This window comes from Cryptomeria japonica, chromosome 6 (genome assembly GCF_030272615.1).
Source record: "Cryptomeria japonica chromosome 6, Sugi_1.0, whole genome shotgun sequence".
Lineage (NCBI taxonomy): Eukaryota > Viridiplantae > Streptophyta > Pinopsida > Cupressales > Cupressaceae > Cryptomeria > Cryptomeria japonica.
Window position 1 is genome coordinate 75,023,564 of NC_081410.1, and position 72,089 is coordinate 75,095,652.

Below are 72,089 nucleotides of genomic sequence, written 5' to 3' on the forward strand. Positions count from 1 at the left end.
TAGGTGAAGGTTTGTTCTTTGCCTTTGGCTTGTTTCTTATGAGAACTCTTGGTTTGAATAGGCATTTTTATGGATTAGTGTGGCCTAAAGTCATTTTGTGATGCAGAGGTCAAGATCAATTTCACAGCTAGTTGTTTTGTTTAGAGTATTGTTTGGGAGAAATAACTGAGATTTTGTCTGATTTCAGGAACAATCTATCCTATCTAAGACATTATCCAAGTTGATTCTAAGTGTAGTGTAAGATGTAGTTTGGTTTCAAGAATGATCTATCCTATATAAGACGTTATCTAAGTGACTAAAATTTGATAGGTAGTTGATTGAACTAGCTGAAAGGTGATCGACCAAATCATGCAATGCAAATGGTAGAGGTACACTGTCTTGATCTGTTTATGCTCAGGAAAATGATAACCAGTATTATGTTTGTTGTAAGCTGTTTCTAGGCAAGTTTGACTATTCTATTCTGACAAAACCAGAGACTCATACGACAAGATTTTCTAGACCGGATGATAATTTAGCAACTACAGGACAACAATAGTTCTATTTCATATGAGTTGCTGCCTCGTACCGTACAACAAATGGGCATGTGTAGGATGACATAAGACTCAGAGTAGTTCTATTTCGTATGACACAGGATACAGAGTCAAATGACAGAATAAAATGAATCGTACGACACATAATTGGGTCTAGGATGACAAACTAGAAAACTCATATGACACAAGATGTGATATAGGATGATGAATTATCAGACTCATACGACTATTCATAGGATAGAGCCTAGAAATTTTGAGTTTTTCTGATTGTTGAGTATGACCAATTCTGAAATGGACTGATTTTTTACCAAGATAGACTAGTTTCTGACATGGATAGAGTTTTGACTTAGGATTGGCTATTTTCTGACATGGACAGAGTTTTGACTTAGGATGGACTAGTTTCTGACACAGACAAAGTTTTGACTTAAGATGGACTAGTTTCTGACACGGACAGATTTTTGACTTAGGATTGGCTAGTTTCTAACATGGATAGAGTTTTGACTTAGGATGGACTAGTTTCTGACACAGACAGAGTTTTGACTTACTGATTTGTTTCTGGTCTTCACTGATTTTTGGTATTCTAGTTTTTGTTTCAGGGATGAAAACATAGAAAATAAGTAGTATGTATAGTGACTCAAATCACAACATGAAAACCCTAAGGAATTTGGTGAGGAAAGAAAACCTTTGCTTGTAGACTCAGGTACACACCCAATAGCTAATCAGAACACAGCCACTGAGTCTCACACAATGGATTCTCAATACCGTATTATCTGACTCCAAATGCTAATGGGGGCACAAAATGATAAGTATCTTGGGAGAGTTACTATCTCTCTTGCACAAAGATTATCCCCCTTTTGGAGATGAACCGGGTAGCTTCTAATTTTAAATTGGATTTAGTCAGGGATCCATTCGGTGCATTGAGATATAAACTCAATTAAGAGGTCTCCCAGCCTTGAAAACCAAGGTTTAATATACCCAAAGGTACGGAGGAGAGCTATTCCTGAGCACTGTTGTTGACTTGATTTTCATTAAATCATGTTTATTTTATAGTGGGCTAGAGTACTTAGTGTCTAGCCATTCCCACTTAGGTCATTCCCCTCACACCGGTCGTAACAGCTTTAAGAGTTTTTCAACCCCTCGGGAGGGCAGGCTTGCTAAAGATGTACAAATCTCAAACAAAGAAAAAGCTTCAAGGATCTAGATTTTTGATTGTCTAAAAAAAAGACAAGAGCATACTCTCCTACCTCTCAGAATCTTCTAAAAGCACAAAAGACAGATTTGTTCTTTAACCAGCTAGCAAGTTAGGTTCTTAAAAATGAATTTAAAGAATATACGATGTTTAGTCGATTCTCCTTCAGGCAACCTACAAAGACAATGAATCAGTAGTCATATTGTCTTTGTGCCACAAGCATATTCTTCGACAAGCATTCTGTAAAAATTAGTTAGGCTGTGAAAAACTTTGAGATAGATAGATAAACAGTCAAGGTCAGTCGTCAAAATAATCAATCAGAAATGAAAAAAACATGAAATTTGCCTCTTTTACCAGAAAATACAGAATCGTATGATAGACACTTGACTCGTATGAGACAGGATGTAGTATCGTACGAAACAAGATTGCTGATGATGTCTGCTCATACGACAAATGATTTCTGCTCGTACGATAGAGGGTATGTTTGTACGACAGAGAATTTGCTTGTACGATAAGATATTTGCAATTCGTGTGACACCTACAGTTTGTTGTTTCAGCCTGTAAGAATTGTCGTACGAGATGTACAGAAGAAAAAAAAATTGAAAAATCTGAAACCTGGAAAATAACAAAAAATAAAGCAATTAGTCTTGGAGGCCAAAAAAATGTAGTCTTCGGGGCCCACGATGGGCGCCAAAGATGTGTCTGTGAAAAAGTGAACTTGTAGCTACAAGCACAACACTTCAATTAAGTCATTATATGCATGGTTAGTAATCAATAATCAATAAGAAATAAACCATAACAAAGCAACTAATTGCCTTCTAAAAGATGCGAGTATAAGATTGCTCTCAAATTTTTATAAGCAATACCAGTGACTAGACTACACCAAGATGAAGGATTTAATCTATATGATATTAAGCTATATGGATGCAAGATGGATGAATAATTCAAGCAATAATAACCAATTCAAGTAACAATGGATGTAAGCAATAATGAATGCAAAATGGATGCAAATAATCTAAAAAAGCACAATAATTTTCAATGACTCTAGAGCGAAATTAGCAAGATAATAATCTCTAAGCGTGTTCTCAAAAATCTCTAGGGTGAATTGGAATGAGAGCTGAAGACTGAATTTATAGAGAATCACAAGAGAAAAGCTCAATTTAGGATTAATTGAAATAATTAAGAAATCAGATTCAGTTAACCTTGAGATAGATTCCAATTATAGTTTAATTGAAATGCATTCAAATTAGAAGTCCAAGTTGCATTGGAAAATAATAATAAATTAATTCCATGCATATCTAATAAAAATAGATAATTCCATGCACATATTTGATTTATTCAAGAAAAAGGTTTTTTCAATGCAACTAAACTTCTTTTTCTGAAAAGCTTTAAATTCCAATTTTAGAGAATAATTCAATAATTCAATTAAATTGCTTTTCTGATTTCAAGTTCTAAATTTAGAAAAAGAAATAATATCTCAAGTTTGATTTCTCTCTCAATTCAATTCTTTGTAATAAATTAATTCATCTTTTGTAATAAATTAATCCTTTTTGCATGATTGAATGGCAAATTTATTAATTAATTAAATATGCAAGGATATTTAATAAATTAAAATGGGATAATTGATCAAAATTATATTATTGGAAATGATTTGATTAATTAAATAAATATTTAATTAATATTGAGTAGTTGATTTGCCATGTGATTTTTGATAATTAAAGAATTAATAATGTGCTCAAGATTAATTTACTTGCCTTTAGTTAGGACCTTGGTGATGTTGTCAAGATTAGGGGCCCATGGTTTAGATGACCAATTTTAGGGTATTACAAAAATGACTGACAACAAATGAGTAAACAGAAAACACAGCATAAGATAGGAACAACAAAACAACAGAAACCAAGAAAACAATTAAAGAGTTTTCAGAAGGTCCTCCACCTTAATCACCAGCTGGTCATAGGAGGCTGCAACGGATTTGAGTTCATCCAGGTCCTTATTAGCCTTCTTCTCTTTCTTTTTTCCTCTAGTTCTAGTTTTGGGTCCTTGAACATCTCCTGTGCCTTCAGTGTCAAGGTCAATGTCTAGGCTATCCTTCTCCTCATCCAATTTACTAATGAGAGTTTTAGTATTGCCATCAGAGACCTTCAGAATGTTCAAGCTTTTCTCTGTGATACTTTTGAGCCATTCCTCAATTTTGTTGATTTTACTGACAATTTTTGACATAGTTTGATCCTTAGCATTAGCTTTTTCTTTCCTCTCTAGCAGGTCTTTCTCAATTTGCTCGAATCTAGAGTTGAAGGAGTCTCTTATGTTTTCAGCTCTAGCAATAGTATTTGTCAAATCCTCCATATAATCAGCCATAGTCTTCCCTTCCCCTGTGTTAATAGTTTCCAAAATTTGGATTATGTGGCTAAGTTTTATGTTGTCATCCACAACTTTCTTGCAATTGGTGAATAACCATTCCATGGTGTCCATAAAATCTTTCATACCCTGAGGAGGTGGGTTTATGGAGAGATCAATCTTTCCAGAGTTGTCTTGTTTTTTATTAGGGGTGTCACCAACAATAGCTTTGTCATCAACCCTACGAATTTCTCCAGTGGTCACCTCCTCCAAGTTCTGGTCAGTTTTTGAAATCTTTTTCTGCTTATGATCCTCCAGCTCCTTCACATTCTCATCCTTTCTCTTTTGTTTATTTCTTGTTTGTGTATGGAATTTAGTTTTTTTTTCCTAAGAACCCTAGGGTTTCTCCTTTTCTGGATCTTTCGAGCCCTCCTTCAAGGAGGAGGAGCTAATCTGGAGAATTTTGCCTTTGGGTTTCTTTCCCTTTGAGGAGGAAGGCCTGGTTTTCAAATATTTCCTCTTCTTACCTATTTCGACTTCTGAGTCATCCATGCTCTCCTCATACTCACTCATAGGATCACTATCAAAACCCTCATCCAAGGAAAAAATAGAGTCTGACCCATCCTCCTCAGACTCAGAAATAGAGGGTTGTAGGCAGACGATTTGGTTAGCCTTGAGATGGTCATAAATAAGAACCATTAAACCTTGATGCATGGCAGTGTCCCCTGTAGGGTTCTCTTTATCGGCTTTTATGGTGGCATTCATAGAACATAATAGAAAATATGGAATATTAACCTTCTCATCATGCTTAAAATGATTCAGCAAAACAAAATGGTAGCTGTATACTTTAGTGAATCTACCATCCAAAGTAATATAGCACATTATAACAAAAAGGACCTCCCTCCATGGTTTGACAAAATCCCTAGGGGGGTAGTAAGTTTTACTTAGCTTCACTAGACATTTTTTCTCCTTTTTAGTTTTCAGATATCTATCAATGGCCTCCTTGCTCACTTTTCTATCTTTGTAGTAGTTGCTTCCTTCCCTTCGGAGCCTAGTGGCCTGGACAATAAGGTCTTTGTCTATGACAACAAATTGGTCTCCCATCTTCAAAATACCCTTTCTCTAGTTTTTACAAAAGAAATTTGTGACCATGGCATCCCATCCATGAAGCCTCTCCATGAATTTAGAAAAACCACCCTTTTGCAATATGTTCTAGACCGCCTCCTTTTGCTTCCATTCCTTGTAGCTACTAGGCTCATATCGGCATCTGTTTCCACCCATATTTTCTCTATTCAGAGTAGAATGTCGAGACTTGTAGAGAACTTTAGACCAAAAGTTTCTCAGAGCTACCAAATTTACACAAAAAGCGTGGGAAGTGATTGATTGAGTGTTATAATAAATGGTTTTGACAATTGCTCAAAGCGCTCCTTTTAATCCATTTTATTATTATCTTATACATCAAAAATCTTTGGGATGCTATGATATCGGTCCTTGAAAATGATTAATCTTACTTCCTCAAGGAGGCCTTGTTCACCCTACCAAGTAATCATTTCATCTTGATTGACCATCGTGTTGGCTACCCAGTCAGCAGACCCATTAGCTTCAAGGTAGATATGAGATATGTAGATTTTCTCAAAAGCATTGATGAGGTCTTTATCTTCTTTTATAATGTTATTAATAGACCATGAAGGCTTAGAGGTCCCCTTGAGGCATTTGATGATGGTTTTTGAGTCCCCTTCAATCCATATGTAGGGGCAATTCCATCTTTTTGTGAGAAGGATACCTTGGAGTGCTACCATTGCTTCTAGTTTGTGGTTTGTTTGACTTCCTATTGGAACAACAATCAATTCCTTGCATATACCTTTGTCATCTCTAAGAATAGCTCCACATCCCGCAAGGCCCAGAATACCTTTTGCAGCACCATCAAAATTAACTTTGAACCAACCATGAGGGGGAGTTTGCCACCTTGCTTCAAGTCTTTTGTTTTTCTGAGGATCAGAACTGCCAGCATTCTTCAAATTCCAGGAACTTAAAATTTGAGATTCCAGAGGGTTGGTCAAAAAATAGGGGCCACCAATGATCCCAATGTTCTCCACAATTGCCCATTGAATTTTCTAGAACACAATATCTGGAGTAAGAGTGGTGTCCCTAAAGATACGATTGTTTCTTTCTTTCCATAGTCCCCACTAAATGTGAGGGAGTGATAGCTGCCACAGAGATCTCAAAAAGGATTTAGACCAATGGTAATTCTAGGAGTAGAACAACTCACTGATAGTATTAGGAAACACCCAATCAATGCTAAAACTCTTAAGAAATATTTCCCAAATCGAAGCAGAATAGGAACAGTGGATAGCAAGATGGTCCACTGACTCTTCCTCCTTAAGACAAAGAGAAAATCTATTAGGAAAGGAAAATCCTCTACCCTTGAGGTTATCTAAGGTCAAGATTTTATTTTAAAGAATAGTTCAATAAAAAAAGTTGATTTTGGGGATCAGACCCTTTTATCCAAGCTTTAGACCAAAAATGATTATCAGGAGGGGTAGGGGAAAGAACACCATACATTGAAGAGATAGTAATGATACCTTTGGGTTCATATTTCCAAATGAGGGAGTCTTCCTCTTTATTCAGCCAGACCAAAGATAGATGGTTCTTAAGCTTAATGAGGCTTGGATGGATGCTTTCAATGTTCTACCAATTATTGCTTGTCCAATACCCTTCAACTAGAGGACCAAAAGATCTAATACAAGAGGAGGCATAGGGGGCCCATTCTGAGATATCAGTCAAAGGTTTATCAAAAAGCCAGAGGTCTTCCTAGAATTTAACTTTCCTACCATTTCCAACTTTCCAAGTAACCCCTTTAGCAATGCTATCTCTGCACTTAGAGGCGTGATTCCAGATGTGGGACCCATTAATGTTGATTTCAGAATTGAAAAAATAGGCAAGAGAGGAGGACAGAAGAGAGTACTTACTTCGCCATATTTTACACCATTCATTATTTGAGTGGAACATTCTCCAAACTTGTTTGGATAGGAGAGCTTCATTTAAGGTCCGGATTCTTCTCAGTCCCAAACCTCCTTTACTTTTTGGTCTACATACCTATTCCCAAGCCACAAGAGACATTCTTTTCTTGACCTTAACCCCTGACCATAGAAATTTTCTTTGGATTTTCTCAATTGCATCAGCATACTTAACAAGAATTCTGAAAAGGCTTAGGGCATAGATAGGTATTCTTTGAAGTGAAGCTTGTAGAAGTTGAAGCTTTCCAGACTGAATTAAAAGGGAACCTTTCCAACCAACTAGCTTTTTATGAAATTTGTCCACTAGAGAGCTCAAGAAAGAATCAGGAGGTGCAATGCCCAAAGGGAGGCCAAGATAAGTGGCAGGAAGATCTGCAATCTGACATTCCAGGATTTTACTGATTCTCTGTTGTCTTTTCTTTGGGGTATTGATGAAAAAAACTTCACTTTTGACCCAATTAATGAGCTAACCAGAAGCAAAGGCAAACTTGGAAAGAGTTTCCTTTAAGGTTCTAGCTTCAGAAATACTTGATTCCCCCATGACAATGGTATCTTCCACAAACTATTGGTGGTAGCAGATAGGATCAGCTGAAGAGGGTTGAAGTTCCTTAAAAGAACCTTGCATAACCATATTTTCCATAGACCTTCCAAAGCATTCAACCATAATAATGAAGAGGATAGGGGAGATGGGATCCCCTTGTCTCACTCCTCTAGATACTTGAAAGAAGGGGGAAGGGGAGCCATTGACAAGAATAGAAAAAGAGGCTAAGGTAATAAGTTGACTGAAGAGGTCAACACATTTGGTGGAAAAACCATAAGCCACAAGAACCTTCACAAGAAAAGACCAGTCAACCCAGTCATAGGCCTTAAAGAGATCGAGCTTGAGGATGAGACCCTATTTCTTAGCCCTAACAAGAGAATGAATATTCTCATGAATGATAATAATGGAGTCAATAATTTGTCTTCCTGGGACAAAACCATTTTGCTGATGATTAATCAAAGAAGGAAGGATAGTCAGAATTCTAGTAATAAGAACCTTGGAGATGATCTTATAGAAAGAATTACATAGGCTGATAGGTTTGAACTTGTCCATGGAGTCAGCACCTTGAGTTTTGGGAATAAGAGAAATGAAGGTGTCATTAATTTCCTTCAAAACTCTTCTCGCCCCAAAAAATTCCTTGACCCCATTGGAAACATCTTTCCCGACAATGTCCCAGAATTCTTGGAAGAAGAACATGGGAAAACCGTCTGGTCCGGGGGCTTTATTACCATCAAAAGAAAAAATAGCATTTTTTATTCCCAAAATCGAAGGAATGGAAGAAAGAGAGACATCCATCTGCTCATCAATAAGACAAGGAATATTTTGAAGAAAAGAAGATTGAGCATCAGTATCCAGCTTGTGATCCCTCCTGAGAAGTTCGGAAAAGGACCGTTTGGCTTCAATCCTAATTTCTTCCTCCTTGACCAGCTCCCCATTGTCCACTGTCAGTTTAGTTATCATGTTTGTCACTTTATGTTTGAGCATAGACATATGAAAAAAGCTTGTATTCCTATCTCCTTCCTTTAGCCAAATGCATCTTGATCTCTGCTTCCAATAAGTTTCCTCTTTAGCAATGATTTCATGATATTTTTTAAGGGTCTCATTTTATTCAGCAATAGACATGGTACTGAAGCCATCCTTTTGAATTCGGACCTATATTTTCTTGAGGTCATCCTAGACTTTTCCTTTGGCCTAAAAAATGTTCCCAAAGATGGATTTATTCCAGAGTCTTATATTGTCCTTTACACTTTTAAGTTTCTTTACAACTCTATACATAGCATTTCCCTCAACTTGGATATTCCACCAATTCTGAATATTACGAGTGATTTCTAGGTGGTGAGTCCACATTTTTCCAAATCTGAAAGGAAAATGTCTTCTTCTATTAATTGGGTCAGTAATGAAGGTGATGGGAAAATGATCTGACCCAACTTGGATATGGGCAGACAAAGAGCAGAAATAATGTTTGTACCATTCATCGGAGATAAGAGGCCTGTCAAGGCAAACTTGGATAAGATCATTACCAGTTCTCTTGTTAGTCCAAGTGTAATTGCATCCCTGTATCTCCACATCATCGAGATCCTGAGTATTTATGAAGTCCATAAGGGCCAACCTACTTTCCAACTGAGAGGGGCTTCCACCAAATTTCTCCTCTTCTCTCAAAGGAGTATTCAAATCTCCCATGACCAACTAGCTAAGATTTTTGAAATTGTCCCTAACTTCTTTAAGTTTTTTCCAGAAGGAGTTTCTGGCTTTCAAGGTGTTGGGTGCATACATATTGGTGAGGACCCCTAGATGTTCCATCTTTTAAATGCTCAAATCTGATACAAGAGAAAAAAAATTCTTGAATAAGAACATGTCCTTTGACACTATTAAGATTCCAAATGGTAGCTATAACTCCCAAAGCACCTTCCGAAATACCACCACTGATACTCCCATTTTTAAAAAACTTCAAAGATTCAACTTTTTCTCTACTCATTTTGGTCTCTTGAATAAGAAAAACATCAAGTTTTCTATCCCTTATCATATCCCTAATGATATTGTTAAGTCCCCTTATATTCCAAGACATAATCTTCATAGTTACTTACCGATTCCTAACTCCTTAAGAGTCTTTTGGGTCCCATCTGCAATTTTCTTATTGGCCTCCTTGTCTCTGGCTTTATGGTTAGAAGGTTGTACTGGGGAAGAAGAGATATACCCAACATCAACTTGAGCTATTCTGTTGGATTTCCTTAGTTGAGAAGCCAAGGGAGTGGATCCTTTCTTGTTCCTATTTTTTGGTATTTTCCAATCAACTTCTTTCTCAAGAACCACTTTCGGATTACTGAGGATTCTGGATATTTCATCTTCATCTCCCTAATTAGGGAATCTGGAATCATGTGAGACACTATTTACTATTTTTGAGTTCTAATCTGAATCCAAAAGGTTTATACCCAGTATAGCACATTTTGGGGCTTCTTGCATTTTAGAACTTATCATGAGTGGGGAAGAATCCATCTTTTCCTCTTGGGAACTAGGGATCTCCCCTTCCTCATGTTGATCCTCTTTCTTTTGCATTTCCTTACTAGCATAAGTATCTACAATTACCACTCCAATTGTGTCTTTTGAAGTTTTGGGTTGTTCTTTCAATTCCTCTATTTGGATCTGCTCTGTCACAAAGTTGTTTACTCTAGTTGGCTCATTTCTCAATACTTCCTGAGTTGGAGGATTGGACCCAGAGGTTGAGAACACTTCCTTATTTTCCCCCAATGGTTCAAAATAGTTGTGATCAATAAATTCAACTTCCTTATTCTCTGAATTTTTGGCTTGCCATACCTTTTTTTTTGGAGCCTTTTTACTTTCAACCGGCGGCTTAGTCTTCTTGAGCTCTCCTTTCAGCTTGATAGGAGAGGATTTTTCCCAGTGGCCAACTTTCTTGCAATGCAAGTAGGCAAAGGGGATTCATATTTTATTTGTTGTTTCCATGTCCCCAACTTTGATACTATATGTATATGTTCTGGCATATCTGCATCATGAGCTATCCCTACACAAAACCTAGCATGAGTTAGTCTCCTTTCTGAAGCTATGACTGGGTCTATAGATAGGAGTTCACCAAAGGAGCGTGCAATTCCTGAGAAGATGCTTTATGCCCAACATTCAAGAGGTAGACCAGGTAATTTTATCCATACTAGAACTTGTGCCAAGAGGGATTCATTCATGTTCAGGTTTGAATGCCATTTCTGAAGAACCAAGGCTATCTTTCCTACCATCTAGGGACTTCCACAAAGTGGAGGCCTTTACGAAAAGCCGAGATTTTAACAATACCCTTCAAAGCCCACTTTTACTTGACATAAGCCCTTACCACTTCGATGTTTGGGCATGAACCCATAAATTTTCCTACCAGGGAGTTTGACATACTATTTATATTATGATCCAGAACTGGTTCAAGGATAGAAATAGCAAACTTTCCACCAGATGGGTTAGAAATATTCTTGATAGGAGGTAAAGAGGATTTACCAGATGGTTTTGTTCCAAAAAGGGATGACCATTTTCTAGGTTCATTTCCAATCTCCAAGGTCTCATCACATGGGTTGGACCCTCCACTGGACCCCTCCCACGAAAACCCAGAACCCTCTTTCTTCTCTAGCAGAGTACCATCAGTCTGTGGAATGTCAAAATCCTTGGGAATATCCAGAGGCTTGTCCTTCTCTCCCATAAGATCAGCTCATTTGATCTGGCTGCTCCCACCATTAGAACCAGAGTTCCCGCCTTTCAGAGAATTTGAATTTTGAATTCTCCCATTACTGCTTGCTACTCCTCCTACCATTTTGACACCTTACACCTGATTATCCATATAGTTTCATCTATTTGATGTTAAGTTCCAACATAAAGTGAATTTATTTGTTTTAATTAAGCAAGCAATTATAACAATGTGCATGATATTCGAATGTATCCTAATAATCATGGAAAACAACCTTCACATGAAGGTCCGGATGTGCATCCTAGTAGTGGAGGTATTCATTTGCTATTCAATTTTTTTTATGTAATTATTAATACAAATAAACATCTTAAATTCTAATTGGTGTAGAAATTAATGTAACCTTTTTTGTTAATATTTTAGAGCATGTAGTCGGTGGTGACTAAGTGGAGCATGATCTGGGTAGACAACATCAGGAATGTGATGTTCCCGATTCAGGTAAAGAGGACCATTTTTATTCCTTTAAACATATTTAATTGCAATTGGTGTATTGATTAATGTAACCTTTCGTATTTCAACTCCAGAGGATCTAGAGGGTGTTCAACATGTTGAGGTTGAGGCTAGATAAAATGATTTTGAAGATGATGTAGCCCCATCAAGTAGAGAGTGTCATGGTTATGTTCTTTAAATTAATTAAATACTTGTAACAAAAATAAATAATGATTTGAATTTAACCCATTTCTTTGTTATTGCAGAGGACCCCCCTTTGCATCGGTGTCCTCGTCCTCAAAAGAGGACTAGGCATACATCGAGATCACGAGCAGAGGGCAGAACAACTGAAGAGGGGGGAAATGATTAAGAAAATGATGCTCCAATTAGACTTTTCATAGCTTCAATAAAAATAAAAATAAAAATGATAGTAATCTACATTATTTGATAATGACTGATTTTTATGTGTTAATGAATGTAATTATGTGCTAATGAATGTTCATGAATAATATGTGTTAATTAATAATGATGAATGTTGTATGTTAATGAGTGTTAATGAATGTTATGTCTTATTGAATTTTATGTGGTAATGAATGAATGTTATATATTATTAATGGATGAAACAATGAATGAATGTTGGGCAAATGAGCTTCCACCTTCACGTGGTTTCCCTTGTTAAGTAGAGAATATTAAAATATTCTTGAAACCAAGCGAAGCTCAATAAGATAACATACTTTTCAATATTTCATTATGTTGCATAGTTAATCTTATTGAATAATGTATATTGAATCTTAATTGCAGGGTCCAACAGAGCCAACACGAACAACAACACCACAAGTAAGTGGTTTGTTTTTTAAGTTTTTTTTTTCATGATAATCTAGGAAGGTTCATCTGCAGTGTTATGTGTCACTGTGAAGGTGAGAAATTTATATTTTTTGTGTTCTAACATTTATTTTTGTTCCAGGTCGATGACTTGGAAGAGGTCAGTAATAGGGGTCACTTTGATGAACTCATATCTGTGTTTGTGATGAGTAGCAGCACTAGAAGGAACTTACATATTTATATATTTAAGATGATGAATATGATAATGCTGCCACTACTATCATGAACCATTCTCCAGAGGCATGGGATCATATGCAATGCAAGGATGTTGTAGTTAAAGTGGCCAATGTTGAATTGTACTACAAAGTTGTACACTTTTATTTGCAAGAACACCCAGACCTTATTAATGACATATTGAATATCCTTTCCCTTAGGGTAGACCACACATGAGTCATTGACATCATGCGTAAGGTATAGTTCTAAACTCTTTTATTTTGTTACTGATTTTAGGATTACCAAGATGTCTTTCACTTTGGTATTAAGTTATTCTAGATGTTCTCTTTAGCGGCCATTTGGTTTGGAAAAATTTCATGATTATCTTTTGTTCTGTTGTATTTGTTATCCATGATGGACATCTCTGTCTTGTGAATTCATACATGGTTCCAGTACAAAACAACAATGTACCTGATGTTAATGACGCTTTGAATGAAATTTATGTAGAAGAGATATTATGATAGGCTTCAAGAATCTATAGATATGCATGATAACTTTTATCAGATAGGGCTTACTCAAAGGGTGAGAGGAGCTTCTCTATTAGTTATTTCATTTAAGTTAAAGTGGGATGTAATTTAGCATTTGAATAGTTTTCTAATGATCTTCAATTTCAATTAGGTTGAGAAACATGAACTTCTTGAATTCTGATTAAAGGCTTTTATATAGCGAATTTTTGAGGAGGAAAATGATTCTTGAATTCTGTCTGGCTATATTTATTACTTACTGAAAATTATGAAATTCTTACTTATAAATGTTTATGAAGTTGTGCCTGTATAAATTAAAAGTATGATTCCTTGATGAAGGTTGCTTCTAAAAATACCTGATTTAATTATATCGGATCACCAATAGACTGGTGCCTTCATCCCTTACTAATTTCATACTATTTCAAATTGAAAGATCCTACGTATAACCATGGAGATAGTTTTAATAACTTGTTTTCAAAACAATACCATCACATCAAAAGAATCTATATGGATTGTAACTGAAATATAAAATGCAATTATTCTTATTGAATTTTAACTTTGCTCTGAAAGACCAATAAGACAATTTGAAACTTGCCAACCAACCTTTCAAACTGATGCTCAAACTAGAAATTAGTCTCAATCACAATAGCATAAGATAACACATTGATGCAATCTAATAAAATAGATTTATCACAAGGAAATAATCAATCAATTGAAAAGCATATACCATTCAGAATGAAGAACACTTGAAATTTATATTAAAAATAGATAATCAAACTAGTTGATTTCAATATGTATCATCCATCAACTTTGATATTTCCAGAAAACAAACTACATAAGTGTTGTATAAAATTGTCTTGATAAGATCATAAAACTTGAGCTATCTCCCCCACTTATTCTAAAAGATCCTCCATTTATAGATGAGGATTCAATTTGAAAGTGAAAGGGCATACCCTTTCATTAAAACTAAAACTAACAAAAACTAACTTCCTAAAAACTCTCTTTACAATATGAACATTTTTTAAAAAACATATAAAAAAATGACTCGGCTCCAACTTAGACATCAGGTCTGGTCTCCCAACATCTTGTCGCACTTCTGGATATGATCCAAGTACTTCTCTTACTTATATGTGTCTGTATCATGGATGATATCCTTGAGAATGACCTCCAGCGTGACAATGTTTTCCATCTGTTTCATAATCTCTTTCAATTCAATTCCATCAATTTGGGCAATACCAAGGGTGGTATTGAGAATATGGCATTCTGAGATCCATACATCTTTATCCTTTATCTCACCCTTCTGATCAATTAACTATGGGAAACCATGTTGAATAGTGTCTTTGCATTCATCATATTCAAATTGTAATTCTTCAACAATTTTATTGTGTTTAGCCAGCAACATCTTTTTTTTTTCAATTTCTTTTGTTTTTGCTTTGGCCATTGTTTTATCATGCAACCTTGTTCCCAATCGATTTGAAATTCTGTTGTGTGAAACTACATTGTCCATGTTCTTTTGAAATGATGTCCATAATTCTTTCAGAAATCCTTGTAAAACCTCAAATCTTTTAGTTAGTAATACACCAGCAGTATCTACCCTCACACTTTGCATCTATTTTAATATCCTTTTATTTTCTTGCTACAACTCCTCACATTTTTCCTTCCATTGAGATCTATCCAGAGTAAGAACCATTGGCACCTGTTGCCCACTTCTCCTTAGTGTTTCCTCATACAACACCTTGTACTAGTTCCTCTCCCTCACTACTCTGACCATTTGTGCTTTATTGAATTTTGAAATATCCACTCTGATATCAGCAGAAATAATTGGATCAATTTCACCAACTTTTAGTTTCATCATATGGCCAAAGGCCTTGTCAACATCAATGACCTTTGGTCTCTTGTGGGGAGGGTACAAAGCCCATAACCTCAAATATTCCTCATCTTGATCAAATCCTGAACCAATAAATACATCATTTGCATTTTGTATATCCAATTTGAATTCCTCATTTTCTGAATGCAATAAACTGTCAAAGATAAAAGAAGCACTAAGGTCCCATCTGAGAAAAAAAATCACCCCAGCCTCTATAAGAAGTTGCCTCCCCTTTTGAGGGGTCATTGTGGTTGTCTTTGCATCAATTTACTCTTTTAATTTCTTTAACAACTCAGCCTCATTGTCAAATGTTATGTTATGTTAAGAATAGAGTCCCTCAATTTCTTCCCTTTAAAATTGTACAAGAACATTTTAAATTCTTTGGAATGAATAAAAACATCATCAACAACAAAAGAAAAAAACTCCTCTAACCAAGAGTTAGCATGAACTTCTAATGATATCTCTATTTGGCCCTGCATGTCTAGCTCTTCTTCCTTCTCTGGCACTTGCCATCTAGAGACAATTGCATTCTCATCAGATTCACGTTATGCCTCCTCCTCGGTTTCAATTTCCTGGAGTCTTTGTCTCTTTTCTGCTAGTTAATTATTCAGTTGATCAATTACCTTTTTGGCCTCTACATCCTCCATGTTCCTGAAGATATCTTCAGCCTCAATACTGACATGGAGATAACCTCCCAAGTTTTGGCTCTTCTTACAAGATTGAATGTAACCTTCAAGATCATAGTTTTTCCTAGAATAATACTCAAACAAATTGTATTTTTCTATCAGTTTCTTATCAATTATTTCATAAGCTTTGGTTGGCACTATCATGAAATCACCAAAACTTAGTGTCCCAGGCAGGAAGGCTTGCTTACATATATCTGCAAAAGTTTTAGCATTGGACACACTCAATTGCCTCACAATCTCTAGATAATCTATTCTATCTGGTACTAGTTTTGGGAGCATGTAGGGGCTCCCCTCAAATCCATATACTCTAAAACATGTAAAATCCTTATTCACAAACCAGTCCCCCCAGTTATGATCAACAATGTGTCTTTCATCATAATCCCCGAGTCTTAGGAACCTCTTGATCTCGTCATAGATATACCCTTCACATGAAATCTCATACATTCGATGCAATGGCATCACAATAAATTCTTCAAACTTAATATAGTTGGACCTCATATATCGATAATCCCAAAGAGATGTCCATAATTGGATGGATTGCTCCACACTTTCTCTATTCTTGGTATTTATTTTTAGGCCCTTAGGCCAAAAACCCTTTACATATCCATAAAATAACACTCGATGCATCAATAGTGAATAAAATTTGAAACTGGGATGAGTATCATCCCTAAGGTTTAAAAACCCTTCATGCAACCTCCCCACTAGATATGTTGCATAGTCAAAAGGCCTATGTTCATACATTTGTATATCAGAGGCTAACACCAATGGCCCAGTGCTTGCTAGATCAGGCACCTCCACCCCTCTAACTTGCCCACACGACATATATGTGTACTGCAAGTAGTATTTCAAAAAATCAATGATGACTAGTGGTGCGTCTTCCTCTGTTAATTTTCCTACCTGCCTCTTGTGAATAGAAAATATCTAGTCAGTATTGTAGACACCCAAAAATGGTCAACGCTTGCGAATTCATACTTTAACATTTGCGCATTGCCTTATTTTAGGTTTTTGCGTAGCATTAACATTTCTCCTATGTCCCGCACTTGGTCTTTATCATTTGCAAACATCGAGTCATTCTTCTATATTCTTCAATCATCTCGTCCTCGAATTTGGTCTTGTCGACAACATTATCCAGTCATGATTTTGATCAATTTTATCTTGTTGCATCAATGAGCGTGCTTATTTGTCATCATTTTGGACATTTTCAATCCTAATTAGGGTTTTGTCCTCTTATCAATCTTATCAATTTTATCATCAATCTTATCATTTTGGACATCATCAATCCTAATTAGGGTTTTGTCCTCTTTTCAATCTTGTCATCATGCGATCTATTTTGTCATCGATCATTGTCATTGTTCGATCTTGTCATTTTGCGATCGATTTGTCATCGATCGTGGTTGTTTTCAATCTTGTCGTCTTGCAATTTATTTTGTCATCGATCCTTGTCCTCTTGTCGATCTTGTCATTTTGCGATCAATTTTGCTATCGATCATTGTCTGTCTTAATTATGTCAATTTGGATCAATTTGTCATTGTTCCTCGTCAATTGGCACATTTTATCAATCAAATCATTTATCACATTGGTCATTTATCCATCCAAAATCAAATCAAATCGAGTCAATTATCTTTCAAGACCTAATTCGTTTTCCTTTAGGATTAAATAATTTATTTATTTATCCTAGGTCTTCGTGTCGCAATTAAATGTTTCATTTGATTGGCTAACTAATTATTTTTCCTCTTTGTGAATTAATTAATAAATGAAAAATTATTAATTGATTCACCTAATTTCCTAATCTTTCATCAATTTTCCTCTTTGTGAATTATTAATAAATGAGAAATTATTAATTAATTCACTAATTTCTAATTTTCATTAATTTCCTAATTTCTAATTCCTAATTTTCCTAATTCCTCCTAATTTTCCTAATTTCTTAATTCTTAAATTCAATTTCCTCCTATTTCTCTCCTAAAATTATGGAAATGTCATAGAATTTTTCATAAATTGTCATAAGTTCTTGACATAGAAATTTGTCATAGAATTTGTCTTGACATAGCAATTTGTCATAGAATTTGTCATAAAATTGTCATAAATCTTTGCATAGCAACATGTCATAATTTTTCTATTCTTGATTTGAATTTCCATTCGAATCACTATCATGCTAATTTGTTCATTTCTCCAATTTCCCTATAAATTGGATGATCTTCATCAATCAAAACTAATCCCTATCAGACTATCGAATTTATGCTTCTAGTACTCTTGAGCTTTTCATCAAAGTCAATCTTGCTTTCAATTGTATGTGCACTTGTAGGTGAGATCCACAAATCCATTTGAAGAGGAAAGAAGAACAATGGAGCCGCATGGAAGAAGCAACCAAATCATCATCTGGTTTGCATGATATTTGCTTTTGAATGCTTTGTTTTTATGTCTCTATTGAGTGTGCTTAGGATTAGATCATTGCAATGTGTGATTGAGCTAATAATGAATAATATGTCCTTTCATATCTTGCTTGTGATGATTCCTAATTCCGATGCTACATAAATTGGTGAACCCGACGTGAATACTAACCTTCTAACCCCTTTATTGTGTTTTGGAGTGCTTTCAAGTTGATTTTGCAGGTCAAAAACCCAAAAACAGGGCCGTCTAGGGTATTCTGGGAACTTCTGCGCCTGTGTCATGCATCTTGCGCCTGTGTCATGCATCTTGTGCTTGTGTAGGTGACATTCTGCACTTGTGTCAGACATCTTGTGCCTGTGTCATGAGTTCTGCACTTGTGTAAAGTCTAGAACAAAGGTGAAAAATGCAGTGTTTACTTGAAATTTTTGGTGTTTTTGCATTCTGTTTTCTGTGCTTTGGATTTTGGTACTAATTATTTGTGCAGAATCTTGGCATACGCATGGAAAAGACTACAAATCAAACTACTAACATGTTTTGTGTAGATTCGATGGTCAAAGACAACAAATCAAACCTCTAACTTGGGTTTTGCAGGTTGCCTTGAAGAAACAACCAAACTTTTGTGTCTGTGATTTTTAATTAGGCACTTAGTGATTTATAAGTAGGTTGGAATGAACATTTGTTTGCTTTGATTGTTAAGTATGACATTGGAGTAGGAGAGTATGCTCTCATCCTTCTTAGGGTGATCAGAATTCCAGATCTTCAATACCATGCTTGTGTTGTTGATTGTGTGTCTCCTTTAGAGGGCCTGCCTTACCGACCACTTTGCTTTTGCAAGAAAGTGATAATCGTGAGAAGGGAACAACCCAAAGTGAGTACGGATAGAATTCCTTGGCATTCTAACTCACTATAAATAAATACCCGATGAGCGAAAGATTTGAAGGAAGTGTTACGTGGGAATTGCAGTTACTTGGGAAGTGATGCCCCTTGAAACTCTTTCTCATATCAACATCTAAGTAGGGCCTTTTGGTCTAAATCGTGCTTGCGCGACTACATTTGTTTGGTATCTTGATGGGCTTAATGTCTCAATCATGCTTGCATGACATCAAGGAGTAATGCTTAACAGAAATCCTTACTAAACACCTTGTTTTTAGAGGCCAAAAACCCTTCTAGTTGCTTGAGAAGGACAAGTTTGGATACTTGAAAGAGATACTAAGTTCACCATGGGGAGATTTCCATGGGGACTGATGCTTGGCTGCCCTAAGAAGTGAGTGCCGTGGAGGGGAGCTTGTGGGGTCAAGCGTCTATGTATTCTCCTTGAATCCCATAATGAGTCTACCTCTCAAGTACTTAACGTCTTTGCCTACCATAAGAAATGTGGAAATGAGCATGATTGTCTTGAGTCTAAGTTGTAATATCTTGTATTATTTGATTGTCAAAAGTTGAATTGTATCCCATTTCAAAAGCAAAACACATTGATCCAACATAAGATTTAAACACAAGAGACATTCATCCAACAAAAGTTCAACAAGGTTCAAAGCGCATCTTCAAACATGATGATCCAACATTGTTCCAAATCTTGTCTTAACATTCATGTCACTTGCATTTAGGTTCATCCTAGGTTGTATCTTGCAAATTCATTGTCAAGTACCAAGGTTGGGTTTCACCTAGGTCATACTCCTTTTGCATATCAATAAGAGTCATCCACTTGCATGTGTCCTCTTGCATTAGAGTCATATCATTGTCATACGTTTATATTTGCATACCCTAAGTCTCTTCATTAAGCTTAGGTCATCACCATATCATATTAAGATCATTTGCATATTAATTATCCTTTTGCATATAGTGTCAAACCTAGGTCTTGTCATACTTGAGTAATCCAAATCTTTGATAAACCCTAAGTCATTGTTAGGAGGTCTAGACCTTATCAAATCTTTTGTCCTTTTGTCATCAATATCAGTTTGTCAAACCTAGCTTAGTATCCAAGCATATAGGGCAGACATTGTCATCTTGTCTTTTATCACTTAAGTCCTTTTGTCCTTTGAGGTCTAGACATCATTCCAATTTCCTAAGGGTCTCTTTTAGATTTGCATTCATAAGTTTGTCAAAATCTTGAAAAAACAACCAAAAACATAGGTTGCATTTGCATCTATTTAGTTTGCATTTAGTTTCATATCATATATTATCCTTAAAAAATTCCAAAAACATTGCATTAGCATAAGTGACATGCCTGTTGAGACAAGATCACAATCTAAGAAGATGGGAGAACCAATGTATCAACCCATGGACAACATAGCAAATTCGTAGTTTCAAACTAGTCAAATGGTGCAAGTTGAAGGTTCATCAAACACATCTCTACCACCATATGGAACAGTTCAACTTGGACCACCACCATTATATGAACCAGTGTTTGTACCTATGAAACCAGGACAAGGGAGTGTCCCACCAACTCCAAGAGGAAATGCACCTTTCAATTGGAATCAGTCCAGCTTGCAACAGGAAATACAAACATTGTATGAAGAACCAACTCTCTCACAAGGATTTGGTTTAGGTCAAGACATTCATCAAGAAACAAATCCAAATATCCAACAAGACTCTTCATCCGATTCTGATGATTCAGATGATATTGACATGTTCCTTCAGAATCCAAAGATAACAAAAAAGATGGATAAGTTCTTGAGTAAAGTCTTTAAGATGTTTCCACAAAAATATCTTAACATGATGAGTAATGTGACCTCTTCAAATGAACAAGTCAATGTGCAGAAACAAAAAAGTGGTGAGTTGTTAAGTTTCTCTCCACATCCAACTGAAGAAAATGTGCAATCTAAAACTCAGCCTACCTTAATGAGTAAACGTGCTTCAAAGGCACTAACAGTGACAATTCCTAAAAAGTCACCATTTGAGACAATAAATAATCCACTATTCAATGTAACACCTGCAACACAAGATCAAACAAGGACTACGCAAATGTTGACAAATATCCCTCAACAAGAGGTAGTTCCTAATATGCATAAAATTGGATCAACATCTAAGATACAAGAAAGCTTCACAACTGGAATGCCTAATGTCAATAATGTCCAAAGCAATTCCACGATGCAACAAAGTTCTTATGTCCAGCTAAGTTCAATATCTTTGTCAAACACTATTGCGACAGATCCTTCGATAATGGCGACACAAAGAGCTACGGATAGTGGTTTGTACCAACAACAACTGTTGCAACGATTAAATAATATACAAAAGGTACAATCGAATGTGCAAACAAATGACGTGCAACAACAACAATATCGCATATGACAACAAATTGCAGCGCCTTCGGCACCATTACAAGTTAACGCAAACTTGCAACCATCACAATGGATTGGACAAACAACACAACAAGTTAATGCAAGTGCTTTACCCCATCCTAAGGAGAAGCAATGAAAACCATCTAAACAAAGTTTTTTACAATTGATGGGATATACACCGCGACAACAATTGGCACAAAGTCAACAAATTCCAATCTGTCAGCCTCAACACCAACATGTGCCACAATATGTGCCAAGGCAAACAAGCTATCCTACTTTACAACCGCAAGTGGCGCCTATGCAATATCAACAGCCTACTCAATTGCAATATCAACCCAGGCTCCAAGAAGCACAACAACAAGGTCAATATCAAAGCATAGTACAACCACAACAACAAGAGATGTACCAAGAGCTTTATGTGGCGGAAACGTCAAAAATGCCCATTGCAGAGTATCAACAACCAATCGGAAATGCGGTATATCAACAAAGAATACCAACTAGGATTAATGATGGACCTCTAAATTCTGATACAATTGCACAACAACTTGAGATGTTGCAATGAAAAGTTGATGCATTAGAAACTAAAGGAACAAAGAAATTGTATACAGATCAAGATTTATGTCCTAATCCATTTGATAAGAGTGTATACATGCCTCCATTCCCTAAGCATTTTGAGGCACCCAACTTTGAGAAATATAAAGGGAATGGCAATCTAAAAGATCACATTCGAGCATTTTTTGCGGCATGTATGGAAGTGAGCTATGAGGAGACATATTTAATTTGATTATTTGCACGAAGTCTCATAGGACAAGCCATGGATTGGTATTCACATTTGCCAGGAAATATAAAGACTTGGTCAGAATTGGCTCAAAAGTTTTTATCTCATTTCACGTTCAATATCGACAGTGACGTGACTATGTCGGATTTATGCAATACCAAGCAAAAGCAAGGTGAACCATTAATGACTTTCTTGCAACGATGGCGAAGCTTGTATAGTCATTCTTCTCTCGATATACCTGAAGAACAGCAAGTGAATCTGTTTATCTAGAATTTGGTCCCAGAAATGATGTATGAGCTAAAATTGAAAAGTCCTAGTACTATAGAGAAACTCATTAAGAAAGGAATGAGCATTGAAACGGCTCTTGTAGATAAAGGAATTATCAAGCTCAATAAAGACAATGACAACACAAATTATTCAGGGGTTAGAAACAGATTTTGGTATAAGAACAAGAATGTCACTAATGATGGTGTTGTTGATATGAGAGAGGTGAATGCAAATCAACCCCCATTCACAATCAAGAAGTTGAGTGTTCCTAATATGTTGACTATGGAACAAAATCAAGCACCAAGGAGCAATGTTACTCAACAGCCGTAATATCAGCAAAATGCTCAACAACAGCATACTCAACAATATAATCAACAACAAGGCCAACAACAAAATCAACAACGCAAACCCTTTCGATCACGGGATGGGCCTCCTCGACAGTTTACGCCATTGGGAGAGCCTATTGAATCAGTAATGAAGCAATTAATACAAGCAAAATTTATCAAGCTACCAGATATTAAAGCAGAACTAGCGGTAAAGCAGCATTGGTGGAATGATAATGCGTACTGTGAGTATCATCGGTCCAAAGGACATAAAACTGCTTCATGTTTTCAACTAGAACATATGATTCAAGATTTATTGGAGCAAGGAGTAATTGAGATAGATCCACCCCACCTGACCTCTAACACTGATCATACTATTTTCAAAACTCCTTTGCTTGATCATGACAAGGGTAAAGCGTCTTCTTCCAACTCTGCTCAAACGGCCAATTATGCAAATACCGGTTATCACAATGTTATTAATTGTTTTCATGCGTCAAATGAGTATGTTTCCACCTTGCGAATAAAAGAACAAGATCCTTCTTGTGCCGTCACCACTCATCGGTCCAAAATCATCTTGAAAGGAGCTCCTGCCGCTCCTCCCAAACCAATTCCTACAAGTCAGTATAATCTTTTGGATCATCTAGGAAAAACACCTGCACAAATATCCATTCTAGAGTTGTTGAAAATGTCTCCCATGCATCGTGCAGTCCTAGATAAAGCTTTGACTGAGTCCACTGTCCCAACAAATATTGATGTTGACCAATTTCAAGTGCGGATTGGACATTTAGCCATTTCCCAAAGTGTCACATTTTCTGATAGTGATATCTCACCTGATAAGCTTCCCCATAATGACCCTTTGCACCTAGAAGTCTTTGTCCATAATTGCAAAATCCGGTGAGTCTTGATAGATGGTGGAGAAGGTCTTAATATCTGCACCTTGAGAGTGGTCATAGGCCTCGGATATACAGAAAATGATATTGATGCTTCCAAAAGAATAACAATCAAAGCTTATGATGACGCTGAGCGCCCATCCAAAGGGATAATTACATTGCCTATCAGATTTGGTCCCGTGACGGAAAACACTTTCCTACAAGCCCTAGACCTTGACCTCCCTTATAATATGATCCTTGGCCATCCATGGATCCATGCCATGAAAGCGGTTCCATCCACTTATCATCAATGTCTAAAATATCCTTACAATGGAATTGAGATAACAATTCCTGGAGATCCTAATCCATTCCAGTTATGTGCTACCCTAAAGGATACTCCTTGGTAGCAAGTCCCAGTCAATAGAGAGGCCAAATCAGACAGTTATGTGGACCCCAATGCATTGTTAGATGCTGTCAAAGGAAAACTAAAGATACAGGACCAAGGGTGTGGAGAATATTCAATGGACCAAACATTCCTCATCGGGAATTTGCCAATATCTCCGAAATCATATGGAAAACCGCATTTATTGCAAAAGGAACCCTAGGTCATTATTCAATATCAGCCTCCTACTAAATTTGCAAGATGGGGAGAACTTGACAAAGAAACTGTAGGTGATGATGTCATAGATTGGCTCTATAAAGATCCAACTGAAACCCCACCTGTCAAGCTGCCAGTGGAATTGTATGGCAAAGGATTTACTATGCTGCAGAAGAAAGGATATGATGGTTGTAGTGGCTTAGGTCTGAACAATAATGGAAGGCTAGAACCTGTCATACCTGAGAGATGACCCCCAACTTTAGGGTTAGGTTTTGTACCGTTACGAATTGGATGCACATCTACCAAAATGCCCACGTGTCGAAAAGGGCGTGACTCTGACGATGAAATAACACCTGAGGATATCCAACCCGAGACTGATTCTAATGAATGGGAGTGGAGTTCTTTTTCTTCCAGCTCCTATGCCCTTGACAATATCTTCATTGACCCTGATAATTTGCCTATGGAGGACAAACATGAAATAACTCCTCTTCCTAAAACATGTCCTCATGCTTGGATAGAATCATTATGGGATCCAAGCTCCGAATCTGACACAAGCAGTTTGGATAGTGACACCACAGATGTTCACATTTTTACCATATCAACCCTCTCTATCCTTACAACCGATGATGACATGCCCCTCATTTACCCCCAGCTTATCCAATATGACCAACAAGAACCGCTCACATTAGACTGTTTTCAAAATGACGAAGCAATTGCAGAGTTCCTGGGACTACGGGAAGGCATACCACAAGGTGATCATAAGGCAGGCTTTGTTATCGACCTAGATTCCACAGCATATTTTGGGGAGTCAACTCCCTCTTCTAGTCATGAAAAGGAAAAAGAAAAAAATCAAAAGAATAGATCTTTGAGTGAAAACCGTAAGGCACTCTCTGATCATACAAAAGTAAAAATAAAAGACGTACCTATGGGTGAAAACCTTTCTGAGGCACCCAAAGGTGGAAGAGTGGACGTACCCCTATCAATTCAGGACAAATTAACATTGCTGGTGGAGATGACCAAGGAAATCAATCTGGGAACACCTGATAACCCTAAGGTCATTCACTTTACTGCCTCCCTATCAAAACAAGAGAAAATAGATTTTATCAATTTCTTTCTGGAGAAGAAGATCAGCTTTGCGTGGTCCTATGTAGATATGCTTGGCCTCGATCCTGAGTTAGTCCTTCATCATTTACCATTGAAGGCAGATGCCAAGCCCATTAAACAAAAGCTTAGAAAGATGCATCCTCAGGTGGCTCTTTTGGTCAAAGTGGAATTGAAAAAATTACTAGATGTGGGCTTCATCAGACCCATTGATTACGCAGACTGGATTTCAAATCTAGTACCCGTTAGCAAAGTAACTGGGGGCATCCGCATCTGCACAAATTTTAGGGACCTGAATAAAGCATGCCCTAAGGATGATTTTCCATTGCCAAACATAGACATCATAGTGAATATGACAGCTAGATATGAGATGCTTTCACTAATGGATGGTTTCTCCAGCTACAACCAAATCCGCATTGCACCCGAAGATCAACATAAGACCGCATTCACATGTGCTTGGGGCACCTATTGCTGGAATGTGATGCCCTTCAGTCTCAAAAATGCAGGTGCAACATATCAAAGAGCAATGACGACAATTTTTCATGATTTCATGCATACTTTGATGGAGGATTATGTTGATGACTTGTTATGCAAATCTGTTACCAGAGATAGTCATCTAGCCATCCTGGGCCCAATCTTTGACAGACTGGAGACCTACAAACTCAGGCTCAATCCAAAGAAGTGTGTCTTTGGTGTTACAGCTGGCAAATTACTTGGATACATTGTTTCCCATTGAGGCATTGAGGTCGACCCCGCCAAGGTCAAAGCAATAATGGATATGCCTCCACCTTCAAACCTCCGGCAATTAAGAAGTCTACAAGGAAAGCTCCAGTCAATTCGCCACTTCATAGCTCAGTTGGCCGACAAATGTCATCCATTCCAGCATCTATTGCACAAAGGTGTCACTTTTAAATGGACTGAGCAATGCCAATCAGCCTTTCAAGCTCTCAAAGACTATTTGATGTCACTGCCTATTCTAATGCCTCCTATCGATGGCAAGCCATTTTTATTGTATATCTCTGCAACTGAAATAGCATTAGGTGTTCTCTTGGCCCAACAAGATGAGAATGGCAAAGAAAGAGCTATTTACTATATCAGTCGGACACTGGTAGGCTATGAGCTAAATTATTCAACTATTGAAAGGGCATGCTTAGCAGTGGTGTTTGCAACACAAAAGCTCCGACATTATATGTTAAGCCACCAAACATTGTTGGTTACAAAAATTGATCACTTAAAGTATTTGCTTAGCCGAGCAACTTTAACGGGTCGCCTAGCAAAGTGGGTCATGATCCTCAGTGAATTTGATATTGTGTATACAGAGCGAAAGGTGATCAAAGGACAAGTCATAGCAGATCAACTTGCAGACGCTCCTATTTCTGACGATCATCCCATGTTGACCGATTTTCCAGATGAATCAGTCTTTGCTTTCACATCTTCTAATGAATGGAAGTTATACTTTGATGGGTCCCATACTAAGTTCGGGTCCGGAGCAGGCATCTTGTTTGTCACCCCTCAAGGTGACGCTATTCCAAAGTCCTATAGAATAACTTTCCACTGTACCAATAACATTGCAGAGTATGAAGCACTGGTCACAGGACTCCGAGTCGCAGTCCACTACAATATCAAGCATTTGTAAGTCTATGGAGATTCTCAACTAGTCATCCGACAAGTCAATGATGACTACGAAACAAAGGATGAAAAGCTTATTCCTTATAAGAACATGGTAGATTTCTTCAAGACAAAATTCATAGCTATCCATTTCAGTCAAGTGCCAAGAATGCAAAACAAGTTGGCAGATGCAATGGCTACGATTGCTTCCATGTTGAATATGCCTCATAATATGGACAAGTGTGAATTCTTGGTTGAACAATTGCTGGTCCCCTCTTTTGACATTTCGACAGCTGATGTGATGTGTGTTCTTGTTGGTCCCAACTCCCCGTGGTACAATGACATATATCAGTATTTGAAATCCCAAACCTTACCACCTAATCTTTCCGCTAACCAACGCCAAGCCTTTATTCGACAGACAGCCAAATATGTCATCATCGCCGACACTCTTTACCGCCGTTCTTTTGACCATACTCTCCTCAGGTGTTTGGATTCTGATGAAGCACAAATGGCTTTACATGAGGTTCATGATGGTATATGTGGGGGCCATTTCAATGGTCTAAGCTTAGCCAAAAATTTGATTCGTGTTGGGTATTATTGGCCCACTTTGGAAAAAGATATTCATGATTTTGTTAAAAAGTACTACAAGTGCCAGATCCATGGAAATTATATTCATGCACCAGCCCAAGAGCTTCATTCTATCATATCTCCATGGCCCTTTTCTCAATGGGGTTTGGATCTTATCGGCAAGATTCAGCCAACATCTGCAAATGGACACAAGTTCATTATTACAGCTACAGAGTATTTTACAAAATGGATCGAAGCCATCCCCATGACCTATATCACTGGTATCCAAGTTTCAAAATTCTTGCTGAATTATATCATATGCTGGTATGGGGTTCCCCTTGCTATAGTCACTGATAATGGTCGCCCTTTTAAGAATAAAGATGTCAAAGAGCTCTGTGACAAATTTCATATTCAACATCATTTTTCCAGTCCATACTATCCACAGGGTAATGGTCAAGCTGAAGCATCAAATAAAACCATTATCAAGATCCTGAAGAAAGTTGTCAATGATGCTGGTCGAGATTGGCACATGCAGTTAAATCCAGCACTATGGGCCTATCGCACTTCTATCCGCACCCCTACTAGTGCCACACCTTATTCCTTGGTGTATGGTGCGGAAGCCATTTTACCTTTGGAAGTTGAGATTCCTTCCTTGAGGGTTTCCTTGCAACACTTGATTGATGATGAGACACATAGAGTCTCTCGACTGCATTAGCTTGAGATGTTAGATGAAAAGCGTCAGACAGCTCTGACACATTTGCAACCATACCAAAACCATCTCCGTCGTTCTTATCATAAGAAGGTCAAAGGGCGACACTTCGAAGTGGGAGACTTGGTTTTAAAGGAAAATCCCAAGAATGCACAGTCTACTGACATCATCAAGGGCAAATTTGAACCTAATTGGGTTGGGCCTTTCATAGTAACTGCAGCCTATGGCTCGAGGGCATATCAGCTTGCGACTCCAGAAGGTGAACCTCTATCTGATCCTATCAATAGCATGCATCTTCGCAAGTACTGGGCGTAGTTTTCTCTCAGCACTTCTTCAAATATGATCCTAAAAAAATACAAAAAAATGAAAAAAGAAAAAATACAAGAAAACAATGAAAAAATCAAAAAGGCAAAAAAAGAAAAAAAAGCAAAAAAGCAAAAAAGAGAAAAAAAAAAGTAACGAGCACAAAAATGATTCGCCCTCTAGTGAAAACCTGGCAAACAGGCTCTTTGGGCAAGTACCATGGTGAAAACCTAGCAATCAAGCGCCATGAGTAATGAGATTATTGCTCCGTCATCTATCATGACTTCTAGCTATGCTTTCTCTCAGCCGGTTTATCATGTCTTTGTCTCGACCCAATGTTCTATTCCAAGCCTGTTATTGGTCAACATCACTATCTTGCTTATTCCAGTTTCTTGAACATATGTTTTGGTCCCGGTCTATGTGTCTTTCAAGTGCGCATTGGGTGCCTTCCCCTTGTCATGATCAATCACTGGAGCGTTTAAAATCGCATAATGTCCTGAAAAAGTCATAAAAATCAAATGATGTCCTGAAAAAATCATAAAAATCAAATAATGTCCTGAAAAAAGTCATAAAAATCAAATAATGTCCTGAAAAAATCATAAAAATCAAATAATGTCCTGAAAAAATCATAAAAATCGCATAATGTCTTGAAAAAGTCATAAAAAATCGAAAAATGTCCTGAAAAAAAAAATCCCTAAACATCAAATAAAGTCCTGAAAAAAAAATGAAAAGAAAAAATTGTAAAACTCCAAAAATAAAAACAAACATTTTGCAATAAAGTATTCCCTTTATGCATCGACAGATCACTGAGCATTCATCCAAGGACACTCGCAATCAATTCAACACTATGCTTTCCTCAAATCATGCTTTAACCAGATGAACTTTTCAATCAAACCAAACATTCAAACTGATCAAAAATTGTCATATCAATCAACCTCAAAATCATTTGTCCTTGTCTCCACTATCATGGGTCTTATACAGGGTGTGGTATACTCAAAACCAGACTGTGTCCTGTCTTAGACGAGATACCTCATTTCCTAAAACCAGACAGCATGATCATCCTATCAGCACTTTCAACTTTTGACAATGAAGATCAAGATGTTTGTCTGATTTGCTTGAATTTGTGCATCTTATCTCTTTATTGATTTGGCTTCGATCATGTTCCTATGTTGCTCGATGATGTCACTGAGTGATTTAGAGTGACCGGGATGGTTCATGATCCTTTTCTTTTTTGATTGTGATTGTTGCTTGTCTATGCTGTGTCTGTCTTTTGCAAAAAGGGTTGCATTTCAGCTCTGGCCTTCCATGCCATGATGCTCCGCATCCATTTTGCTACATCAAAATAAAGGTTCTCATCTACAAAGTGCATTACTGAAAGCAAGTTTTTCATCATCTTTAACTGTCCTTTATCTCATTTCTTACTAACATTTCTTTCGTCAGTCCGGATAGTCAGTTTGGTCTAGTGCTCCGATATCCAAACACATATGCTGCATCCTGCATCCATTTGGTTAGTATATTTGTATTGCATCAAGCATCACATCAAACATTTATCCATTTCATATTATAAATGCATCAAAAATACATAAAAAAAAACATCCATACATGTTCATAAACAAGTACATAAGTCATCCATACATGGAAAATAACATCAGTCATAACACATTGCATCCCATCATATCAATGCATATCATATCACATATCATAATAATATCGGAGTATAAAATCGGACTATCTGTCCTAAGTATGGCCTGCGGGCTGATTACATAATGTCAAAATACATAATGTCCACTGTCTGTCCTAAGGAGTACGTACCTCTGTCACTGGGTGCTCCCTCTGTCCTCCTCATCCCTGCCATGTCTCGCAGATGATGTCCCTCCTGGTCCTGGCTGTGGTGGTCTCATCGGTCCACTCACCCCCATGCTGCTCAATGACCTCCGAGAGCGTGACCTGCTCTCTGTCCTCAATCGTGCCCGATACGAAGGTGCTCTCCGCTCTGGTAGAACTGCACTCTCATATAGTGTCCTCCAATACAGTCTCTCCTCGCTGATCTCTACCAGCATCTGTGCCATCTCCCATGCACTGGCATCCCTAATCGACCCAATGAACTCAGTGACTCTCTGTCCCTCTCGCTGTGCCTGAGCTATGGCTGTATCTCGAGCCTCTGTGAGTCTGGCTATCTCCGTTCTGAACTACTCATGCTGTCTCTCCAATGTTGCAATATAATCCTGCTGACTCGCTATGGTAGCCCTGCACATGTCCATCTCCTCTGTCCTAGCTGTCTCTGGCTCTATGGGAATATCCTGCAAAGTCTACTGATCCGCTGCGTCTGGTTCATCATTGTCCTCCCCACCATCATCTCCCTCATCCTCCTCATCACCCCCATCAGCTCTGTCCTCCCCATCCCCCTCATCCTCATCACCCTCGTCATCCTCCTCATCCTCATCATCTCCCTCCTCTCCTGTGAGTGGGAAGTCCTCTTGTCTCCTAGGTACTGGAATGTCTGGATCTATCAAAGGCACTGGCTGTCGTCGTGCAAACCATGTCTCATACTCCTCTGTAGTCCTAGCATCTACCACATCTGCCATCCAATCCCAGTGTCTCTGCTATAGCTGTGCAAAGTCGGCATATGCTATGTGTGGCTGAATCATACTCCCCCACTGTCTCTGCTATAGTTGTGCAAAGTCGGCATATGCTATGTGTGGCTGAATCATACTCCCCCACTGACTCGTCTCTCTGTGAGATTGGGCAAAGCATGCAGTCCTCCTAGGTACATCCTGTGTCTCTCTAAATTGTCGTCTGCCCCTCTCTAGTAGGTACAACTCAATCACTCTCTGGTGGTTCACTGGTCGCCAAATCAAGTACCTCTCCTGTCTGTAATATGGCAGCTCCTCATGATCATCTGACCATCCAGGGCAATCTCGATATGGCCTCCATATGAACTCTGTCAGTTTGTCTAGCTCATGTCGCCAGTACAATATGTATCCAAATGGACCCTGTCTCAGTGCTCCTCCATAGCTATACACATATGGTCGGTGTGGTACAATCTGTCTCTCTATAATCGGTCGACATTCGGCAATATGCTCAAATGCCCATACCTGAAGCAACGTGACTCCATAGCTCAATGTCTGCACTCCCTGATACACTATCTAATGCAGCTGGAAATATAACATAGCAAGTACACATGGTCCCCACGCGTACACCGTTCCCTCTATCACCATTCGCTCTAGCACTCTTCCCCATCCAATAGGGAATCCATGTCCTCGTCTATCACCTGCTAGAAGACATGCTATCACAACTGCTATCACCACATATCGTCGGTCATACTCGGATGCCATGCTCTCCCAACCAATCTCCCTCTCGACGATGTCTAGATCATCCGTGTCACACTCAAACAGCCTGCATAACGTGTCTCTCCCTATCACTGGGTCGTACTCTATCATCTCCCCATGTATCGGAATGCGGAGGATGCGCCATACATCCTCTAGAGTCACCGTCACCTCTCCAACCGCCAGATGAAAAGAGGAGGTCTCTGAGTGCCATCACTCTACCAATGCGGTAAGCAATCCTGTGTTTGCCCTAATCTCAGGCATGTATGTGATGTAATATATCCCTAGTTCTGCTAATGTGTCTCTCTCTGTGCTCCTGAGTCTATGTCGTAGCATGAAACAGTCAGGTCGATTCTCTCGCGTGATCAATGGATACTGTCGACTCTGCATCACAATCAGGGCATCTTTTTGTCAGTTTTAGGGTTTTCTCCTATGGGGTGCATATCCTCATTTTCGTGTCTAACTCAGGGTGTTTTTCCTCTACATTGGCCTATCCTACCCTTCTCCCCCCTTGTCAGGTCATTTGCATGTAGTTTCGAATCAAAAGTGAGTCATTTATGGACTCTTGCGCTTGTGTCAGAGAAACTGCGCTTGTGTTAAGTAACTTGCACTTGTGTCTTCCTACACAAGCACAGAACACCTGACACAAGCATAGAATTAGACCACACAAGTGCAGAAGTCATCTTTTGCATCCCCTGTGGGCCCCGCAATGTCCCGCAAACGAGTCAAATTCATCAAATTGAAAACATGGGTTTTTGAGATACATACCACTGCTCCTGCGTCCTCTGGTCGTCTAAATGTGCATACACATTCCCCAAGGTGATCCGCCATTGGAATGTTCGCCATCTATCTGCAAGTGTCCTTGTCCAGAGCAACAAATCCTCCTCTTTAGCTAGTGCAAATGAGCAATTTTCACCCTCTTGGTCTCATTTATAGCTCTTTGTCATTGCATAGATGGACGTGCGTCCTCTCCATCTTATGTTGGTCGCAGTCTTGTGCACCTTACATTGCTTGTCCTTCATGCATCCGATCTCTGATTGTCAGTTCGTTCAATCCTATCATTTTTATCGATCAATTGGCCTCTTTTCTACATGTTTCCGGCCAATTCCTCGAGGGGGCATGCATATGTCATTATCGTTGTCTGGGGCATTTGCATTATCGTTCTTTGAAACAATGCTTAAAATCGCATTGTCTCAAAGAGGGGCAAAATGTAGACACCCAAAAATGGTCAACGCTTGCGAAGTCATACTTTAACATTTGCGCATTGCCTTATTTTAGGTTTTTGCGTAGCATTAACATTTCTCCTATGTCACACACTTGGTCTTTATCATTTGCGAACATCGAGTCATTCTTCTATATTCTTCAATCATCTCATCCTCGAATTTGGTCTTGTCAACAACATTATCCAGTCATGATTTTGATCAATTTTATCTTATTGCATCAATGAGCATGCTTATTTGTCATCATTTTGGACATCGTCAATCCTAATTAGGGTTTTGTCCTCTCATCAATCTTATCAATTTTATCATCAATCTTATCATTTTGGACATCATCAATCCTAATTAGGGTTTTGTCCTCTTTTCAATCTTGTCATCATGCGATCTATTTTGTCATCGATCGTTGTCATTGTTCGATCTTGTCATTTTGCGATCGATTTATCATCGATTGTGGTTGTTTTCAATCTTGTCGTCTTGCAATCTATTTTGTCATCGATCCTTGTCCTCTTGTCGATCTTGTCATTTTGTGATCAATTTTGCTATCGATCATTGTCTGTCTTAATTATGTCAATTTGGATCAATTTGTCATTGTTCCTCGTCAATTGGCACATTTTATCAATCAAATCATTTATCACATTGGTCATTTATCAATCCAAAATCAAATCAAATCGAGTCAATTATCTTTCAAGACCTAATTCATTTTCCTTTAGGATTAAATAATTTATTTATTTATCCTAGGTCTTCGTGTCGCAATTAAATGTTTCATTTGATTGGCTAACTAATTATTTTTCCTCTTTGTGAATTAATTAATAAATGAAAAATTATTAATTGATTCACTTAATTTCCTAATCTTTCATCAATTTTCCTCTTTGTGAATTATTAATAAATGAGAAATTATTAATTAATTCACTAATTTCTAATTTTCATTAATTTCCTAATTTCTAATTCCTAATTTTCCTAATTCCTCCTAATTTTCCTAATTTCTTAATTCTTAAATTCAATTTCCTCCTATTTCTCTCCTAAAATTATGGAAATGTCATAGAATTTGTCATAAATTGTCATAAGTTCTTGACATAGAAATTTGTCATAGAATTTGTCTTGACATAGCAATTTGTCATAGAGTTTGTCTTGACATAGCAATTTGTCATAGAATTTGTCATAAAATTGTCATAAATCTTTGCATAGCAACATGTCATAATTTTACTATTCTTTATTTGAATTTCCATTCGAATCACTATCATGCTAATTTGTTCATTTCTCCAATTTCCCTATAAATTGGATGATCTTCATCAATAAAAAATAATCCCTATCAGACTATCGAATTTATGCTTCTAGTACTCTTGAGCTTTTCATCAAAGTCAATCTTGCTTTCAATTGTATGTGCACTTGTAGGTGAGATCCACAAATCCATTTGAAGAGGAAAGAAGAACAATGGAGCCGCATGGAAGAAGCATCCAAATCATCATCTGGTTTGCATGATATTTGCTTTTGACTGCTTTGTTTTTATGTCTCTATTAAGTGTGCTTAGGATTAGATCATTGCAATGTGTGATTGAGCTAATAATGAATAATATGTCCTTTTATATCTTGCTTGTGATGATTCCTAATTCCGATGCTACAAGTATATGTAGTGTCCATTCTAAGGTATTCTTCCTCCAACTCCCCAAATGGTAAGGGCTTATCAGGACTGGGGTCTAAACTGAAAAACCTCATTGTGGTACCTGCAAAAAATCTAATAAATATTTCCCCATTTGGGAGTTGAATGCACCTCTTCACTGAATTATAAATCCTCAGCAAAACCTCTAGCAATCTTATGTTTACAAAAACATTGGGGACTGTTAGTGATGCTTTGCAAAAAGGATATGTTAGGGGACACAAAACACACAATATCAAATGTTAATGATGTTAGTCTTAAATCATAAATGAAAGACAAAGGAAATCACTATCCTAAGCAAGCATATCAAGAGAGATATCAAACATCTAATAGAAAGCATAACAAAATGAAAGAATGCAATAAAATATCCCCAAATGCCCTCCAAGATGCTTATAGTTTCTCCTCCCTTATTCCTCTCCTCTCCAAGTTCCACATGAGTGTAGCTCTCAGCTTTGCACTGCTATGGAAGTCTTATGGAGATTCAAGATTGAAAGATTATTGTGAGATGCAAATGCAAGATAGCTAGGAATGAGAGAAAATGAGTTAATTAGCTATTATCAATTTTAACCAAAAGACAATGTGGATTATGATTTTACTCTAAAATTCACTTTAACTTAGATGCATACAAGATTTCAGGATTATGGCTAGATGATCTTAGATGCTTGAGGATTTGAGAATGAGGAATGTGAGCTCTATTTGTAGGAAAAATAGAGAAATGGATGGTTGAGATTGAGTAATCTCAATAAGGGTCAGGATTGGTGGGTTTATGATCCATTTGAGGGCTTTCAACCCAACCCCAGGATGACAAATGTCATCATGAGATGGGTTGAGAGGAAAGGGAAGAAGCATTAAATGCTTGACATGACTTGAAAGTTATCTTGGGAGGTAAGGTTAGTGTTGAGTTGAATGAATAAAGTCATTATCCAATAAATAATGCTTTTATCCAATAGATAAACTCTTGTGCAAGAGTTAGTGAGGATAACCATGGTCAAAGCAATAAATTCTTGAAGAGACCCATGAGTCAAATGGAGGTTGAGTTAGAGAGAAAGTCTCTAACCATTTGGGTGAGTTGAGTTAACCATAAATGGTTATGTAAGAGCCATTAATGGTCATGTAAGAGCCATTAGTGGTTTGGAAGACTTTAGGGGTTAGCTTGTTGAACACATAAAGCATTAAATGATTTTCAAAGACTTTGAAGGGTTTGAGAAGTGACTTCAAGTTGCTTAGGAATGTGACAATATTTAGGATATGGATTAGGCTAATTAAGAGTGGTTAGAAGAATTTAGAAAGTGGTTAGAAGAGTCTAAAAGGGGATTTAGGATTGCAAGTGGGTTTGGTGGGTGAGGGAAAATAGAATTTTAATTAAAATAAAATTAATTTATTTCAATTGTGGTTGCAACTTGCATTTGTAGGAGAATGCAAGTGGGGGGGGGTGGGGGGTAGTTTTAGGGATTTAAATAAATGTTTTATTATTTATTTAAAAGAGGAAAGGGGTTTAAATTAAATAAATATGTCTTATTCATTTAATTGATTTAGAGTGTGGCTTAATGATTTTGAATGATTTATTTAATTAATAGGAGAAGGGGTTGAGGATGAATTAATTAAATATTAATTTATTTAACTGATTATTGATGGTTTAAATAATCAAATAAATAGTAAATATTCATTTAATTAAGTGGATAGATTTATATGACTACATTTGCCCCTCTTTGAGATGGTGCAGTGTATTGCATCATTTCAAAGAAAGAAAAATAGGCGTGGAGAAATATGACCCATAAATGTTAATTTAATGGGTGGTATGCCCCCTCAAGAGGGGCTGAAATTTTTTGAAAAATCGAACAATCTCTCGAAAAAGGATGAGAAGTGGAGGGGAGGTAGAATAGAAGAATGGTGAAAGAATGAGAGAAGACAGAGTGAATACAGAGAAATGGCAAGCCAGTGAGTACCCTTAGGTCATGCAGGAGATACGGTACAAATGCGGTGTTTGTGTTTTGGATTGATACTGTACAATTGATCAAAGTTGGTTGGACAATCTGGTGCAATTGATTAAATTGCCCCGATTGAGTCAAAGTGTGACAGTTGATGTCAGTTGTTCGCTTGGATAGGATAAAGTCTAAGTAAGTGAATCAAATTGACCTGTTGTGGCTTAGACAATTGATGTAATTGCCCATTTTGATTCTATTTGATTGGTTGATAAATTGATAGTGTTTGTGTTATAGGTTAGTTGTGGTGAATCATAGCAGCCCCGTTGAGACTAGGTCATTTGAGAAATATCTATTGTAGTCTAGGTTTTCCATGATCGATTACTTGTTAAGACCCGAAGATACTTGATCAAAGTATCTGTTGATAGTCTACATGTGTGTGAGTTGATGTGCCTATGTAGACAGAGTGACTTGCTTGATTATGCGGATGACTTAGGATGGGAAACGTAGCCCCTCCTGTTAGAGATGGACAGTGATGAACGTGGCTTGATTGAGTTGATGGGAACTGATGAAGGGATTATGATGATGTTCAAGATAGGGAGGGTGAGGGGAGGATTCAATGTTAGATAGAAGATATGGAGGACCTAGGACTCATTCCTATGGAAGAAGATCAAAAAAATTGAGTATGCATTGTCATTACTATGTATGAATGATATGCAACTATATGGATGTATGGATTGATGGATGGAATGCAATATATACAAATGAGATGAAATAACATTCCATAGAGTATTCATTGTTCTTTATTTTCCTCATCAAGCATGGTAGTATCATTGTTGGCCGAGGTAATAGGAACCAAGTTTGGACCATTTCACCTATAAGCAAGCATTTGAGATAAGTAAAAGAATAGGACCCTCCATTCTGGTTCATGTGCAGATGGTCAAGGCATATAATGTAGTCAGTAAGCCATAGTGATCCATGACTAGTTTTTGCATATGATCACGTAGCTTAGTGAACTTCCCACGTAGACACCATTAATACATGCCCCAGAACTTCATTGGAACAATTTGCAGACAATAAAAAAAATGATACTTAGGAACCATCTCAGCTACTCTAATCACTTATGGATATCCCGGAGTAGCATAGGAACCTAATATAAATTAATAAATAACTAACAAAGTGACCAAGTACTTGATACCTTAAACAGAATTTTCTTGTCAAAGAAAATGTTATCATGTCTTTGATTTGGAAGGAAGGATGCATCCTTGTTAAGACAGTTGTATGTACCTATGTTGATTGATTGATTGATTTGATAAGTGATCATTGTTTGAGTAGCTCAAAATGTTTGTTTGATGTCTGTTGCGATGTGGATGTACAAAGGATTATATGTGTTGCCATGTTTTTGGATGGAATTTTTTTATGTTTTATCATGTTTTTGGATTTTGTGAGTGTTCTTGAATGTTTTTGGTATTATGTGAGTGTTTTTGGATTTTGTGAGTGTTTTTGAATGTTTTTGGATTTTGTGAGACAATTTTGAATGAAGAACTCAATGAATCACAAGTAATGTAGAATCCACTTCCATCAATAGGTTAAGAGCATTGCCCCCAGTTTAGATATTACAATGAAAAGCAGGATGCAGGACGCATGAAGTACTAACCCTGATTGCAAATCAATAACAAGCCATGGTTTGAATAATGGATAAAATGGATGTGATTGCAACAAGTCTAAAAGAAAATGGAGCCATATCCTTTATGAATGGTGTATGTTTGCCAACTTTTCAACATCATACTCACCCAAGGTGCCACTGGAGTGGTTGTTCACTGTTTGGATGCATGATTTGTCTCTTTACCATTTTTCTTTTTTTGTATTTTCTTCAGGACATTATTCTAAATGTTTTTTGGCATTTTTCTAGTATGTATTAGAGCCTGATGCTCTATACAGCTTATGTATGAAAACGTTTGAAGTGCATGTTGTTGATCGGATCTACTAGTGGTTCTCCTTCTGAAGTAGCCAACTGATATGCCCTGGACCCAAATACAACAGTGATAACATATGGACCTAGCCAGTTTGATTCAAACTTCCCCTAATGTTTTGTATTTGGTTGGTTATGAGGATTCTCTCTAAGAACAAGAACACCTACCTCAAATGTATGAGGTTTAACCCAATAATTATAGCTTCTGCTCATGCGTCGTTGATAGGCCTTGAGATGGTTGTATGCAGCTTGTCATATTTCATCAAGTAGTTCCAAGTCTTGAAGATAGGAGACTCGGTATGCTTCATCATCTATTAGATTATGCAAAGAAACCCATAGAGATGGTATCTCAACCTCAATAGGAAGGATGGCTTCTGCTCCATATACCAGTGAGTAGGGAGTTGTGCTTGTAGGGGTTTGAATGCTAGTTCAATATACCCATAGTGCTGGATTTAATTGACCATGTCAATCATGACCAACATCATTGGTTATCTTCTTGAGGATTCTCAATATGTTTTTGTTCAATGCTTCGGCCTGACCATTGCCTTGTGGGTAATAGGGAGTGGAAGAGTGGTGTTGGATGTTAAACTTCTCATAGAGCTCATGGAAATCCCATTTTTTTAAAGGAAGCCCGTTATCTGTGATGATGGACATGGGTACATCATACCAAAAGATGATGTAATTAAGGATGAATGAGGTGATCTGCTTTCCAGTGACTTGGGTAAGTGGAAAAAATTTGATCCACTTTGTGAAGTATTCAGTGGTGGTAATGATAAATTCGTGGTTGTTTGATGAAGATGGATGAATTTTACCCACAAGGTTAAGTCCCCATTGACAAAATGTCTATGGTGTTGTGATTGGTTGCAATTCTTGTGTTGGTGCATGTATTAGGTCTCCGTGAACTTGGCATTTCTTGCATTTTCTAACAAAATAGTAGGAGTCTTTTTCCATGGACAACCAATAGTATCCAACATGCATGATCTTCTTTTCTAAGGAAGGACCACTTGAGTGAGCCCCACAAATGCCTTCATGTACCTCTTCCAAGGCCTTTTTTATCTTGTCTTGTTCCAAACATCGAAGGAGAGTACCATCAAGACTTCATCGGTATAGGGTTTTGGCAATGATGGTGTATCGAGCGATTTGGCGAATGAAGGTTTTATGTTGGTTATTGGATTGGTTAGGAGGGAGTGTGTGATCACGGAGGTAGGCATAGAACTCACCATACCATTGGGATTTAGAACCAACAAGGTGACATATCATTTTAGTTTCGGGGATATCATATGCGGGGATCCAAAGTTGTTCTACCAAGAACTCATATCATGTTGAATTTTGCGGGAGATCTAGGAGAGATGTAATTGTAGCCATTGCGTCAGCAGCTTGATTCTGATCTCTAGGTACTTTCTCAAAGGTGATAGTTGTAAATGATTCTTTGTAACTATCCACCATCCTTTTATATGGCATGAGCTTATCATCCTTAGTTTGATACTCATTGATGACTTGTCAAATGACTAACTGTGAATCTCCATATACCTGTAGTTCTTTGAGATGCCATTATATAGCCAATCTGAGTCCTATGATTAAGGCCTCCTATTCTGCTATATTGTTGGTGTAGGGAAAAGTGAGCCACTATGACTTTGGGATGCTATCACCTTGATTTGTAATGAAAATAATGCCTACCCCCGAGCCATGTCTATTACATGAGCCATCAAAGTCGAGCTTCCATAGTTGTGCTACTGTGATCGTGAGGATCTCTTCATCTAGAAAATTTGAAACAAGAGGATGATCACCTGTGAGGGGTGCATCGGCCAACTAATCTACAATAACTTGCCCCTTGATAGCCTAGTAGTCCACGTATTCAATATCAAACTCACTCAGAGTAATAACCCATTTGGCCAAGCAGCTTGTCAATGCTGCCTTGCTGAGTAGGTACTTGAGTGGATCGATTTTAGCAATGAGTTTTACCTTGTGTGTCAACATATAGTACCTTAGTTTGGTGGTTGCCAAGATAACGGCTAGGCAAGCTCACTCAATAGGTATTTAATTAAGTTCATAGCCTACCAATGTGCGAGAGATATAGTATACAACACACTCTTTTCCTTCTACATTGTGTTGTGCTAGCAGTACTCCTAATGTCGTATTAGTAGCTGAGATATAGAGCAATAGAGGTCTACTTGGATCTAGTGGGATCAGCAATGATGTATTCATCAGGTAATCTTTAAGCATTTGGAATGCTTGTTGGCACTTTGTATCCCATTGAAAGCAGATATTCTTGTGTAATAGATGTGTGAAGGGATGACACTTTTCAGCCAATTGTGCAATGAATCTATGAATGGATTGTAGCCACCCTTGTAGTGTCCTTAACTAACTGATGTTCTTGGGAGGTGGCATGTCCATGATTGCTTTGACTTTCGTTGGATCTACTTTAATGCCCTTTCTTGAGAAAATGTATCCTAGGAGCTTCTAGAGGTTACTCCAAAGACATATTTCTTTGGATTAAGTCGTACATGATATTTCTCTAATCTGTCAAAGATTTGACCCAGTATTTACAGATGACCTTTTCTTGTTAATGATTTAGCTAGTAAATCATCAACATAATCCTCCATTATAGTGTGCATTAGGTCATGAAAGATGGTTGTCATCACTCTTTGATAGATTGCTCCTACATTTTTCAGACCAAATGGCATCACATTCCAACAATAGGTTCCTCATGGGCATGTGAAAATAGTTTTATGTTGATCCTCTGGAGCAATCTTGATCTAGTTGTACCCTGAAAAGCCATCAATAAGAGAAAGAATGGCATGACCTGCTATTAGCTCGACAATCATGTCGATGTTTGGTAAGGGGAAGTCATCCTTAGGGAATGCCTTGTTCAAATCTCTAAAGTCTGGACAGACACGGATGCCCCCCATTAGGCTTGCCAATAGGTACAATGTTGGAGATACAATTAGCATAATTGATTGGTTGGATGAAACCAACATCTAAGAGCTTTTTGAGTTCTGCCTTGACAAGCACAACAATCTATGGGTGCATCTTTCTAAGCTTTTGTTTTACCAATTTAGCTCCTTTTGCCATGGTGAAGTGATGCATGACCAAATCAGGATCTAGACCAGGCATGTCTCCATAAGACCATGCGAAGTTGATTTGACACTTCTGGAAGAATTCTACAAATTTGGGTTGTTCCTCTAGAGTGAGTAGAGATGCCAAATGTATTTGGTGAGGAGTCTCAAGGGTCCCCACATTGATTTCTTTGGTTTCTTTGATTATGATCATCGATCTCTCCTGATTTGTTCTAGAGGGGAGGATGTAAAACCTTTCATCCGTAGGCACCTCATAGAGGTTTTCACCTTTGGATACACTCTTTATTTTTACTTTTTTTGGATCAACAAGTGCTACTGTGTGGTTTTCACTAGAAGATCCATGTTTTATTGTGATATTTTTGTAGCTGAAAGGTTTGGCATCTGCCCCAAAGTATTTTGTGGTATTAAGTTCGATGGCAAATCCATCTTTGTGATCCTCGCTTGGTATGTGATCCTGTATATCTAAAAAGTCAAGTGCCTCATCATTTTAGAATTGATCAAGACATGGGGGATTTGGCTGGTTCCAATCAATGAGTTCAGGGTGGATAATGGGCATGACCTCATCAATTAAGTTAAGTGTAAAGCAGGTGTCAGTGAGGGTTAAGATAGATGAGTGAATTTCATCGATGGTACTCACCTTGTTAGGTTCTGGTGTCAAATTTGATGTAGGATCTGTGGAAGGTTCTTCTTGCTCATGAGCCCAAAAAGTTGTAATCCCTACCTCCTCATAAATTGGGATATCCTTACGAGGTGGGGGTGGTGATGTTTCTTCCTCATCTGAAGTATTTAGTTTCACTATATCAAATTCCCACTCATGAGAGTCCATCTCTGAATCACTCTCTAACATCCTATTATTGTACCAGTTTGGGGTATCCTTTGTATTGAAGAGTGTGTTTGTCATGGATGTATGCACTTTTATAGGTGGGATTGTTGGTGTTGTCGGTAGGATTATAGGATTTTTTTATGTTGTTGGTGTTGCTGGTAAGATTATCGGTGTCGTTGATGCTATTGGTGCTGCTGGTAGGATTATTGGTGTCATTGAATCTGCTACTGGGAGTATCGATGTTGCTGGTGCTTTTGATGTTTCTGATAGAATTATCAGTGTAGTTGAGGTTGCTGATGGTACTGATGTTGCTGATGGATTTATGGGGTTTGTTGATGTTGTGGGTGCTACTGCTACTACTACTGATGTTTTTACTAGTCTTTTTGGTGCAGTGGGTTTGAGTTATGTTGTTGATTTGATTATCAGTCTTGTTGGTGCAATTGGTGTTATTGTTTCTACTGATGGGATTATCAGTTTTGTTGGTGCAGTGGGTTTTGTTGGTGCCATAGAGATAATCAAGGAGGGCCTCCTTGGAGTAATTTTTTGATACATGGGTTTGTTGGGTTTACCTTTGAATCTGAGCCTAGGAAGAGATTCTTTTTGAAAGCCTAATCCAGTGTTATCTTTGGGTTTTAACTCAGGTTGCAAGGGGTCGTGTCATCCTTGTTTGCAATATCACAAAGCACTCTGACCATCGTAGCCCATCTTTTGCATAATGGTGAGACCTTTGCCATATTTATCAGTAGGAATCTTAGCCTATGGGATTTCTATAGTGATAGGGTCTTTGTAGATTCATTCTGATAGGTCCTCATATGTGGTTTCTACTTCCTGACTTTTACAAAGGATGAAAGGCACCAAAGTGAATGCTTGCTTAGCTAATGGTAGTTGAAGAAACTTTTGAGGCTTGTCTTGAGTTCTAGGGGAAGTGGGTAATTTCCCAACACAAAAGAGTTGGCTTAGATTATATTTCCCAGGACCTTCCTCTACCATTTTCATTTTCAACTTCTCTTTCTTTGGTATAGGGGTGATTGAGCTAGAAAGAGAGGCTGGACTAACATATTATGTGGATGGGATAGCTTCTTTGTTGTTAGGAATAGAGATCTCTGGCTGATGGTTAATATTGCTACAATATGCAAATGGATTTGCATCACCAAGGATTGTGATTTCTACACTATTATGGGGAAACTTGATACACTGGTGATAGGTGGATGGAACGGCTTGCATGGCATGTATCCAAGGTCTTCCTAACAACAAATTATATGGTAGAGGAAGGTCTAGAACTTGACAGATGATGTGCTTTACCACTAGGCCTACCTTGATCATTAACAAAACTGCTCTTTTGGAAGAACGCTTTGCATCATCATAGGCCTTAATGGTTATCTTTTTGTGGGGGTCTACTAATTCAACTGCATATCCCAATGTTGTGACCAACTATAAGGTGCATATATTCAGGCTGACTCTATTGTCAACCAAGACTCGCTTGATTCTATATTGGTTGATGAATCCTTCAATGTGAAGGGATGTGTTATGTGGTTGTTGGAATGAAGCATTGTCACTTTTGAAAAAAGTGAGGCATGATGATGACCTGAGACTGCCAACCATGGTTTTAAATTGATCTGTGTTAAGGTTGGCAGGGATTGATGCTTCTTGGAGAGCTTGATCCAAGATTTTTTTATGAGAAGGAGATAAGCGCAAAATCTCTAATATGGATATAAGTATGGGTGTCTTATCTAACTACTTCACAAGATTGTACTACTTGGGGATGGATGTTGTTCGTTGTGGAGCTTCTTTAATAGTGATCTTTCTATGACGCATAACAACATTGCAGGTAGGGTTTCAATATTTGATGGTGAGGGTTGCAATTTGTTCATCGGCATCATAGAGGTGATTCACAGTATAATTATAGGCAACTCATGTATAATTAGTTGTATCTGTGTTTCTCCCTAAGGTGGAAGGACCCCTTTGATCTTATGATGGAAGTGGATTCTTGAACATTAGGTGACCATCATTTGATGTTTTGGGGTCGTGTCCTTCGATTTCAATTTTTCCTCGGTCAATAAGATCTTGAACAAGATCTTTCAGTCTATGGCAGTTACTCGTTTTATGCCCTTTCCCTTGGTGGAATTCACAATGTTCATTATCCCTCCACCATGGAGGTTTGACCTGAGGTTCATAGTTAGATGTCTTTGGTAAGGTCACCAGATTTGAAGAGACCAATTGACACAATACCATTTCGATGGGTTCCCCTAAAGGTGTGTATGTATGTTTTGGTTCATAATTTTGTTGTTGTTGTCTTGGTTCCTCTTGCGGCACATTGTGACCTTGATTTTATGGAGGACCAATGGTGTTGTTTTTAGGAGGGGGATTTTGCCCCACAAATCTAACCATAAGTTGTGCAATTTTTACGGTCCTTGTGTCTATGACCCTGTTATTTATGATGTTCTTGTTTTTATTCCAGAAGTTGTGTTTATCACTGTTAAAACATGGGCAAGAGCCATCTTTTGGTTCATTGTATATTTTGATAAGTCCCTTTTTTATAAGGGCTCGTTCACATTTTAATCCCTGGGTGATCATGTCTTCAAAGGAATCTGTGCCCTTCATGTCTAGGTGGAATTCAATTTCATCATTCAAGTTGGAAATAAATATTTGCACTAGCTCTCATTCAGGAAAATGAAGAGAACATCTTATAGATAGTTTCCTCCACCATTGTAGGAAAGCTGAAAATAGCTCCCTTGGCTTTTGTTTGGTATTGCATAGATTTGCCATGGTAAAATCATGCTCTATGTTGTGTGAATAATGTACGATGAACTTTTGGACTAGTTCCTCAAATGTCTTAATGCCGCTTGGCAATCAAGAAAATCATTGCGTGGTTGTTCCCCCCAAACTCTAAGAAAAGAGGCACATTAGATATGTGTCTTCATATGCCACTTCTAGGCAAGTTGAGTGAAATTCCTGGACATGATCTCTAGGATCTCCTTTTCCCTGATACTTTTCAAACTTAGGTGTTTCAAACCCTCATGGAAAAGGTGGCATATGTAGGCTCATATCAAATGGATAAGGACAAATATCATTAAGAGAAAATTGAGTAGTCTTCACACCATTGTAAAGTTGTTGAGCGACATTATCGACTTGTTGTCTCAACATGTCTATTTTGGTAGGAGGAGGTCTGGGATTTCCTTGATTAAGGTCATATCAGAAGTAATCTCTACCTCTTCCACCCTCATTATGGCTATGGTGTTCTGATGTTTTTTGTATTTGTGTGGTATCAAAATCAGAGGGCAGTTTAGCACCCTCTTGAGAAATTCTCAAAAAATGAGCATCTGCATTGTTTTTAAGGATTTCATCGAAAAGTTGATTGAACCTGGGGTTGTGTTGTGCTCTTTCTATAGCTTCAGGAGTTGGAGTACTAGGATTTTCATCATTTAAACCTCCTCCAATAGCTTCTTGAAAGTCATTGAGGTTTTCATCCTCCTCCTCTTCGATCTCTAGTTGTTTAGTTTTTGATCTGGTGTGAGCCATTTTGTTTGAAAGTTGTTTGAGGTTAGTGAAAGTGATTATGAGTTGGTCATGGAATGAGAGATAAGTGTTTTGTGAAGTGTTTAGAAGATGGATCTATAACAATGAAGGTTGAATGTTACCAAAGTTCTTTGTGAATTTCTCTTTGTGTTGTCAACAATGTTGATGTGATAAGGTATAGTAAGGTTTGAGATGTGTTACAAACCAAGCTACCTAGTAATGAGAGGATGCACTCATAGACTAGTTTTATCCTACATAGAAATGCCTCTTAGGATGATTTATCCTAGATGTAGAGACACTCTAAAAAGTGATGTGTTATTTTGATTTAAGCAATATCTAAAAAGAACTTAGGACAAGACCTTTTTATGTTTTTGAGAGTCGAATGGATTGATGATGTATGAATGCGAGAGTGGATAAAATGTGTACCTCAATAAAAACTTTGTGTCACAAATGGGACTTTTTCTTCCTCTTCTCACTCAGAGCTTGGTGGTTCTTCTTGAGCTATCTTATATGTAATGCAAATGTTTGGAAAGAAAGCAGGGTTGATTTTGCCTCCTTTGTTTTTGTGATAACTCAAAATTCTATGCTGAGTAAAAGCTTTGTTGTTCAAAGGCTCTTTATCGAACTCATTGGATTTTCCTTGAAGATATAGACACATATGACGCAAGAAGGCTCTATTTGAGATAAAAATTTGTCTATTGACATAGAAAAACTTCCTTCTTTTGATAAAAGCCTTTGAACTCAATGGTATTTTCTTCAAATTGGCATGTTGATGAAAACTCCTTTTTCTCAAGATTTGAAGGACGGTCATATAATTTGATATCTTGTTTTCACTTTGTTTGATGTTTGTTTGTTGGTCAAATGTTTGATGGAAAATTGTGTTGGATGAATACTTGGTTTGAATTGGTTTTTGAATTTCTTTGACAAGAAAACAGAGCAAGCACACAAACACAATAATTTTGCCTCAAAAGGCACAAATACGTGTGGATCTAAATCAACCCAATCTTTGAACTTTTTGACCCCTTTAAAATGTTTTTGTATTTTTTTTTCAAAAGCTTGAAGTCGGCTCAAATTACCACTAGTTTGACACAAAATGAAGACACTTCAAACACACTTTATCCCTAAGGTCAAATGGCTAGTTGCGATAATTTCAGCCCACATCTTGATATTTTTTCAACTTTTGTACTATATACCTTATGAATCCCATCATAGTAGGTAAGGATGTGATATACTAAGTCTTGTGCTAGCATAATAGATAGATGATCCCTATGATGGGGGAGTCACCACTTTTATCAAGCTACAAGAAGCCTTTCAAAAATCCATGTTTCTACTCAAGGAAATATATATGGTGAGTATCTTGGGAGAAAAAACATCTGTGCTCTTGCACTGAACTTATCACAAATATTCTCAATCAACAGAACTGATGGGTTTCTATATAAAAAGGTGTCTAGTAATGTTCGATGTTTTTGGACATAAGTTCATTATGCAGTGACTCACTTAAGAGCCTTGTAACTTATGGTGGGGCCCATATGTCATTTTGACAAGTTACACTATAGGAACAACTATACCCAAGATTACAGCTTTCGCTCACACCTAATTTCTATAGTGGCTCGAAGGATTTACCATGTGAGGTTGTTCCCAAGAGTGATGTGTCTCTTGGCAGACCTCTCTTCAAAAGATAAAACTTTGAGTGTTACTAACACTTTTCTCTTGCACCTAGGACCACGAAAGCCAAGGGAGAGGATAGTGTGTGTTAGAAGTAGGACCATTCTAAAAAACTTTGCACAAGTGTGCCAAACACTGAAAACACTTGTTCTTTTTAACCAGTTTATAGCAATGTGATCTAAAAGCTATTTGAAGATGTTTCTCCAACAATCATGGTGTTATTTTTAACTTCAAGGCAAAATGTTTTTAATCTAGGAACTTGAAATCCTGGTCAACTTAATTTGAAGCATGTTTGCTTGAAGTAAAGTCGAGTTGAAAACAAAACTTTGACAAATTGGGGGTTCTTTTTAACTTGCAAAATGAAAATTGATTGTGATTTTTAGCTTGATGCAAGAAATAAAAGTTTGTTTTGTCTTGTTTTAAACCCAAAATGAAATGATTCCTAACATGCAAGAAAAGAAAATTTGTTGGGTTTGAATTTTGTGGTTCTTTTTACCTTGACAAGTGAGGTTCTTTTTTAAAGCCCAAATTTAAGAGATGTGATTCATTTTTAGGACCCAAAAGGAAATGTGAAGTTAATTATTTTAAGCCAAAAGAGAAAGTGAATTCATTTTAAACCCAACTTTTAAAGACAAAAGTTAGTAAAAAATAATTTTACTTCCTATTCTAACTCCTAAAAATCCTGCAATGGGGTTAGTCAAAAACCTGCACAAAAAGCAACCAATCAGTAAAAAAAGAATTTTTCGTGGGCTTCTACAAGCCTAAATGTTTTTAATTTTTTGATTACAATAAGAATTTTACAACTCTCTATTACAATAGCGCTACTCTATGTGAAAATAGAAGTGATATTTAACACGAAAGTGCTATATTAATGAGAAAAGCGCTAAAATAAATACAAGAAAGACAAACACGCTAAAAGACTCTATCGAATAGAATAAAATTATGTCAAACTAAGAGCACAAAAGCGGTAAAACTAGGTACAATAGTGATATTTAATGATCAATAGCGCTATAATAAGGACAATAGCACCAATTGGAAGACAATAGCACTATTCTGGTGAACAATAGCACTAAATCACCAACTTTCGAAGGCGCTAGATCATGTTCAATAGCGCTAAAGAGTGACCTATGTGTCAATTAAAATAGTCAAAAAAAATGTTATTAGTTTATCAAATTCAATTAGAAGTTTGCGTGTTTGATTCACGTTGGGTTCACCTAATGATGCTCTACAAAAAGGATATGTTAGGGGACACAAAACACACAATATCAAATGTTAATGATGTTAGTCTTAAATCAGAAATGAAAGACAAAGGAAATCACTATCCTAAGCAAGCATATCAAGAGAGATATCAAACATCTAATAGAAAGCATAACAAAATGAAGGAATGCAATAAAACATCCCCAAATACCCTCGAACATGCTTATAGTTGCTCCTCCCTTGTTCCTCTCCTCTCCAAGTTTCACATGAGTGTAGCTCTCAGCTTTGCACTGCTATGGAAGTCTTATGGAGATTCAAGATTGAAAGATAATTGTGAGATGAAAATGCAAGCTAGCTAGGAATGAGAAAAAATGAGTTAATTAGCTATTATAAATTTTAAGCAAAAGACAATGTGGATTATGATTTTACTCTAAAATGCTCTCTTAAATTCACTATAACTTAGATGCATACAAGATTTCAGGATTATGGCTAGATGATCTTAGATGCTTGAGGATTTGAAAATGAGGGATGTGAGCTCTATTTATAGGGAAAATAGAGAAATGGATGGTTGAGATTGAGTAGTCTCAACAAGGGTCAGGATTGATGGGTTTATGATCCATGTGAAGGCTTTCAACCCAATCCCAGGATGACAAATGTCATTATGAGATGGGTTGAGAGGAGAGGGAAGAAGCATTAAATCCTTGATATGACTTGAAGGTTAGCTTGGGAGGTAAGGTTAGTTTTGAGTTGAATGAATAAAGTCATTATCCAATAAATAATGCCTTTATCCAATGGATAAACTCTTTTGCAAGAGTTAGTGAGGAGAACCATGGCCAAAGCAATAAATTCTTGAAAAGACCCATGAGTCAAATGGAGGTTGAGTTAGAGAGAAAGTCTCTAACCATGTGGGTGAGTTGAGTTAACCATAAATGGTTATTTAAGAGCCATTAATGGTCATGTAAGAGCCAGTACTGGTTTGGAAGACTTTAGGGGTTAGCTTGTTGAACACATAAAGCATTAAATGCTTTGCAAAGACTTTGGAGGCTTTGAGAAGTGACTTCAATTTTCTTAGGAATATGACAATATTTAGGATATGGATTAGGCTAATTAGGAGTGGTTAGAAGAATTTAGAAAGTGGTTAGAAGAGTCTAGAAGGGGGTTTAGGATTGCAAGTGGGTTTGGTGGGTGAGGGAAAATAGGATTTTAATTAAAATAACATTAATTTATTTCAATTGTGGTTGCAACTTGCACTTGTAGGAGAATACAAGTGGGGGGGGTAGTTTTAGGGATTTAAATAAATGTTTTATTATTTATTTAAAAGAGGAAAGGGGGTTAAATTAAATAAATATTTCTTATTCATTTAATTGATTTAGAGTGTGGCTTAATGAATTAATTAAAATAAATTGAACAATTTATTTAATTAATAGGAGAAGGGGTTGAGGATGAATTAATTAAATATTAATTTAATTAACTGATTATTGATGGTTTAAATAATCAAATAAATAGTAAATATTCATTTAATTAAGTGGACATATTTATGTGACTATAGTTAGCTTACCTAAATATGTCATCCAAGGATTTCCGAGCAGCATCTCCTTGCTCCTTCTCAAATAGTGGAACATAAATAGTTCATGTCCCCTTACCTTGGTCTAGACATCTCCGACCTCTCTATACTTTTCTTCTAATTGGTCTCTCTCTGATAGGTGCAACTTCAACCTTCTGGATTTTGGGTCGGGTGCCTGCATTTGGTCTATCATGTCTTGGTTTAACTTCCTGACTAGAGGCACCTCTTCAATTTTTCCTTTCTTCACCTTAGAGTCAGGGCTCTTGACCACCCTCTTCTTTCTTGTTGAACTCAAAGCTTCCATTTCTACAATTAAAATCCTGTGCTTTGTTTTTCAAAGGCAAAATGTGTTCTATCTATGTATTCTTCTTTCACCAATGTAATATTTAGACAAGACAATTTCTAGTTCCGTCATATTCTTTTGCAATAATGAACTTCTCATAAAATTTGCCTCGTGCAAACCATAGATGCATCTACTACAAGTATTAAATAGAAGACTTTTAAAAAATTTGGTTTTGAATTCGGATCTAACAACGGCTCATTGGTATATGTCTCCTCGATGAATATTTACCTTTTGGTGCTCTCTAAATAGCCCTTTATCTACTTTGACATCTTACTTTCTCTTATTGGGATACCCTAAGCTGATGGCTCCTTTTCCTCCTCATCGGTATATCTCAAACTGATATTCTCATCGGGCGTCGAGTGAGCTAATTTAGCATTATCATGATAGGCATTGTTTTCCCGATGGGCTTCATCATTGGCATAGCTCTTCTCGATAGTGTCTTCTCTCTGCTCAATCAGTTCGCTCCTTCATTGGGTATCATGGTAATCCAAAATGAAACATATCGATAAGAAAAGTCTTCCCAATAGAGTATGTTCCATCAGTATATGTTTCAGCGATGATTTCTTCGGGTGTCGGGTAGCTCAAAGTAACACATACCGATCACTTTGGTTATACCAATACAACTAACTTCATCACCATGAGTCTTCTTGATAGTGTCTTCACTTTGCTCAATCAGTCTGCTCCTTCATCGAGTATCGAGGTAATCCAAAATGAAACATACTAATAAGAAAAGTCTTCCTGATAGAGTATGTTCCATCGGTATATGTTTCACCAATAATTTCTTTGGGCATCGGGGTGGCTCAAAGTAACACATACCAATCACTTTGGCTATATCGATGGACTCTTCTTTTCGCCACTCTTATCGGTATGTCTTATCGATACCCTCAATGGCTATCGGCAAGACAATTCTCCACCTTTGCTGCTAGTGTTTACTATGTCGATGGGTCATATCGATATAGATTTTTTCGATGCATCAATTCTCCTCAACTTTGCTCCTTGATCGGTATAACTTCTATCGATGAGTACAACTTTAGCTTGCTATGCTCTCTCATCGGTATATGTTATCCTGATGCAAAATTGGTCTTTGTTAGTTTAAGTGCCCTCATCGATATAACTTATACCGATAATGTGAAATTTCAATCATTTTCAACTCCTTCTTTAAGATACAAAAATTGATAATGGATTTAATACAATTTGAACAAGAACTATATTCTGCATGGGAGCTTTACCCTTTCTAATAATTACTTGTGCACTTTGATCAATCCCAAGAACCTATTTGCCAGGCCTCCTCACCTCAGTCGAGTGATCGTGAACTTGCAAAGGAATTGCTGGTGTATTTTGTGGAATAGGTATACAATTGGTAAAACATATAGTTTGTTGTTCTCTCTCACAGGCTAAAGTATATTTAGAATTTTTATTTTGGATTGGGGCATTGAAATAGGGCATACTTTTGCAATTTGGAACTGCAGGGCAAGAAAGAATGCTTTGCTTCATGCTTTTTCATATGCTATGACTTGATCAGACCAAATGTGGCTTGGAACTTGCTTGGATGAATAATATGATTGACTTTGTGTTTTCATACCTACTTCAGGTTCTTGATATACTCTGATGATTCTGTGAATATTTTAAGTTTCTCTTTAATAAACATTTTAAATCTTCTGCACAATTAAATAGCTAATATTCAAAAAAAAACTTTTTCAAAGTTCATTTCAGAATACATGACAAAAGTTGATGAGCTTGTTAAGGACAAGTTAGAGGTTGTCCAAGAAGAGAAATCCAAGGAGAAAGAAGAAAAAGATCTTGTTGCTCAACAGATATGCATTTTGCTTAATTGAGCCTCAAGGAGAACTTGTTCTACTCTACTGACGGTTTGTTAAAATTCAAATAAATATGTGCCTATTTTGTTTACAGAATATGTATGCTTAGCTTCTTCCCCTTTCTTTGTCAGCACCTCCAATAGCATTTTAAGAGCATAATTAAGGAAATTATAGAAAATGGCACTTTTAAGAGCATAATTAAGGAAATTATAAAAAAAATAGCATTTTTAAGGAAATTATAGATAAATTATGTGCTAACATATTGCACTGTCTAAAAAGGATAATCTTTACAAGGATGCAATGGAAACTAATTCTCAAGTGGGTGATCGTGAACTTGCAGAGGAATCGCTGGTGTATTTTGTGGAATAGGTATTTTGTAGAACAAGTTAGAGGTTGTCCAAGAAGAGAAATCCAAGGAGAAAGAAGAGAAAGATCTTGTTGCTCAACAGGTATGCATTTTTCTTAATTGAGCCTCAAGGAGCACTTGTTCTACTCTACTGGTTGTTTTTAAAAAATTAAATAAATGTGTGCCTATTTTTTTTACAGAATATGTATGCTCATCTTCTTCCCTTGCTTTGTCAGCATCTCCAATAGCATTTTAAGAGCATAATTAAGGAAATTATAGAAAATAGCATTTTTAAGAGCATAATTAAGGAAATTATAGAAAAATAGCATTTTTTATGGAAATTATATAAAAATTATATGCTAACATATTGCACTGTCTAAAAAGGATAATCTTTACAAGGATGCAATGGAAACTAGTTCTCAATCAGGTGATCATGAACTTGCAAAGGAATTGCTAGTGTATTTTGTGGAACAAGTATACAATTGGTAAAACATATAGTTGGTTGTTCTCTCTCACAGGATAAAGTATATTTTGAATTTTCATTTTGGATTGGTGCATTGAAATAGGGCTTACTTTTGCAATTTGGAACTGCAGGGCAAGAAAGAATGCTTTGCTTCATGCTTGTTCATATGCTATGACTTGATCAGACCAGATGTGGCTTGGAACTTTCCTAGATGAATAATATGATTGACTTTGTGTTTCCATACCTACTTCAAGTTCTTGATATACTATGATGATTCTATGAATATTTTAAGTTTCTCTTTAATAAACATTTTAAATCTTCTGCACAATTAAATAGCTAATATTCAAACAAAAACTTTTTCAAAGTTCATTCAAGAATACACGACAAAATTTGATGAGCTTGTTAAGGACAAGTTAGAGGTTGTCCAAGAAGAGAAATCCAAGGAGAAAGAAGAGAAAGATCTTGTTGCTCAACAGGTATGCATTTTGCTTTATTAAGCCTCAAGGAGAACTTGTTCTACTCTACTGACGGTTTTTAAAAATTCAAATAAATATGTGCCTTTTTTTTTTTTATAGAATATGTATGCTTAGCTTCTTCCCCTTTCTTTGTCAGCACCTCCAATAGCATTTTAAGAGCATAATTAAGGAAATTATAGAAAATAGCACTTTTAAGAGCATAAGTAAAGAAATTATTAAAAAAATAGCATTTTTAAGGAAATTATAGAAAAATTATGTGCTAACATATTGCACTATCTAAAAAGGATAATCTTTACAAGGATGCAATGGAAACTAATTCTCAAGTGGGTGATCGTGAACTTGCAGAGGAATCGCTGGTGTATTTTGTGGAACAAGTTAGAGGTTGTCCAAGAAGAGAAATCCAAGGAGAAAGAAGAGAAAGATCTTGTTACTCAATAGGTATGCATTTTTCTTAATTGAGCCTCAAGGAGAACTTGTTCTACTCTACTGGTTGTTTTTAAAAAATCAAATAAATGTGTGCCTATTTTGTTTATAGAATATGTATGCTCATCTTCTTCCCTTGCTTTGCCAGCACCTCCAATAGCATTTTAAGAGCATAATTAAGGAAATTATAGAAAATAGCATTTGTAAGAGCATAATTAAGGAAATTATAGAAAAATAACATTTTTAGGGAAATTATAGAAAAATTATATGCTAACATATTGCACTATTTAAAAAGGATAATCTTTACAAGGGTGCAATGGAAACTAGTTCTCAATCAGGTGATTGTGAACTTGTAGAGGAATTGCTGGTGTATTTTGTGGAACATGTATTTTGTGGAACAAGTTAGAGGTTGTCCAAGAAGAGAAATACAAGGAGAAAGAAGAGAAAGATCTTGTTTCTCAACAGGTATACATTTTTCTTAATTGAGCCTCAAGGAGCACTTGCACTACTCTACTGACGGTTTTTAAAAATTCAAATAAATGTGTCTATTTTGTTTAGAGAATATTTATTCTCAACTTCTTCCCCTTTTTTTGTGGTGTAAGAGAACCCTTAAAAGGGCTCCCACCATTTGGTTTTGATTGTGTTCTTGCTTCTTTAAGAAGCCATTGTATATAAAATAAGAGTCATGTGCTCATAGGTCCTAGTTGGGGTCCTAGTTGAGGTGTTAGGGTCATAAGTCAAGATTGAGATTTTCTTGAAAAAATAGGGTATGTGTGCCTTTGAGGTGTTTAGGGGTCCTTCATAGCATGATGTTGTCCTTAGGTTAGCCCAATGTGGGCCTAGGAGTCAAGAAAAGCAACATTGAGAAAGTTGCTCAAAAGTTGCAAAAGTTGCATGACAACTTTTAAAAGTTGTCAAGCAACTCTTCCCCCTAATAGGTAAAAATCCTTAGTTTAGAATGGAAAACCCTAATGTGGGCACATAGACTAAGGAAAAGGTAGTATAAGTAGTAACAAACCCTAAGATAATGGGTTGGATGTCAGATGTTGTACAGCCCAAGCAAAGTGACTTGACTGTGACTGCAATTTTGTTGCCAGTCGGCACAAATGGAGTAAAAGAAGATTGTTAATGGATTTATTTTTGAGAAAAAAAGTTTGGAGTGTCTTGTATGTTGTATTTACTTCCATTGTGAGCAATTATATTAGGTTTTGTTTTGCAAGTGTGGTGTGTTTGTAAATATTTTGTAACTTATCTTCTCACTGTCCAGTTTGGGACAGTTTTGAGAAAATGGGTCCATAACTCCATTCCCCATTGTGGAACCACCATGAAACCATGGGGAATGAGAGTGTAGACCTTGTACTATACTACCAAACAAGAAGGGCCCTTGAAGATGCAGGGAGGCCATTTAAAGACCCACTCCTAGGCAAGACTAAATAATGCCCGGCTAGGAAGGGTTAAGTTGTAGAGGTCTTGGAGAGAAATGAAGGTCAGAGGAGGAGGAACCCTTTAGAGGAGTTGTAGAGGAGTGAGTGGAGCACCATTAGTGTGAAGGAGGAGCTCCCACCAATCTAGACAAGGTGGAAAGAGCACCAAACCTACATTGTGACCCTAGCAGGCCTAAAAACCCTCTAAAAAAAAACCCTTAAAAACCTTAAAATCCACCTAGGGCAGTGTACGGACACTTGGAGGCCTAAAACCAAAAAAATCCTTAAGCCCTTGCTAAATGAATAGTAGGTTTTTTAGGAAGTTTCACAAGCAAGTGCATCATTTTCAAGAGGGATCCCTAAAGGACTGGTTAGGAGGCCTAATTGGTCACAATCCTTGTAGCCCTATTTTGTAGGCAAAAGACAAAATAGTGAAATCGGTAAGGGTTTGAAAGCTTGAAACCTATTGGGGGAACATGAATGGGTGGGAAAACCATGTATTAGACCTATCCTATCCTTTCTAAGACCTAGGAAGGTGTGGAACAAGACCCTTATAAGCCTAAGTAAGGGTTCCTTGAATCTCATGAGTAGGTGAGACCTTAGGAGTAGTTTTTCAAGTTGTTGGTGGGTGGATTGGGCAAGGTCAAGGGATTCTCCAAGTAGGGGAAGTCCTAGAGACCCTAGGGGTGGTTAGAGCACCTAGTGATCCAAGGAGAGGATCCAAGAGCATAGACTAGGCTACTATATCCCAAACCCCATCCCATCAGATTGGTATCAGAGCAAGTTAAAGATTTGGTGGACCCTGTATGTCTCTGTATTCTGGTGAATCAGTAGGGGAAAGCACAATGGTCACCAATGCAGAGCTGGCTAGGGAGGTAGAAGAGCAGAAGGAGAAGAATAGACTCCTTGAAGAAGCTATGAGCGAGATAAGGGATAAGTTGCAGGAAGTAGTGGATCAAAGGACACATGGACCTTGGGGTGAGGACACCAAGGATAAAGGAAAGAAAACTATAGACATAGATGACATTATACCTAAACCAGATCCCTTGTTTAATGAAGAACCATTTGTAAAGGCTATTAAGGCTTTGAACACCAAAGCTTTTGAAGGATTACCACATTTTAGTGGAAGGATGGACATAGACACTGTCATGGAATGGATTGAGGGTATGGAGAACCACTTTGAGTGTGAGGGAGTGACAGAGGCTCAAAAGGTTAAGGTTGCCAAATCAAGACTAAGGGGAGTAGCTTTGACATGGTGGAATTACTTGCAAGAAGAGAGAGTTAGCATGGGGAAGCTACCTATTTCCAATTGGAAGGCCATGGTGAGTAAGATCAAGGAGAACTACTTACCAGAGGATTATGAAGTCCAACTTCATAAGAGGAGATAGGGATTGAAGCAAAAAGACCTTGATGTGACCTCCTACACCGAGGAATTTAAAAAGCTTTTCCTTAGATCCAAAGTCCAAGAAGATGAATCTATTAAGGTGGCTAGGTATCTAAGCGGCCTAAAGTGGAACATTCAAGAGGAGATAAGCCTATGGACTCCTACTATTGTTCAAAAATGTCATCAGCTTGCTACCAAGGTAGAAGAGAGGAACAAAAGGAAAGGAGACTCCAATAACAGGGGTAGAGGTAGAGGTAGAGAACAAGTGAATCACTGAGGTGGTTACCAAAGCAAGGCAAATGAGCAAAGGAACCAAGGAGAAGCCAAGTTGACTGAACATGGCAGTTAAACCAATCTCAGAGGAGGCCATTCTAGAGGAAGAGGGGCACAAGGGGGTCCAAGTAGGGGTAGAGGTACTGGCAGGGGTAACTCCTACTTTGCAACTATGAAATGTTACAATTGTGGACAATTGGGACACCCGACCTATAGATGCCCTGACAAGCTTACATCTTCAAAAAATGGAAAGAGGCTTGCTTATGCACATGAAGACTCATCAAGTAGCAAGACACCTAAGGTGGACCATATTGAATCAAAGATTGGAGAAAATCTAATGTTCAATAGGGTCTTGATAAGACAACCAGTTAAGAATGAACCTAACCATAGGAGAGCATTGTTTAGGGTGAGATGCAAGATCCTTGGTAAAGTTTGCAAGGTGATAGTTGATTCAGGGTCAGCTGATAACATAATATCAGAGGAGGCAACCAAGAAGTTAAAACTTACAAGGATACACCACACTAACCCATATAAGGTGACATGGTTGAACCATGAGTAGAGTGTGCTTGTCAATGAATAGACTTGGGTAGAGTTTTCTATTGGAGGATACAAGGATAAGATCCTTTGTGATGTGTTACCCATGGATGCCTGTCACCTATTACTAGGTAGACCCTAGCAATTTGATAGGAAGGTGATCTATGATGGAGAGGAGAACTCCATTTCCTTCAAGAAGGACAACAAGACTTTTAAGATTCAGTCTTTGATAGAGAATGAAGAGGGAACTTCAAGAACACCTACTGTCTTATTAGCTACTAGTAAAGAGTTCTTACACTTGTTACATGAGGAGTAGATAGTGAAGTGTGCCATCTTTGTGAAGCCAAAGGAGGAAGAATACAAGTTGTAGGCAGAGGTACCCAAGGAAGTGAAGCAAATGTTGCAAGAGTATAAGGACATAGTGAGTGATGGAGCACCTACAACACTCCCACCAAGAAGCTCCATAAGCCATCAAATAGACTTTGTTCCCAGTGCATCCCTACCTAACAAAGCTGCATATAAACTCACATTTGACCAAAATAAGGAGGTAGCAAGGCAAGTGCAGGAGTTGTTGGAACAAGGACTGATTAAGAAGAGCATCAGCCCATGTGCAGTCCTGGTAGTGCTAGCATCCAAGAAGGGAGGCAAGTGGAGACTTTGCACTGATTCAAGGGCAATCAATAGGATCACCATAAGGTATAGGTTTCCTATTCCTAGAATAGAGGATTTGATGGACTGTTTAGGAGGTGCTATGTATTTTACCAAGTTGGACCTTAAAATTGGTTATAACCAGATTAGAATTAAGGAGGGTGATGAGTGGAAGACTACTTTCAAGACCAATGCTCCAAGAACCTTCATGAGGTTGATGAATGAGATGTTAAAAGACTTCATAGGCAGGTTTGTGGTGGTGTACCTAGATGACATTCTCATCTATAGCAGAACCAAAGAGGAGCACCTTGAGCATTTGAGGTTAGTCTTAGAGAGGTTGCATGAGGAGAAGTTATCAATCAACCTAGAGAAGTGTGATTTCTTGAAGCAAGAGCTGGTCTTCTTAGGATTTGTGATGTCTAAGGGAACCTTGAAGATGGATCCAAGCAAAGTGGAGGCAATCTTGAATTGGCTTGCACTTAGAATAGGGACTGAAGTTAGGAGTTTCCATGGTTTAGCCCAATTCTATAGGAAGTTTGTGAGGAACTTCAGTGGCATATGTGCACCAGTCCTTGACACCATAAAAGGAGGCCTTAAAACTAAGTTTAAATGGACTGAGTAGGCTGACAAATCGTTTCAATTATTGAAGCAAGAAGTAGCCACAAAACCTATCCTTCTCCTACCTACTTTTGACAAGCTATTCACATTGGAGTGTGATGCAAGTGGAATTGTAGTAGGAGGTGTATTGAGTCAAGAGGGAAGACCTATGACATTTTTTAGTGAGAAGCTCAATGAAGCAAAGAAGAAGTACTCAGCCTATGACCTAGAGTTGTATGCATTAGTGGAGTCTCTTAAGAAATGGAGGCATTACCTACTCCCAAAGGAATTTGTAGTGTTCACAAACAACCAGGCTTTGAGTTACATTAACACTCAAGAGAAGCTTAGCAATAGACATCTGAAATGGATGGAATACCTCCAATCCTTCACCTTCACCATCAAGCATAAAAGGGGCAACTCAACAAGGTGGCAAATGCCTTAAGTAGGAAGTTGTTAACAGTTCAAGAGTTACAGTTGCAGAGCATAGGAATAGAAGGTTTCAAGGACCTTTATGAAGGAGATGAAGACTTCTCATCAGCTTACAAGGTTTGTAAGGAGTTTAAGAACCATTTCCATGGTAAGTATGCAGATTACACTCTCCAAAATGGTCTCTTGTTCAAAGGTGATCAGTTGTGTGTACCAAGAGGATCCATGAGGGAAAACCTCATCCAAGAGAAACATAATGGTAGTTTAAGTGGACACTTTGGAGTCAACAAAACCTTGGATTTAGTATAGATGTACTACTATTGGCCCAAGTTTCCAAGAGATGTGAAAAGGTGTGTGGAGCAATGTGGTGTGTGTCAAAGAGCAAAAGGAGGATCAAGCAATGCTGGTCTCTATCAACCATTGCCGGTCCCTAATAGACCTTGGGAATGTATAAGCATGAACTTTGTAGTAGGACTTCCCAAGACAAAGACAAGTATGGACAGCATCTATGTGGTAGTAGATAGGTTTTCCAAGATGAGCCACTTCATTCCATGTAAAACTACACATGATGCTAGTTATGTTGCACATCTCTTCTTTAAGGAGATTGTGAGGATTCATGGACTCCCTTTAAGCATTGTTTCAGACAAGGACAGCAAGTTCATGGGCCATTTTTGGAAAACATTATGGAGGAGACTTGGAACCAACCTCTCATTTAGCTCAGCTTACCATCCCCAAACTGATGGTCAAACTTAAGTCATCAATAGGGTGTTACGCAATCTGTTGAGGTGTTTAACTAAAGAGTATGGGAAGACATGGGATCTAATCATTCCTCAAGTAGAGTATGCATATAATGATAGTGTGAATAGGACCACTGGGAAGAGTCCTTTTGAGGTTTTCTATGGTAGACATCCAAGGGGAGTGTGTGAACTCAAGGAACTTGGTTCCATGGAGATGAAGAGTGGAAAAGCAGAGGACTTCACTCAAACCATCAAGGAAGTCCAAGAGTAGGTTAAGAAAGCCATCCTTGAATCCACTCAAAAACTCAAGGCCAAAATAGATGAGAAAAGGAGAGAGGTTTAGTTCAAGGTGGGTGACCATGTGATGGTCCATTTGAGCAAAGCTAGGATGCAAAGTGGTAAGCCTACCAAACTGTAAATGAAGAGGGTAGGACCTTGTAGGATTTTAGCAAAATATGGTGAGAACACCTATAAGGTTGAACTTCCTTCAGACTTAGCCATTTCACCAGTCTTCAATGTTGCTGATCTGATCATGTACAAGGGTGAGATAGAAGGGCAGACTAAGAACCAAGCCAAGGTACTACAAGACTTGCATGTGAATGCCTTACCTCAAGTGAAGTAGCCCATAGCAGAGGAGATCTTGGAGTCAAGGGTGAAGAAGTCTACTAGACACCAGGTCTACATGGAGCACTTGGTGAAATGGGCAGGTCAACCTGTGTGTGAAGCTACATGGGTGGAGGAGAGCAAGTTCAAGAAGCTTGGCATTGACCCGACTCTTCTCACTCCCCTAATTCCTTCATTTGTTGTAGAAGGGGAGTATGGTATAGGAGAACCATTCAAAGGGCTCCCACCATTTGCTTTTGATTGTTTTCTTGCTTCTTTAAGAAGCCATTGTATATAAAATAAGAGTCATGTGCTCATAGGTCCTAGTTGGGGTCCTAGTTGAGGTGTTAGGGTCATAAGTCAAGATTGAGATTTTCTTGAAAAAATAGGGTATGTGTGCCTTTGAGGTGTTTAGGATTCCTTCATAGCATGATGGTGTCCTTAGGTTGGCCCAATGTGGGCCTAGGAGTCAAGAAAGCAACATTGAGAAAGTTGCTCAAAAGTTGCAAAAGTTGCATGACAACTTTTCCCCCTAATAGGTAAAAATCCTTAGTTTAGCATGGACAACCCTAATGTGGGCACATAGACCAAGGAAAAGGTAGTATAAGTAGTAACAAACCCTAAGATAATGGTTTGGATGTCAAATGTTGTACGGCCCAAGCAAAGTGACCTGACTATGACTACAATTTTGTTGCCAGTCGACACAAATGGAGTAAAAGAACATTTTTAATGGACTTATTTTCAAGAAAAAATATGTGGAGTGTCTTTTATGGTGTATTTAATTCCATTGTGAGAAATTAGATTAGGTTTTCTTTTGCAAGTGTGGTGTGTTTGTAAATATTTTGTAACTTATCTTCTCACTGTCTAGTTTGGGACTGTTTTGAGAAAATGGGTCCATAACTCCATTCCCCATTGTGGAACCACCATGAAACCACATGGAATGAGAGTGAAGACCTTGTACTATACTACCAAAGAAGAAGGTCCCTTGAAGATGTAGGGAAGCCATTTAAAGACCCACTCCTAGGTGAGACTGAACAGTGCTCGGTTGGGAAGGGTTAAGTTGCAGAGGTCTTGGAGAGCAAGGAAGGTCAGAGGAGGAGGCACCCTTTGGAGGAGTTGTAGAGGGGTGAGTGGAGCACCATTAGTGTGAACGAGGAGCTCCCACCAATTCAAACAAGGTGGAAAGAGCACCAAACCTACATTCTGACCTTGGCATTTTTAAGAGCATAATTAAGGAAATTATAGAAAAATAACATTTTTAAGGAAATTATAGAAAAATTATGTGCTAACATATTGTACTATCTAAAAAGGATAATCTTTACAAGGATGCAATGGAAACTAGTTCTCAATTGGGTGATCATGAACTTGGAAAGGAATTGCTGGTGTATTTTCTGGAACAAGTTAGAGGTTGTCCAAGAAGAGAAATCCAAGGAGAAAGAAGAGAAAGATCTTGTTGCTCAACGGGTATGCATTTTTCGTAATTGAGCCTCAAGGAGCACTTGTTCTACTCTAGTGATGGTTTTTAAAAATTCAAATAAATATGTGCCTATTTTGTTTATAGAATATGTATGCTTAGCTTCTTCCCCTTTCTTTTCCAGCACCTCCAATAGCATTTTAAGAGCATAATTAAGGAAATTATAGAAAGTAGCATTTTTAAGAGTATAATTAAAATTATAGAAAATCATTTTTAAGGAAATTATAGAAAAATTATGTACTAACATATTGCACTGTCTAAAAAAAATAATCTTTACAAGGATGCAGGGGAAACTAGTTCTCAATCGGGTGATCATGAACTTGCAAAGGAATTGTTGGTGTATTTTTTAGAACAGGTATTTTGTGGAAAAAGTTAGAGGCTTTCCAAGAAGATAAATCCAAGGAGAAAGAAGAGAAAGATCTTGTTGCTCAACAGGTATGCATTTTTCTTAATTGAGCCTCAAGGAGCACTTGTTCTACTCTACTGATGGTTTTTGAAAATTCAAATAAATATGTGCCTATTTTGTTTATAGAATATGTATGCTTAGCTTCTTTCCCTTGCTTTGCTAGAACCTCCAATAGCATTTTAAGATAATAATTAAGGAAATTATAGAAAATAGCATTTTTAAGAGTATAATTAAGGTAATTATAGAAAAATAGCATTTTTAAGGAAATTATATAAAAATTATATGCTAACATATTGCATTGTCTAAAAAGGATAATCTTTACATGGATGCAATGGAAACTAGTTCTCAATCAGGTGATCGTGAACTTGCAAAGGAATTGCTAGTGTATTTTGTGGAACAAGTATACAATTGGTAAAACATATAGCTGGTTGTTCTCTCTCACAGGATAAAATATATTTTGAATTTTCATTTTGGATTGGGGCATTGAAATGGGGCTTACTTTTGCAATTTGGAACTGCAGGGAAAGAAAGAATGCTTTGCTTCATGCTTGTTCATATGTTATGACTTGATCAGACCACATGTGGCTTTGGAACTTGCCTGGATGAATAATATGATTGAATTTGTGTTTCCATACCTACTTCAGGTTCTTGATATACTTTGATGATTTTGTGAATATTTTAATTTTCTCTTTAATAAACATTTTAAATCTTCTGCAAAAATAAATATGTGCCTATTTTGTTTACAGAATATGTATGCTCAACTTCTTCCCCTTTGCTTTAATAGCACCTCCAATGCTTTGCATGGGAGTGGGCATGGGAGGTTGCTTTCAACTAGGTATGAGTGGAATGGGAATGCCTCTCATGCTAGCTTATGGTATGCCACCTATCAGTGGCTATTGATGGGATTGAAGAACTTAACGTGGGACACAATTCTTCAATCATACATGGTTTTTTGAGGCTGGTCTTTGAGTGGAAAGAATAGATTTTCAAATTGGCTTTATTGTCATTTGGTTGGTTGATGCAAAATAATGAATCTTAGTATTCTCATATTGGTCAATCAGTTCAAATCTTTCCATCCATCAAGCATCTGACGCCCAAACCGTTGCATGATTAGATTGTCAAAAAAAATTTATTGTCATTTGGTTGGTGATACAGAATAATGAATCTTTAGTATTATCATATTGGTCAATAAGTGCAAACCTTTCCATCCACCAAGCATCCTATGAGGATGTTGTATGTCTGACAGCATCCTCGTCAGATAAGCAGTGAGGGGGCCATCAAAATTTTGACACCCACCCAATTTATTCTAATGCTTGAACCGTTGCACATACAGCATCCTCATCGATGTGGATGCCCTGGTTGTCATTGAAATTCTGATGACTTATCGAGTTTTACCAATGGTTAAGCAGTGAGGGGGTCGTCAGAATTCTGATGCCCACCTAATTAATTCTGATGCTCGAATCGTCACACATATAGGCATCCTCATTTGTGCGGATTCCTTGGTTGCCATTGGAATTTCGATGACTTATCAAGTTTTACCAACAACTAAACAGTGACAAGGCCATCTGAATTCAGATGCCTGAGTCGTCGCACATACAGCATCCTCATTGGTGTAGATGTCCTGGTTGTCATTGGAATTTCAATGACTTATCAAGTTTTACCGACGGCTAAGCAGTGAGCGGGTCGTCAGAATTCCAACGCCCAAACCATCAAAATGTTACCTGGAAGTCATTGGAATTCTGATGACTTATCAAGTTTTACCAATGGCTAAGCATAGTCATGGTCGTCATCAGAAGAATCTTCGATGATGTTGGATTTTTGATAGTATTGAGCACCGTCAGAATGTCCGACTATAAGTTTTCAATAGCGTTGCTCGTTGACAGTCTGACAAATTGTAGTCGAAATCCCGATGAACTACTGTCGGAATTGAGCTCCAAATGTACTAGTGGAACAATCCTTTGGTTGAGAATGAGCTTGAGAAATTCTAATGATCTTTTCAAACTAGGCACAATTGACCTCCAAATGCAATGTTGTATCATGCAACCTACACCAATTAGTTAGTAAATTCATGTCAGCAAGCTTAACACTTTGTGTATTATTTGGGTTGTCTCTTGCATCAGGAAGATCATGGTTCACCCCACTATTGTTTAGACATGTGTCCCATTTCCTATTGTATGGCTTGTTGTTATTATTGCTTTGGTTTTGGTTTTAATTGTTATAATTTTACTGATTATTGTATGATTGGGGTTGGTTGTACTTTCCCAGAGGATTCATTTTCAATTGACTCAAATCTGAAGTAACTTGTGAAATCATCTTCTTTAATGCTTCTACTTCAGTGGATATGTGTGATCCTTGACTCTCAGGCATCGTAGTTGGGAGTTGGTTTGTTGCATGGGAATTACCAAATTGTTGATTTACCACTTGTACTTGACCATCATATTATGTTTGAGTAGGAGCGATATTGGTATTAGTCTATCAAGTTGAAGCTTGAGCAGCAAACTATTGATTAGCTTGAGGTTGAGAGGAATAGATTGGTACCCGGATCATTGTTGGGGATCCTATAGGCAAATACGATGGTACCCCAGGGAGTTGGTTATAGTTCCCTTGATTCACTCCTATGGGTAAGTTGTATCCAATTCCACCTAGTGTTTGGTTCAACTCATGATTCATGTTGATTGCCAATGCATAGACCTTCACCAGGGTATTCCTTTGATCTTTGGGGATACTCTTTTTGATAATCATAGCGGTCCATGGATCAATAGCTCTTAGATATGAGTCAATTTCTATGTTGGTTGCTACCTAGTAGGGAGCATGTAACCTCTTATATACCCTTTGAAAGATGGTATTAAAAGCTATCAGAGGTTCATTTGGTGACTTCTTAAGAGAGGCAAATTGATGGTACAATGTTTTTGGATCAACATACACTCGGAATTGATCAATAAAAGATTTCTCCAAAACATCCCAGCCAGTGATAGAATTTGTTGGTAGAGTCAAATACCAATTATATTTATTCTCCCTATGGAATATGGGAAGAGTCTACATACCACATCTTGGTGTTTAATATTTTTACAAATGACTGTATCTGTGAATGCTTCAATATGCTCATCAGTCATCCTAGCCCCCAAATAGTATAATTTATTGCAAAATTTAGTTGGGTTTCTAGGCAAGTCATGTATACCCCATGGTATAGTTCCTAATGGTGTGTGGTCCTGGTTAAAATAGGCCATTGCAAGTGGTGATGGTGAGAGTTGAGTCACAAAAGGTGTAGCGATGGGCTAAGGACTACGAATCAATTGATCTTCTACATTGGGTATGGATGACTATGTTGGTGAGGATGTTGAAGGTTGTCCCTTAGCTTTATTTCTCTTTTTCCTAGTTGCAGGTTCTAACTCTACTAAGTTTTATGGAGAAGAGATACTCCTAAGAACTCTATAAAACCTTTGTGGGGATAAAGATGATATACGATCCAGCTTATACCTCAATTTCTTGGTTGTGGAGGTGGTTGTGGGTTTCCGTGTGCAAGAAGTTTCCTTTTTGCCTCTTCTTCTATACCTATACCTCTTTGCCTTTCATTTTCAAGGACTTTTCATGATCACAACCAATCACTATGAGTCCTTCTATTATCCCAAGCAAGATTGTATAGTTGGGAAATAATGTCATCTTGCTCGTAGTTGAGGTTGGGTTACGTGAATGGTAAAAGCCTATCTTCTAGGAGTACCATGTGCAATAAAAAACTAAGGGGACTAGTATGGGCCCTCCTTCTAGTGCCAATTTCTATTGATGACTATTTTGACACACTTGCCAATAGTCAGGTAGTCAATATGAATAGTCACCACCTCTCCTGAAAAGCAATAAGTTCTGGGGAACTGATCACTCCAAGGTCTCTATATTCGGGTCTCAACCGTGATGGGAAGCTCAATGGTTAATGTGGTTGTACCTATTAAGGGGCTTGCTGGTTGAAACTAAATCCCAATAATTTTCAATAACTTAACTTCTTTTTTTGTATTTTATGATTTAAGATTCTCTTGGAAATAAATTGCAAAAGATAGGGAAACAAGAAAATAACAATGAAACCAATTCAATAACAATTTAATGAACTACTCAATTAGTACCCTGCAATCCAAATATTTTTGCTATTTGGATTGAAATATTAAAAATAGAATATCACTACAATATCGTTCTATTGCATTAATTTTCATACACCACTTGTGTGTGCAATATGATTCATAAAACAATAAATAGAAGATCAGAACAAGTTGTTGATTTCAAACAATAGATGTTACCAGATTGCAAAGAATGAACTCATAGAATATATGCATAGATTAGGCAATCTATAAGTTGCTTCTTGTATTAACTCCAAAGAATGTATCACAAAAATAACTCAAGTTCATTATAATCTGCAAGAATAATCTAAAATCTCTAAGTGGGCCCCAAATCATCAATTTATGGACCCTTACAAATGAATCAAACTCCTCAATTTATATATTTTTCTGCCCTACTTTCTTGGAAATAAACCTAATCTAAATTAAGAACTCAAAAGCTAGGAGTCACAGTTGACTTGCAAGTCTCTACCTCTATACTCCAGTTAACTATTACGAAATGGAGACTGGATGAGAACTGTGAAGACCATGCTGCATGTGCCAGGATTTCGTAGTGATGCAAACAATTTCTCAAAACTAAAGCGTGAGTTGGAGGCATAGTTGAAGTCTCAATAGGGTGTTCATGCAAAAACTCCTTTTAAAATTCATGCTATCATTAGCAAATACACGTTTATCTTTCACTTCTTTTTATAGGATTTATAATTGTTGATGATACATGCAATCACTTCAGTAGGAGGATCAATAACATGTTTAATTCTAAACTTGTACTTTTTCAAAATTTCCTCTGCATTCTTCCTTTCACCTTCTAACTCCTCTACTATCTTTGTAGCTTGTTGACATTGGGTTATCAAATATGTATATGTGTCCATCAATGTAACTCTAAACTAAGCCAAAGTTGTAAAATGTTATGCCTCATACGCATCCCACTAGCAGAGTACATGATCTTCCTCCATAGCTCCCGCATTGGTTATTCCGAGCCCAAACACTCCTAATAACTGTCCTACAAAATTCTCATACTTTTCCACTATCCTGAGGAGGGGAGACTAAATATCTTTTATATCCTTCACATACTGCTGAAGAATTTATATCTTCAACTCCAAAATGTATGTGTAAGATTGCAATTTTTTATAGATGTCTCCACCCAAGAGGTCCTCCTTTATTATCTCTTATTTGTCAAGACTAAAAACTTTATTCAAGACTTGAAATTGCTTGGTAAAAGTGTTGAGCTTCTGCTCCCACTGCTGAGAGCAAGAAGCTAATGCTCCTCCAACTTGCATAGCCTTCTTATATTCCTTCATGGTGTTTTGCAAAAATAGTTTACTTTTAGAGGCATTTATTTGTGTCGATGACTTTGCAGTGGCAGCCACTTGTCTTACCTCAACCAATGCTTTTATATCTCCCTTTGGGAGTGACGAGGTTGAAGGTAAATTATCATTTATACAAGTATCCAAAGGTTTACCCATCTCTACCAATAGCTTCTTATATTGTTCCAGTTGTGATTTGACCTCTGATTTGGAGGTATGTTATTTTTCCATTCGCCCCTTGATGATGCTAGTAGCCAATTCCAATGTATCTAATTCTCCCCACTTAGTCTGCTTACCCAATTTCACTTGTTAAACTTGGTACTTCAGAGAGCTCTGACCTTCTTCTTGCATAGGAACTACTATATCTACAATCACCTCACCAGAACCTGTTCTTGATAAATGATGTACGGTCTTAGCCTTCTTAGTTTTCATTAGTTCTTTAGTGATTTCATGTTGTAGTGTAACCTTTGGTAGCACTACTTTCCTTTTCTTTTTCTCGAAGGTTAAATTCAACCATTCTGGCACATCCTTATCTTTATCACCTTCATGAGGTATAATGTCAGCGGTCACTATGTGCACATCTGACTGCTCTTCTACTTCATCTTTCTCTTCTTCTTTTGTATGCTTAGGGTCTTGGGGTGAAGCAATTTGATGGGCCAAACTAGCTTGGAGAATAGTATCAACATTCAACTGTTGTTGCTTATGTAACTCTCCTAATTTATCACTAACCTCTTCTTCAAATGTCCTGCCATCTTTATCCATTTCATCCATACCTTTCTCAGCGACTATCTCTTTTAGTAAATCTTCTTGGTCATGTGGAGTTAAGACCAACCTTTCATCTTATGAATCTTCAGCTTCATTTCATTCCTTCTCTCTTCCAAGTGGTTGTTCCATACATTGTTCATCCTCTTGGTGAGAATCTGATTCGATGTTATGGACACTTACTATTACGGTGGTAGGTCTTAACATCTAGTTCATGGGAGGCACTGTTGTTGTATCAGTTGGTGGTGGCATAGAGTGGTAGTAGCTGAAGTCAAAATTGGAGCTTATGTTGTGACGGTAGATAGAGGCTGAGTGGATGTACCTGTCGTATCAGGAGGAGGAGTTTGTGTGCTCTCATCTTCTTGCCCTTGTTCATCTTCCTCTTGAGTACCCTCTCCTTCTATTTGTCCAATTTTCATCCTCACAGGACGTACCTCTGCCAGTGGCATAGCTCCCATTCCTTCTCTTACTCCAAAATCAGCAGCCTTTTTCAAAAGTTCAGATCTCCACATTTGTTCTTTGACTTTCTTCAATAATTCCTTAGTATTCTCTTCGGGTTCAATAGTTTCATCTGGCTCAATATATGTGTTCTTTCAAGAGTTTAACCTCATCTTACGGGAATACTCCTTATAACCCCTTGACTGGGGAACACCTAAAGTAGATTCCTTTTGCTTCCTTTTCAAAGCGCTTGGCCTAACCCTCAAACTTAGCCACTATCTAGTTTTATCTACAATAGTTTGAGTTACTCTATATATATCTATATCCTCGTATGTTGACCACCTTATGGGAGAGAGAAGCTTCTTGTCAATTTATTTCTATTTATATACGGAATCTAATAATTCACCATCATCCCTTAGTTCTTTGGGGAGATTGGTCTCTATTTTTAAAAAATTAATTTGAGGTACTCACAACCTATAAAAATGCTTTTCTCTAACTTCAAAACTATCTTGGAGGTTTGCCCAAAAATCCTCCAATCTAGACTTATGCCCCTCATATACTTTTGGCATAATCTTCTTTAACTTTTCATAGGGATCATAGTACTCCCTTGCATAATTAAATTATTTAAGATTTAAATCTTGAAGTTACTGCTCTGTTGTCTTTGTTACCTGGATATTTGAACAAGAGAAATAACCAATATGAACTAAAAAATCCATACTCGCCTTGTGTTTTGAAGACAAAAGGGATTGAAAGTCGAGCATCTGCCTGACATATTCTAACATTATAATGTAATCATTGCAGCATTGTGGCAACAACATAGGGTTCCATTTAAATCCACTAACCCTGATATATGTAGAGTGTTAGTTCTCAATGAACCAACATGCCCATTCTCTGATGATTTCCATTGCTTCTGGGCTTATCCTATAACCTATATCACCTGTGAGTTTGATGATAATAGTGAAAAGGAAGGCATCGTTTATTATTTTAAAATGTGTCTTTGAGTTGTTTAGAGGGAGTTGTGAGTAATACTCCCACACCTTCTTCTTCCTTTCATCATCACCTAGTTGTCCCTATATTTGCAACCCTAGGAATTTGCCTGCTTGGGCAGCCACCTAGATAACATAGGAGGTAAAGAATAATTTCTTCATTTGATGCACCTCCTTCATCTGCTTATGTATGTTGTCAAAAATAATTTGGGCCTAGCCAAAGTATTGTTTCCCTATTAGTATAGTTGTCATAAAATGGAACATCGAGGGATGGAAGTGCCGACAATCTGGCTTGCTAAAGGCTTTTCTTAGCATGATGATTAACTATTATTGTGGCTCCTTGAAAATTGCCCTCAAAATGTCTGTGGCTTTTAGCCTTGTTTTCCTCTCCTCTTCCAACTAGTTCTCATTCATATACCTCTTGTTTGAAGTATATAGTATTGTTATTCCATACTCCATTGGCTTCTTCCTCTATAGTCAGGAGTACTTGATCCCTCGTAGGGATGCCAAACACAAATCCCAGCATATCCACTGATAAGTCAATCATAGTTCTACCCTGATCATCTATCCACTTTCTGGTATCTGCATTATAAAATTGTGCAACACTCATAATGAATTCAGGTGCTTTGACTTATTGTGGGAAAATGGTTGCCTCCACAAGACCTAATCTCTTAATTCTCCTCAGCGGGGGCTCTGGCCTTGGTCTGTCCAATTGTGTTTTGATATCTTCCAACTTGATATGCCCCACCCCTATATCTCTCACCCATTTGATTTGGTCATCCAACTTTGAAACATAGACCTGCCCTTGATATTGATATTCCATGGTTATAGGAATCTTGTCCATCTCCTTGCCTCTCTTGTTGGAGGTTGTGTCCATTTAAATGGTCTAATTTGCAAGAAAGAATCACAAATTAGTCCATTTCATACTTAAAAATACTAATAACATCATCCACCTTGGGAATTCAGGGTTCCGGGGTGGATAACTTCCTTTAAAACAATTGACTTCAAAACTCTGGGGTTCCAAGGTTAGAATAGGCTCAAAAAACTAAGTCCGGAACTCCAGGGTTCCGAGGTTTTGAGGTGGATAAAACAAATGGGTTCTAGAACTCTGGGGTTCTAGGATTCCAAGATGGATGGGAAAAGCTAACTTCGGGGTTCCGGAGTCTCGAGGTAGTTCAATTGAGTGCCAAAAAGATGTTTTAGAACTCTGGGACTCTGGGGTTCCGAGGTTAAAATAGTGGCCAAATAGAAAAGAATTTCAAGACTCCAAGGTTCTGGAGTTCTGAGGTTTTGGGTAGTTTGATTATAGGTTTTGAGATGATCCATAATTCTAGGGTTCTAGGGTTCCAGGGTAAAAGCACGACCAAGCCTGGAACTTCGAGGGTCCGGAGTTCTGGGGTTCAGAAAATCTAGAGCACACAAAAAGAACAAAACACGCCAAATGAGGAAAGCAAAAAGGAAAAATCTAAGCTAAAAAACTAATAGATCTAAACACAAAAACACAAGGAAGGAGA